A 72,089-nucleotide genomic window follows, 5' to 3' on the forward strand; every position below is an offset into this window, starting at 1 on the left:
GTCCAAGCTCAATTCTTCATCCAATTCAAAATCTAAGTCTTCACATCCCGTGAGAGAAACTCATACACAATTCTGTAATTTTTTAGTCGCCGGAAAGGTCCTGGAGATCACCGGAATTACGCCGGAAACTCACTGCCGGTTACTGGATATACTTCTCCGTCGACGGAATATTCTGTCACGGTGTCGTTTAAAATAAATGTCAAACTAACAGTCTCAGTTAGTCAACCGGTTCAAGGAAGGGGAAGTCAGACACCGAGTCAACATCTTATTCGGCTAACTGGTCTTACTCGTCTGAGTTGGATCGGTCATCGGCAGCAACGAGTTGACTCGCCAGTGCAATAAATTGGACAAAGTCTCCCCTGTTTTCAGGTGTATCCCGGCCAAATTCAGGCTTATTTTTTGTCTTCTCCTGTAACAATCCTAACATACATCTACACATTCAACATCGCTTCCATTCCCTCCTTCAGAATCCCATTAACAGGTTATCACAAACCCATTACAGATCCATCCACTTTCTTCTCCTAATGGCAGCAACTTATGGCACAATTTCTCCAACACCAGCACCAGGCGACGGTAGAAAACACCAGCTCTGATTTATCGTTCTTCAATTCATGGCATCAAACCATATGCTAGCCCAACGATTTATTTACAATTACAGCAGCATCTCAACTCATCAGAAACCCAATTCTGTGTTCTTCTATTCTGCTCAACCACAAAACCAATCTTCTCAATCCCGAAATCATACCAATAGAACCATTCTCTGATTTATTGAATCAGTGCTTCTGTTACTACTTAAAAACACCATGAGCTCAAACCAAATCAAAATCTGAACATTACCCATTCATTATCACAGCCATAAACCCATGAAAATCATCACTTCCTCATCTTCTTCCCTGCTGTTCAGGCATCAATCATTCGATGTCTATCACCATTTCCATCTCTGTAAATCTCAGATCCCCTTTATTGATTCGAAACCCTAATAAATCTTTGATTCACGGAAACGGCAAACCCTAACTGCAATCTCTTTGAATTAACAGCTAACATCACCACCAGCTCAATTTCATATTCAAACGAACCCCTTAATTCTTCTGCCATTTTCTGATTTCTCAAATTTCATCTCAAGAACAACAACTCATAACTACGGCGGCTGCTTATTTTTCTCCTTCTTTTTTTCAGGTGAATGGAACAGAATGGGAGAATACTCTCTCGATTTTAGGTTTTGTTGTAGGAAATGTAAGTGGATATAGCCACCCAAGTGAAATAGATAAGGGTCAACCTCATATGTCTCTAGACACCCACTCATTAGATAAAGGCCACCAAGGTCTGCCCCTTGCTTCTCTAGACTAAGTTGCGGTTGTTGTCCCTTATCGTTGGCCGAACTCCCAATATTGCTCGTAGTAAAATGACATTTTGGCCCTTTTTAACTCGATTTGGATAGTTCTTCTTTTCTTCCGCATGACTCCAAAGTAGCTACAAACTCAAAAACAAACGTAAAATACAAAATTCACACAAAAAATAGTAAAGAAAGCGTAACTAATAGATAGTAAATTAGGTGTATTCTACACATATCAAATTCCCCCACACTTAGACTTTGCTAGTCCTCGAGCAAATCAAACTAAAACTTACAACTTCAAAGCGTTCCAGCGTCCCAAGCATCCAAAGAGCTATGACGACATAGAGTTTCTGCATGCTAGTAATAAGAAGTTAGAAATACTAAAGAACATATTCTCATTCTTAAATGTTGAGAGAGAAATAACCACACCATAATGAGAGAACGCGTGTTTGAGAAGCGATTAATAAGCATTTCACCTCGACTTCTGCCTCACCAAAAAGGGTTTATGAAATTGCACTCAAAGGACGTTTTTATGGTTCTCACATGTGTGCAGGTAGGAATGAAGAGAGAATTCCTGCAACACGTTGAATGGTGGGAAGGACAACTTCCGAAATATTTTAAAAACCCACATCTTTTAACATTTTGAAAAACCATTTTTCTGACGATCTCTAAGAAAGGAAATCAACCACTATTATCGAGGATGAGATTACTTACTCACCTTCACATCCGATTGCAATGATGATAACACCACTCTCACGCATCCAATAGAAATCTTCGCTCCCGTCTTCATCTCTTTCTTGTCTTGGCTTCAACTATTGATGATAAATTCTCGAACTTCGTAGATCCTTGACAATTTGTAACCTTTTTCCTTAAATCCTTGTGCTTGAAACTTCTTATAAATTTTTCTTCCCCACGGCTTATTAAATAAAAAAAAAAAAAATTTCTCTTGTCATATTTTTTTTTTTTTTTTTTTTTTTATTTTTTATTTTTTTATTTTTTTTTAGAGACAAGAGAAAAAAAAAAAAAAGTGAAAATAAAAACAAACCATGGTCGTGGGAAAAGTACTTTACCGCTTGATTCTTCACAACTTGTATCGTCTCGAAATCATAAACTTCAATAATCTCACCTTTTGCTTTTCTTTGCTCTTGTAAATAAGTCTTCAACTTGGATATAAAATTACGCTCCTTATATGTAAGTCTTCAACATGTATATATAAAAATCCGCTCATTTATGTTGCTTTACTTGGATATGAAATTTTCTTTTCTTGTTCCGTTGCTTGTAAACCTTGAACGTTTTCAACTTTCCTTGTAGATTTTTATGTCGCTCCTTGTTGATGATGATGGTGTTTCTATGGATCCGTTGTTGTCGAGAGAGAGAATGGTGCTAACTGCAAATCGAACTACAAGAAGGAGGCTTTCATCTATAGACGTCACCCTCATGATTGACAAAATTAGCACTCAAGAGATCAAAGAGTAGTGCTTCTATTGGTGGGAGGTTGGGTAGCTCACCATTCTACCCGGAATTAACGTACGGTGACACACACTCAAAAGAAAGCTTTTTTAGTCCTCTACAAATAAAATTTGGTTGGTGCCTCACATGATATAATACGGGTAATCTCCACTAATGATTGATCAGCAACTCCAATAATGCATTTCTCTCTGCTCATAATTCGCATCACCGGCATGATTATATCCATTATTTAACAATCTAACAAATAAGAAATCCGAATGTAGTTCCCTAACACTTCCAAGTTCAGTTATGTCGGTCAGAATTCTCTATGTAAACATACCTAGAAGTATGCTAGTGACTCTAAAATCTCTACAAGTTGGAGGTTTTATGCAAAAAAAAAAAATTTAAATATGCTTAACCACTCCCCCACGCTTAAACCTTACATTATCCTCAATGTAATTGAATTTTCCTAGTAAAGTAAAGGTGGGAAATCCTAACATGATATGGAACAAGAAAAATAAATAACAAAATAAAAAGCAAAAGGATAAGAAATACAAAACCTATGGGTTTCCTCCCATGAAGCGATTGTTTTAAAGTCGACGGGCCGACTTAGCTTCTTGTAAGATTCACTCCCCATATACTAACAATCTGAAAATTTGGGGATCCACCCATAGTACCTGTTTTGCAAACAATAACTCCATACAAATGTTAGCACAAGAAAATAATAATAATGTTATCGCTTGATAGAAATTCCCCCCACACTTATTCTTGTCCACACTCGGAAGTGTATAAAGAACATAAAATTTGGGAACTTCCATGTATTCCTCTTGGAAAACCTGCATAGTGTTAGAATCAAGTGTTTCCAATGGTGGATATCGAGAAACAAAATCATACAAAAATACTTTCGAAGCACATACATTCAAACCAATAAGAGGTAAAGGAGAAGAATCAATATGCAAAGAGTTAGACAAACCTTGCACAATTTCTTGTATTACGGAATCCTCTTCATCCTTAAAAAATTCAAGTGAATTACTTACCTCTTGTATATCGTGGTCCTCTATCAAACCTTGCAACCATTCTTCGTCGTTTTCTACCTTAACCAAAGTCTCGGCATCATTAAAATCATTGGCAAGTTCAATTGGGTCTTCCACAAAATCAATGAATTTGGTTTCATCCTCTAGCATCATCTCTTCAACATTCTCATCATCGGAATCGGGCCATTCACTAAAATGATTTTTCGGTATCGATTGTAAGATCTTCTTGTGAGGGTGTTACACAGTTTATAACAATAGTTAAGTCACACCCAATCTCCTCCTTTTTAATGGGTGAAGGATCCTTATTATGATTCAGAGTTGGAATAACTTCCTCATTGTTGCAACGCTCATACACTTCCGAAGACTCATATCCTTCCCTAAGGAATTTTTTCCAAACACTAAATGCATCTTCCTCAAGCTCTACCTTTTGAATAGGTGTTTGATCATTATTAAGATCAAGGCTCGAGTAAGCTACACTAGTGTTATCAAAAGTCTCCAAAGGTTGGCCTTTTCCAACATAATCATCGATCGAATATTCATTACACACCACATGCACATTAGTATAGTTATTACTTTGAAAGAAAAATTCTTCTTTATCCCTCGCCTCATTGTATTGATCAATGTCTCTTCGTAAATTGTTCACGCCCTCTTGAATTTGTTGCAGTGATTCGTTCTGACTTTGGTAATATTGAGTTATTTTTCCTTGAAGCTCTTCCATCATGGTACACATTTGATCTGCAAAACTAGATATTTTTGATCAAAAGCATAACTATCCTCCCATCCTTGTGTTTGTCCTCTTACATACCCGTCATAAGGTTGTTGATGTGTATGAGAATATTCATAATGTTCTGTAGGAAATTGATCATATCCAAAACATTGGTCTTGATTGTATCCTAAGGATGTTTGGACCCAGCCATAATGTAGAGGTTGAAAACCGTATTGATTGTTGTAATATGCTTGCTCTTGTCCACCATACATGGAAAACTGGTACCTGAAATAAGATTCTCAAAAACTAAGTTAGATACGATATAGAATCTAACAAAGCAAGAATAAAGTAAAACGAAAAATAAAAACAACTAAAATCGTCTGTTGCTCCCCGGCAGCGGCGTCAAAATTTGATTCGTGTCGTAACCACAACAAATTAGTGAATATTTTCCACTCAATTAACAAGTAATATTGTGGTAGTTAAGTTCGTTCTCACGAGGAGCAAGAGGTTTTAGTTGTCTTATAATTTCACAAAAGGGGGGGTTTTGTTTTGAAACTCAAAAAGAAAGTAAACGAAACAATTAATAGATAAAGTTGAAATCAATAAGAGAGACAAGACCAAGGAATCCTTCTTCGTTGCAAAACAATGAGTCAAGTTACTTTTTATTAGTCACAGATTATCACCAACCGTAGGATAGCAGGTTCGCTTAGCTAACCCCAAAATCCCTTATTTCACTGAGTAACAGGTCCACTTAGTTATCAGATTCTATTCAAAAGAACCACCTTGAGGTTCGCCTACAAGATGTAATTCCCCGAATGCATTAAGAGGTTTAGTACTAGTAGTTAGACTCGGTTCGCTTGGTCCACTTTCTAGCGTTGTTTTCACACACAATTGCTCCACAGAATCCCTCCGCAAGGTCTCGTGTTTGCTACTTGTGTAAAGAGTCAAGAAATGATTACTTATCCCCTAACTTTCACTATCTTTAGATCAATTAACAAATCAATTCAGTTGGCCATCTAAACAATCTATCAATCAACCATGAATGTATAAACATTCCTATTAGTAAAAAAAACGATAATCATGTGAAAAACTTCAAGATAGAATTGAAACAAAAGCTCAAATCATATGTTAAGAATTAGGAATTCATCCTCAATCAATAAGAAAATTAGCTATTCATGCTAAGGAGTTCACACAAAGAATAAAGAAAAGAGAAGTGTTGTGCGTGTAGAGGTGTAGAAAAGTGTATAGAGAACTTCTCTATTTATAGGCTTCAATGCTCTCCAAATCTTCCAAGGAATAGAATCCCTTTCCCTTTGTAGCTCCATTTCCAAACAAAGTCATTCTCAAATCTTCCATCTCCTCTTTCCAAGTCCAAGCTCAATTCTTCATCCAATTCCAAATCTAAGTCTTCACATCCCATGAGAGAAACTCATACACAATTCTGCAATTTTTAGTCGTCGGAAAGGTCCTGGAGATCACCGAAAACTCACTACCAGTTACTGGATATACTTCTCCGTCGACGGAATATTCTGTCACGGTGTCGTTTAAAATAACTGTCAAACTAACAGTCTCAGTTAGTGAACCGGGTCAAGGAAAGGGAAGTCATACACCGAGTCAGCATCTTACTCGGCTAAGTGGTCTTACTCATCTGAGTTGGATCGGTCATCGGCGGCAACGAGTTGACTCGCCAGTGAAGTAAATTGGACAGAGTCTCCTCTGTTTTTAGGTGTATCCCGGCCAAATTCAGGCTTATTTTTGGTCTTCTACTGTAACAATCATAACATACATCTACATATTCAACAACGCTTCCATTCCCTCCTTCAGAATCCCATTAACAGGTCATCACAAACCCATTACAGATCCATCCACTTTCTTCTCCTAATGGCAGCAGCTTATGGAACAATTTCTCCAACACCAGGACCAGGCAACGGTAGAAAACACCAGCTCTGATTTCTCGTTCTTCAAATCATGACATCAAACCATATGCTAGCCAAACGATTTATTCACAATTACAGCATCAACTCAACTCATCAGAAACCCAATTCTGTGTTCTTCTATTCTGCTCTACCACAAAACCAATCTTCTCAATCCCGTAATCATACCAATAGAACCATTCTCTGATTTATTGAATCAGTGCTTCTGTTACTACTTAGAATCACCATGAGGTCAAACCAAATTGAAATCTGAACATTACCCATTCATGATCACAGCCATAAATCCATGAAAATCATCACTTCCTCATGTTCTTCCTTGTTGTTCAGGCATCAATCATTCGATGTCTATCACCATTTCCATCTCTGTAAATCTCAGATCCCCTTTATTGATTCGAAACCCTAACAACTCTTTGATTCACGGAAACGGCAAACCCTAACTGCAATCTCTTTGAATTAACAGCTAACATCACCACCAGCTCAATTTTAGATTCAAACGAACCCCTTAATTCTTATGCCATTTTCTGATTTCTCAAATTTCATCTCAAGAACAGCAACTCATAACTACGGCGGCTGCTTATTTTTCTCCTTCTTTTTTCAGGTGAATGGAACAAAATGAGAGAATACTCTCTCGATTTTAGGTTTTATTGTAAGAAATGTAAGTGGATATATCCACCCAAGTGAAATAGATAAGGTTCAACCTCATATGTCTCTAGACACCCACTCATTAGATAAAGGCCACTAAGGTCTGCCCCTTGCTTCTCTAGATTAAGCTGCGGTTGTTGTCCCTTATCGTTGGCTGGACTCCAAATATTGCTCGCAGTAAAATGACCTTTTTTCCCTTTTTAACTCGATTTGGATAGTTCTTCTTTTCTTTCGCATGACTCCAAAGTAGCTATAAACTAAAAAAAAAAACGTAAAATACAAAATTCACACGAAAAAATGGCAAAGAAAGCATAACTACTAGATAGTAAATTAGGTGTATTCTACACCTATCAAATTCCCCAACACTTAGACTTTGCTAGTCCTCGAGCAAATCAAACTAAAATTTACAACTTCAAAGCGCTCCAGCGTCCCAAGTATCCAAAGAGCTATGAGGACATAGAGTTTCTGCATGCTAGTAATAAGAAGTTAGAAATACTAAAGAACATATTCTCATTCTTAAATGTTGAGTGAGAAACAACCACACCATAATGAGAGAATGCGTGTTTGAGAAGCGATTAATAAGCATTTCGCCTCGACTTATGCCTCACCAAAAAGGATTTTATGATAATTGCACTCAAAAAGACGGCTTTTTTATGGGTTTCACATGTGTGCAGGTAGGAATGAAGAGAGAAATCCTGCAACACGTTGAATGGTGGGAAGGACAACTTCCGAAATATTTTAAAAACCCACATCTTTTAATATTTTGAAAAACCATTTTTCTGACGATCTCTAAGAAAGGAAATCAACCACTATTATCGAGGATGAGATTACTTACTCACCTTCACATCTGATTGCAATGATGATAACACCACTCTCACGGCATCCAATAGAAATTTCTTCCGCTCCTCGTCTTCATCTTCTTGGTCTTCGGCTTCAGCTTCAACTATTGATGATAAACTCTCGAATTTCGTAGATCCTTGACAATTTGTAACCTTTACCTTAAATTCTTGTCGCTTGAAACTTCCTTATAGATTTTTCTTCCCCACGGCTTATTAAATAAAAAAAATAAAACAATGATAACTTTTTCTCTTGTCTCATTTTTTTTTCTTCTTCTTCATTTTTTTCTTCATTTTTTTCATTTTTTTTCATGTGAAGACAAGAGAAACAAAAAACAAAGTGAAAATAAAACAAACCGTGGCAATCGGAGAAGTATTTTACCACTTGATTCTTCACAACTTGTATCGTCTCAAAATCATAAACTTCAATAATCCTCACCTTTTGCTTTTCTTTGCTCTTGTAAATATAAGTCTTCAACTTGTATGTAAAATTCTGCTCCTTATATGTAAGTCTTCAACATGTATAAAAAAAAATCCGCTCTTTGTATGTTGCTTTACTTGAATATAAAACTTGCTTTTTTCTTGTTCTGTTGCTTGTTAACCTTAAACGTCTTCAACTTTCCTCGTAGATTTTGATGTCGTTCCTTGTTGATAATGATGGTGTTTCTATGGACCCGTTGTTGTCGAGAGAGAGAATGGTGCTAACTGAAAATCGAACTACAAGAAGGAGGTTTTCATCCGTAGACGTCACCCTCATGATTGACAAAATTAGCACTCAAGAGATCAAAGAGTGGTGCTTCTATTGGTGGGAGGTGGGTAGCTCACCATTCTACCCGGAATTAACGTACGGTGACACACACTCAAAAGAAAGCTTTTTTAGTCCGCTACAAAGAAAATTTTGTTGGTGCCTTACATGATATAATACGGGTAGTCTCCACTAATGATTGATCAGCAACTATAATAATGCATTTCTCTCTGCTCATAATTCGCATCACCGGCATGATTAAATCCATTATTTAACACTCTAACAAATAAGAAATTTGAATGTAGTTCCCTAACACTTTCAAGCTCAGTTATGTCGGTCAGAATTCTCTATGTAAACATACCTAAAAGTATGCTAGTGACATCTAAAATCTCTACAAGTTGGAGGTTTTATGCAAAAATGTTTTTTTAAATATGCTTAGCCACTCCTCCACACTTAAACCTTATATTGTCCTAAATGTAATTGAATCTTCCTAGTAAATTCAAGGTGGGAAATCCTAACATGATATGGAACAAGAAAAATAAATAACAAAATAAAAAGCAAAAGGATAAGAAATACAAAACCTATGGGTTTCCTTCCATGAAGCGCTTGTTTTAAAGTCGACGACCCGACTTAGCTTCTTTTAAGATTCACTCCCCATATACTAACAATCTGAAAATTTGGGAATCCACCCATAATACCTGTTTTGCAAACAATAACTCCATACAAATGTTAGCACAAGAAAATAATAATAATGTTATCGCTTGATAGAAATTCCCCCCACACTTATTCTTGTCCACACTCGGAAGTGTATAAAGAACATAAAATTTGGGAACTTCCATGTATTCCTCTTGGAAAACCTGCATAGTGTTAGAATCAAGTGTTTCCAATGGTGGATATCGAGAAACAAAATCATTCAAAAATACTTTCGAAGCACATACATTCAAACCAATAAGAGGTAAAGGAGAAGAATCGATATGCAAAGAGTTAGACAAACCTTGCACAATCTCTTGTATTACGGAATCCACTTCATCCTTACAAAATTCAAGTGTATTACTCACCTCTTGTATATCGTGATCCTCTATCAAACCTTGCAGCCATTCTTCGTCGTTTTCTACCTTAACCAAAGTATTGGCATCATTAAAATCATTGTCAAGTTCAATTGGGTCTTCCACAATATCATTCAATTCAGTTTCATCCTCTAGCATCACATTTTCAACATCATCATCATCGGAATCGGGCCATTCATTAAAATGATTTTCGTCGGTATCGATTGTAGGATCTTCTTATAAGGGTGTTACACTATTTATAGCAATAGGTAAGTCACACCCAATATCCTCCTTTTGAATAGGTGAAGGATCCTTATTATGATTCAGACTTGGAATAACTTCCTCATTGTTCCAACGCTCATACACTTCCGCGGACTCATATCTTTCCCTAAGGAATTTTTTCCAAGGACTAAATGCATCTTCCTTAAGGATCGAGTAAGCTACACTAGTGTTATCAAAAGTCTCCAAAGGTTGGCCTTTTCCAACATAATCATCGATCGAATATTCATTACACACCACAGGCACATTAGTATAGTTATTACTTTGAAAGCAAAATTCTTCTTTATCCCTCGCCTCATTGTATTGATCAATGTATCTTCGTAAATTGTTCACGCCCTCTTGAATTTGTTGCAGTGATTCGTTCTGACTTTGGTAATATTGAGTGATTTGTCCTTGAACCACTTCCATCATGGTACACATCTGATCTGCAAAACTAGAGAATTTTTGATCAAAAGCATAACTATCCTCCCATCCTTGTGTTTGTCCACTTACATACCCGTCATAAGGTTGTTGATATGTATGAGAATATACATAATTTTCTGTAGGAAATTGATCATAGCCAAAAGATTGGTTTTGATTGTATTCTAAGGATGGTTGGACGTTGCCATAATGTGGAGGTTGAAAACCGTATTGATTGTTGTAATATGCTTGCTCTTGTCCACCATACATGGAAAACTGGTACCTGAAATAAGATTCTCAAAAACTAAGTTAGATACAATATAAAATCTAACAAAGCAAGAATAAAGTAAAACGAAAAATAAAAACAAGTAAAATCGTCCGTTGCTCCCCGGCAGAGGCGCCAACATTTGATGCATGCCGTAACCACAACAAACTAGTGAATATTTTCCACTCAATTAACAAGTAATATTGTGGTAGTTAAGTTCGTTCCCACGAGGAGTAAGAGGTTTTAGTTGTCTTATAATGTCACAAAAGGGGGGGGTTGTTTTGAAAAGAAAAAAGAAAGTAAACAAAGCAATTAATAGATAAAGTTGAAATCAATAAGAGAGACAAGACCAAGGAATCCTTCTTCGTTGCAAAACAATGAGTCAATTTATGTTCTTTTCCACTTTTTATTAGTCACAGATTATCTCCAACCGTAGGATAGCAGGTTCGCTTAGCTAACCCCAAAATCCCTTATTTCACTGAGTAACAGGTCCACTTAGTTATCAGATTCTATTCAAAAGAACCACCTTGAGGTTCGCCTACAAGATGTAATTCCCCGGACGCATTAAGATTTATGAATTTAGGTTTAGTACTAGTAGTTAGACTCGGTTCGCTTGGTCCACTTTCTAGTGTTGTTTTCACACACAATTGCTCCACAGAATCCCTCCGCAAGGTCTCGTGTTTGCTACTTGTGTAAAGAGTCAAGAAACGATTACTTATCCCCTAACTTTCACTAGATTTAGATCAATTAACAGATCAATTCAGTTGGCCACCTAAACAATCTATCAATCAACCATGAATGTATAAACATTCCTATTAGTAAAAATAAACGATAATCATGTGAAAAACTTCAAGATAGAATTGAAACAAAAGCTCAAATCATATGTTAAGAACTAGGAATTCATCCTCAAATTAGTTATTCATGCTAAGGAGTTCACACAAAGAATAAAGAAAAGGGAAGTGTTATGTGTGTAGAGGTGTAAAAAAGTGTATAGAGAACTTCTTTATTTATAGGCTTCAATGCTCTCCAAATCTTCCAAGGAATAGAATCCCTTTCCCTTTGTAGCTCCATTTCCAAATCCAAGTCTTTCTCAAATCTTCCATCTCCTCTTTCCAAGTCCAAGCTCAATTATTCATCCAATTCCAAATCTAAGTCTTCACATCCCATGAGAGAAACTTATACACAATTCTGTAATTTTTAATCGCCGGAAATGTCCTGGAGATCACCGGAATTAGGCCGGAAAATCACTGTCGGTTACTGGATATACTTCTCCGTCGACGGAATATTCCGTCACGGCGTCGTTTAAAATAACTGTCAAACTAACAGTCTCAGTTAGTGAACCGGGTCAAGGAAGGGGTAGTCAGACACCGAGTCAGCATCTTACTCGGCTAACTGGTCTTACTCATCTGAGTTGGATCGGTCATCCGCGGCAACGATTTTTGGTGTATCCCGGCCAAATTGGACAGAGTCTTCTCTGTTTTCAGGTGTATCCTGGCCAAATTCATGCTTATTTTTGGTCTTCTCTTGTAACAATCCTAACATACATCTACACATTCAACAGCGCTTCCATTCCCTCCTTCAGAATCCCATTAACAGGTCATCACAAACCCATTACAGATCCATCCACTTTTTTCTCCTAATGGCAGCAGCTTATGGCACAATTTCTCCAACACCAGCACCAGGCGACGGTAGAAAACACCAGCTCTGATTTCTCGTTCTTCAAATTATGGCATCAAACCATATGCTAGCCCAACGATTTATTCACAGTCACAGCAACATCTCAACTTATCAGAAACCCAATTCTGTGTTCTCAATCCCATAATCATACCAATTGAACCATTCTCTGATTCATTGAATCAGTGCTTCTATTATTACTTAGAATCACCATGAGCTCAAACCAAATCGAAATCTGAACATTACCCATTCATTATCACAGCCATAAACCCATGAAAATCATCACTTCCTCATCTTCTTCCCTGCTGTTCAGGCATCAATCATTCGATGTCTATCACCATTTCCATCTCTGTAAATCTCAGATCCCCTTTATTTATTCGAAACCCTAACAACTCTTTGATTCACGGAAACGGCAAACCCTAACTGCAATCTCTTTGAATTAACAGCTAACATCACCACCATCTCAATTTCAGATTCAAACGAACCCCTTAATTCTTCTGCCATTTTCTGATTTCTCAAATTTCATCTCAAGAACAGCAACTCATAACTACGACGGCTGCTTCTTTTTCTCCTTCTTTTTTCAGGTGAATGGAACAGAATGAGAGAATACTCTCTCGATTTTAGGTTTTGTTGTAGGAAATGTAAGTGGATATAGCCACCCAAGTCAATAGATAAGGGTCAACCTCATATGTCTCTAGACACCCACTCATTAGATAAAGGCCACCAAGGTCTGCCCCTTGCTTCTCTAGACTAAGCTGTGGGTCCCTTATCGTTGGATGGACTCCCAATATTGCTCCCAGTAAAATGATCTTTTTCCCCCTTTTAACTCGATTTGGATAGTTTTTCTTTTCTTCCGCATGAATCCAAAGTAGCTATAAACTCAAAAACAAACGTAAAATACAAAATTCACACGAAAAAATGGCAAAGAAAGCATAACTACTAGATAGTAAATTAGGTGTATTCTACACCTATGACTTGGAACCTACAAGCTTATTTTAACAAGGCTTGTGTTCTACAAAAAAAAACATCAAATAGATAGTTATGAGTTGGAATGTATATTTGTTAAACTTATGTATTCTTTCACCAAATTCACTAATCTAGAAAAGGAGTAAAGTATTAAAACAATAGATATGAGTTATAATGTATATTTATTAACTTACATATTGTAGTTCCAGGAAATCCTACAATACACCCCTCATATGATTTCATTGCTGATCAACTCATTTTTAGGTTTACACTCTTAATTTTATTGATTAATTTCTGAATGTTCTTACAAGGAAAATAAAGAAATCAAGAATGATCTCTGCTCTGAACTTTCTCTCTCCTATTTACTTGTCTCTTAATCAAAAAAGATCTCTCTCTTTTACAACTCGAATGACTATTTATAAGGAAATACATAGTGGATGACAGCTAATCTGTCCTTTATTTTCGGATATGGTTTGCGACATTCTCGCAACCTTACAAATATTAATTTCGCAAGCTCTCTAATTTTTGCAAGACTGTCACATCTTTCTCATGACTTTAGATGACGTCATTTATTCTATCATTTCTGAAACTGTTCTGCGACACTACTGTTCTGTACCATTGATAATTTCGCTGAGGCATAATTGTTGCGAGATTTTGATCATACATCTTGCCTCTTCTCATATCTTTCTCTGCAAAGTAGAGAATGATGTGAGAAATGCCGAAGTTGTTTATCTTTTCATATTCCACATTTATCACACGTACTCTCTCTTCCATTTATTTCTTGACACGTCTTCTGTAACCGCTACTTTTCAACCGCTCACGTCTCTTCGTCTTAATGGTGTTTATTTCTTCGAGTAAAAAATTTCTTTATATACTCTTCTCCCCCCCTTTTTCCACTTTTCTTTTTACTTTCTCTTCTATTTTTTTCTCATCTCTGCAACTCTGTTATTCTTCTGCAAATTCTGCTGCTGTAATTTTTTCTTCCTTCAATCCTTTTACTTTCCATACATTCCCATACTCTATATTCAAACATGGCTCCAAGTGGTCATAGATATGAGAAGAATTTACAAGATGTCCAAAAAGATCTTGCTGATAAAGGTTTTACACTCTCCACCATTCCTGGTGAGAATGCCAAATCAATTCTTTCTGTCAAGCTTTTCTCTAATCAAAATTGTGATGATCAATCAATCATAATTTCGCTAGGTCAGATTCTCGCAGGTCTCCCTATTCCTCTTTATAACCCAGATCTTCCTTTATTTTATGAAATTCTCGCTCATCCGGGATTTTCGCGAGCCATCTTCCAACTAAGTGGGGACTGCATCCGTCTGATGCTAGAGTTCGCTAATCGTGGTGCTGGTAGAGGATCTCTTTACTCCAAAGAACTTAGGGATCCAAAATTCGCAAACCTAGAGATAGTTGCTGAGAAGTATACAGTGGCGAATTTCTTTGAAAACTACGAACTTATCTCCATGAAGAAAGAGAATACTCGCTGGGGTATTCGATTAAGAAGGAAAGATAACATTGATGAAGCCAAAATTCTTATGCAAGATATTGACTGGCATTCTGGTAAAACACAACTCCTCGCCAATCCAAAGATGATGGTGTGTTTTTCCTTTAATGCTAAAGGGACCCTACATTGCTGGATCAAACGTTCTTCCTGCGAATCTCGCTGCATATCAACCTTGGGTTTTCTCTTGGCCCGAGAAGAGAAAGAGGTATGTTTTCCCCTTTAACTCATTTTATATTTCTTTATTGATTTTTACTATTCTGTTCGCTAACTCTTGCGACATTCCGCAGATCCAAAAACTAAAGGATAGTTATAACAGGACTGGGAAATCTAGTACTCTGTTAGCTCTTCGCTCATACACAGATGAGGTAAGAAATTTTCTCTTATGACTTTAAATAGTACTGTTACTTCCATGCTTCCATTTCTTATTTCTATCTGTGTGGAAGATTATTGCTGAAGTAGAAGAATCTGCTGATGCTGCGAAGATTGGTGATAAAGGTAAAGGTGCTCTTCGCAGGGAAAAATCAACTGGTCCTCCTCCAAAGAAAAGAAAAGTTCGTTCTTCTTCTCCTTCAAATGTTCTTCCTAACGAAAATTCTGAAAGTGACAAGGGTGATGAGGATAAGATGATCTTGCTGGCAACTGAAGATTCTCCACCTGAATCTTCTATGGCTAAGCTTTCTGGCCTCTTTTCTGATTCTCTACAAGGAATGGGAGATAGCCAATTCGCAAATACCTGCAAAGCTCTCGCTACCCTTTGTGATGTCCCTTTACTAGATGGTGATAGCTCTCTTCGCGGAGTTTCTAGATCAGTGACTCCCGACTTCTTGCATTCTCTCAATAGTTGGTATACTTTTATCTTTTACTTCTTCATTGTTATAACTCAAAATCTCTTTCTATATTAATATTTTTTATTTCTTTTCGCAGGCTGGAAAAGCTTCTTTTGCGTTGCCTCAGATCTAGAGAGAAGACGCGAAAATCTTGAAAAAGAATCTTCAATTTCGCAAAAGAATGAAGAATTGGAAGCTGAAGTTAAAGGTCTTCGCGAGAAAATAGACAATTAGAAATTGATTCTTCCTCGTATAAGAACAAAATTTCTAGTCTTCAACAAGCTAATAATCAGCTTTACGGTATGTTACTTTTCTCTTTTCTCTTTATTTCATTCATCTTGTTGTTTTATCTTATTTAAATGATCCTTTTTGCAGACATTTATGGTCTTTCTGATGAAGCTACCCTTCTTCGTCATTTCCTAATGCCTTGGATAATGATACCCTTCTTGAACGTCTTAACAATTCCTTAAATAGCTTTCAAATGATAGAATTTCATCTCTTTCTCTAAATGAACTTAGATCAAATTTCGCCTCTTAGAAATTGATCATAGATCCAGTTTAGGCTTAGCCAACAGATTTAAGCGTCTCCTTATTGATTCCAAAGAGAAAACCAATGAGTTAAGAACCAAATTAGCGGTCTCATAGATGATAAGGATCGTATCTCTGATCAAGGTGCCAAGGCTTTGGCGAAATTCCAAGAGGCTCTCCTTGAAGTTCAACTTGAGCGAGATGAAGCTAACCGCAAGAATATTGAACTCTGCGAAAGGGAAAATCAAATTCGTTCTCGTCTTCTCATAAGTAGTGAGGATGAATTTGGGTGCGAAAATTTTAGATGATGCTAGAAAAGATTTAGGCGTAAATGTTAGTCTCCAAGTTGAACATACAGCCTTGATTAGAGACATGATTTCTGACAGAGAAGGTTGCTAATTGCTCTTCTTTACTAATCTTTTGCTTCTTATGAATTTTCATCAAGTTAATAATTGTCTTTTGTTCGCAGATTCTGAAAATAATATCGTGAAAAGATTGAAGAACTTGAAGCTGAAAAGGAGGAACTCGCAAAGAATCTTTCTTCTCGCAACGACAAGTATTCTAGATTGAAGAATCAAATCAAATCACCGTTGCGAATTTTAAGAATGACGCTATGCATTTTCGCAATCAAACCATCCAAATGGTTTGTGATGATCATAATATCCCACATTCTGATTATCCTTGTCTTTTAGAAGAAATCCCACAGAATACTCCCAGTTTGATTATCTCTGATAGCGAAGCTGACGATGAAGAATCTGATAGTGATGGAAGTTCTGATGGTGATAAGATTCTGACGCATGAAGAAGGAAACAAGTCTGAAGATAATGAAGGATTAACCAAGAAATAGTCTTTACTTTTTCTTTGATTCTTTGTAATACTTGTACATTTATTTCTTCTTTCTGTATATTTTGTTTCTTTCATTTTGACCTGCGTAAATTAAAACAATTCTTCTTTGCAATACAGTTAATCAATATAATCATTAATTCTTGAATTTTTGAGTAAATCTCTCATATGGAGACAAATAACATTTTCTAATTTCATACATTCCCATACTTGCCTCTGTTATTTGAATCCAAATGAGAGATTTCATAAAAATTCTTATTGTATAATTTCGCAACCTTTTGCGAAGTGAATTTTGTTTCTTTTCAAAATCTCATTCCTGTGTGGTCTTATTTTGCCTTCCTAATTAAAGGTCTTATTATGCCACCTCTTGTCATTGCGACAAAATCGCAGGACGTCCTTGCACTTTCATGCAAAAACCATTGATCTTGCCTTAACTTTTTCTTTTGTATTATGGCCTCTTCAGGAATGTTGCGACAATATGACAGGCCTAAATATTCTTGCGAAAATAAAGCCCCATGACATTGCCGTCTTGCGACGAAATCGCAGGACGTCTTCGCACTTTCATGCGAAAACCCATTGATCTCGTCTTATCTTTTTCTTTTGTATTATTGCCTCTTCAGGATTGTTGCACAAATATGACAAGCCTTAATATCCTTGCGAATAAAAAGCCTCATGACATTTGCGTCTTAAGACACTTATCAGCTCCCTAATGGAGGGTGCCGCCCTTATCTCCCCCTGGTTGCCCCTTCAAGGAGGCGTACTTCTACCATACAAGGTTAGCTCCTCCCATCCAGTCTTAACAACAACCAGTTGTTTTCGCAGCCTCTTATCCCTTTTACCTATAGGGTTATGGTTACGAGACTGCACCCTAAGTGGGGTTTTCTTCGGCCGAGTGCAGTATAAGCCAAGACTTGTCAAGAATGGCAAGGACGCTTCAAACGCCCCGGCACTCTTGACTCAACCGTGTACCTCGGCGCCTTGATCAGATCTGCACTCCTTGGGAGAGTCCTTATTACCTTAGTCGCCCAACCTAAGTCATATGCTTAAGTTGAGAATCCAAGGTGCCTCTCCCGGATGGGCTTCATTGACCCCAAATCTCCATGACTCAGGTTCCGGTGGCGGTGTAGCCTTTCCCTGAGCCATGCAAGGTACCCCCTTATATGACGTACTTTAGGTCTTACATTTGCCTCTTGCGAAATTGTATTCGCGAACTAGGGTGTACGCCATAAAGGTTCGCCTCTTTCTCTTTTGTCATTCTTCTCTGATTATTTTCTGTAAAATTCATTATCTCTGCGAGAGTCTCGCAATCATTATATTGTATCTGAATTTCGCAATCTCAATTTTGTTGTTCAATCAAATGTATTTTTGAGAATTTTACTTATTGCGAGATTATCGCAACAACTTAATCATTCATACATTTCTTGTTTTTATTACTTTGCCATCCTCTGCTTCTTTTATTTTCTGCTACTGCTTCCTTGGTATGGTATGTTCATCCTTTTTATTCTGAGCTAGCATTAATTTCGCAACATCTCTTCTCCTTTCTTTCGATTGTATCCACCATCAACCTCACTTCTTTGTACATCTTGATTTTGTGTCGCCAGTTTTCCTTCTTGTTTGCTCTTCCTTCGCAAGATTCTATCTCAGTTTCGTAACATCTCTTTCCTTCAACCCAATCTCCCTTTATGATTCCTACACCATTGGGGTGAGGGAATTTGATGCATTGGTGGAAAGTTGAAGCTACACCTAGAATCCCATGTAGCCAAGGTCGACCAATTAACGCATTGTAGGGTGATTCTACATCAACGACACAGAATGAGATTTCAGAAGATATTCCCTTCAATGGAATTTGCATAGTAACCTCCCCTTTAGGCTTGTTAGCAGTACCATTAAAACCATATATCTTATATGTTGATGGTATAAGATCATCATCTCTTCCACCCATGGTTTTATAAGTATGATAAAATAAGATGTTCACAGAGCTTCCAGTATCGACTAGAATTCTATTGATTGCCCATGAATCTTCAGCATCATCCTCATCTTCTTTCGGTTTTGGATTAATTTCTAATTTTATTACCAATGGATTGTCATGCACCTCTTCTCCTTCGGGAATTTCTTCTGCGGTAAAAGAAATGATCTGTTTCTGCCATTCCTCTAATCGCGAGATTTTCGCAATATTCATAATTTCTCTTCCATTATTATCTCTTGCGAACACTCTACTCAAAACATTATCATGAAAATTTTCAATTGTCTTATATGAATGTACGATAGAGTGACAGAATAGATTTTTTGCTTTTGCACCAACTTCTATGAAGAATGTTTCTTTCTTTTTCATCGTATTCACTTTGTGATGTTCTGGCGGTGGTGGTAATGGTTGAGGTTGCGGATGCCCTACCAGAAAGTCGTTTAGTTTTCCTTGATCTATCATTCTCAAAATAATTCTCTTTACATTTTTGCAATCGTTTGTGGTATGTCCATGACAATGATGATAAGAACAAAATTCATGACTTCTGCGATTTGGAGGTGGTTCCGTTCCCATATTCCATGGTGTTGGTATATTCTCCATCAAGATTATAGCTTCCCATATCTTCTCCACACTTGCATTTAGAGGTGGCATCTTGATTTCTTCCCATACTACCTTGTGACCTCCTTGTCTTCTATTAAAGTTTGGTCTTTAACCTCCATAAGTTTCTTGCGGTTGATCGAGTCTTTGAATCTTGTTATTTCCTCCACGACTGTTGAAATTTATTTTTCTTTCATACTCTTCTTGATCTCGACTCCCCATAGCTACCAACTTCTGCTGATTGTTACCTGTCACCTTTTCTTGTTGTACTTGCGAAGTATTCGCCACTGTGTTTATCAGCTTGGGTAATAAGCTTGCATTCGCTGTTTGTGAGCTGGTGTTCTCAACTGGATATGATTCTATTTCATTTTGTATTTCCTCTAAAGCAATGTATTCTTCTTGAAGTTCTCGCAATTCAGTCATTGTAATCGTATTCTTGACTCTGAAAATTTGGACATACAACAGGTTTGTTGCAAACATAGCATTGATAAATGATAATATGAGATATCTCTCATCTACACGGCCAGCCATTTCGCTACACATAGTTCTCCATCTTTTAGTCAAATGTTTCAAACTTTCGCCAATCCTTTGCTTTAATCCAAACACATCTTCTATACCAGGTCGTGAGGAATTGTTACTTATATACGCCCCCAAGAATGTAGTCTGCAAATGATTGAATGAGGTTATTGTATTCTTTGGCAAACCTTCAAACCATTTTAACGCTTCTCCTATTAAGCTGGATGTGAAATATTTGCACAATACCGCATCATGATTTTCCCATTGTAACATGCACCTCACATAAGCTTTAATGTGTTGAATTGCACAAGTTGTTCCATCGAAAATGCTAGTTAATGCAGGAAAATTGCATTTCGGTGGTATTCCTCCTAACTGTACTTCCCTTGTAAATGGATTTTTCGCAGCTTCTTCTATTGCTTCATCCAATTGTCTTCTACCTACTTCTCCTCTGTTATTTAGCATTCCCCTCATTTCTTCTAATTCTTTCAAGATTTGTTTATTTACTCCTGAATCTTGACCCAATGGTCTCTTTAATTTTGATTCTCTTCTTCTATGTTCACGTCTATCTTCTCTTGCGAAATTTTGTATATCTTCTTCATTATCCTCATCTCTCCTTCTTCTGCGATTCTCTTCCTCATCCCTATTTTGAATTCGCAAATGATGACGTCGTTCATTTTCCCCTCCATATTTTTGTTCATTTCTTATCAATTCAACTCGCTGTCTTTCATCCATTCTCTTTACTCTATCATACTCTTCATTGAGATTATCGTTATTACGATTTTGTATACGCCTTCTTTCCCGATTGTCATGATTGTTTTGGCGAATTGTCTCCTGAAACTCTTGTTCTTCCATTTTCGCTCTCAATCTTTCACGTTCGCAGATTAAACGTGCTTGTTCAGCATTATGTCTTTCAATTTCTTCTTCAATTGTCTGTTGATTTCTTTGAGTTTCTCTCACATGTAAAATTCTTCTTCCTTCCTCTTGATTTCCTTCGCCATCTTGGTTATTTTGTCTCTGATTTCGCCCGTTCTCTTGATTTCCTCCAATTTTCCCATCATCAAAAGTTTCATTTTGTGGAATGTAACGATCATCAGTTCTTTCTCTATTTTCGCGATATTCTTCATTAGGATTTGATATTTCTTCTTGAATATTGTTTCTAGCATTGATCGTGGGTGAATTTTGCCTCATTTCTCTTCTAGTCGATCTGGAATATGATTTTGTAATACTTCTCGATCTTTTATTCTGCAATCTGATATTCTCCATCCTTAATTCGTGATTTTTTCTTGTTAAATTCGCCCGTTCTTCTGCCTCAGCTCTTCTTTCTTCATGTATTCTTCGTCTCAATGTTTCTAACGATCCAATTTCCTCACCTCCATGAATTGTTCCTTCATCTGCTTCTTGATTTCTCTCTTCATGTCTGTAATTTCTATTTTGTTGCTCTTCTTCTATTTCTTCTGCTGAATTTGATCGCCAAGTGTGTACGCACACTCTGTCATAATCTGTATTCCTCTCTTGAACTAGTGTTTGTTGAATTGGCGATTGAATTAGATTTTCTCTATTATTTCTCATTCTAGTAGATTCTCCCATTTCACTTCTTTCTCTTCCAGCAATTCTTTTGCTTCTTCTAATAGTAATCGGTTGTTCGGATGTATTTCTTCTTCTAGCCATTTCTTCAATGCTAACTGTATTTCAAGAAATTGTGAAAAATTCTTAATCAATTACTTTAAATTTTCACAAATCTCAATATCAGTCTTTAGATTTTTATAGAATAATCTTCAACTCCTCCCTGTTTCTAGCGCCATTATGTAGTTGCAGGAAATCCTACAATACACCCCTCATATGATTTCATTGCTGATCAGCTCATTTTTAGGTTTACACTCTTAATTTTATTGATTAATTTCTGAATGTTCTTACAAGGAAAATAAAGAAATCAAGAATGATCTCTGCTCTGAACTTTCTCTCTCATATTTACTTGTCTCTTACTCAAAAAAGATCTCTCTCTCCTTTACAACTCGAATGACTATTTATAAGGAAATACATAGTGGATGACAGCTAATCTGTCCTTTTTTCGGATATGGTTTGCGACATTCTCGCAACCTTACAAATATTAATTTCGCAAGCTCTCTAATTTTCGCAAGACTGTCACATCTTTCTCATGACTTTAGATGACGTCATTTATTATATCATTTCTGAAACTGTTCTGCGACGCTACTGTGTTGTACCATTGATAATTTCGCTGAGGCATAATTGTTGCGAGATTCTGATCCTACACATATTATTTCATCAAATTCATAAAATCTGTCCAGCAACGGGAACCAAATTAGCTGAAACAAATCGTTGGTTAGGAGATAAAACTAACTCAACCGTGAAGTTTTTCTTTTCTTTTTGTTTTTCTTTATCTTTATAAATCCCTCCAAACAACCACCGAGAACATATATAGAGCTAAAAATTTAATACCATACCGAACAAACCAGCGAAATCAAAAAAAAATAGAAGAAGAAAAACAACAACAACATAAGTTTAAGGTTAGTAACTTCATCATATCATAAATTATGAGACAACCTAAAAATTTAGCTCATACAAATTAGATGTAAATAAATAATAAATAAACCTCTTCTTTTAAAGCAAAAAAAAAAAAATTAGCGTTTACAGAAACAAGGGAAAACGATCGATGGCGTTCGAAACTTTATTTTTTCTTAGTAACCATAGTATGATGATAACGTGTTTTGAAACTACAAAGTAGAGGGAAATGATAAGAGATAATTATCATTCATGTGTGTAAAAGTCAAGATTTTAAGCCTCTATTTATATAGATGGAAGATTTGGTGCCCAAGTATATGCAAACCCTAAATAAACATCTAAGTAGACACAAGGGCATATAAGTAAAAAAACATCGGTTTATAACACTCCAAGATTTTTCTACACCTTAGCTTGTACCGAGATATAATTTTTGATACTGCTGAAACCAACAAATTTTATCCAAATATATATTCTCACTTATAAAAGATACATCCAATATGTAAAGATCTTGTTAATTTTATGTGGGGTTGTGCATCCGTATGTGTACTTAACTGCTATGTTGCTCGTAATCACCATAATATCTCGATTCAAGGACATCAACTATTCAACATGGCTTTTCATGGTACATATAAATTTTAATCACCTATTTATATTGATGTGCAACAAAAAGTACAAAAATGTTGTCGAAACCCACTAATCTTACACTTAATAATATATCTTTCTGGGGAGTGTGGTTGTGGAAATTGTGGGAAGAATAAGATCTGATATAATTGCATTCGTAATAAGTAATTAACTATATCGATTTTGATTCTAGTATACTTATCTAAGTTAATTAGAGAATGATTAGTCTAGTTAATCATTTTCCTGATAAAAAAAATACTAAGTTAATTCTGATCTTATTTTTTGCTTATTGAAATAGGGATCATGGTAAGTAACTAAGTTAACCATGATCTTAGTTCGACTTATCAAAATGGAGGAAAATTACTTCAGGTAATTGTTCCTTGATAAAAAAAACTAAATCAATCACTTTGGTAGTTTCAGATTTAATTTTGGTTATCAAAAGTGGCATGTTAGACCTCCGATTGTCTTAAACTCTTATAAGTTGTAACAAGTTCTTGTGAACTTGAAAAGTCATTTCTAAATACCTATTGTATTTTCCGTACATTTTTCATTTTGATGACATTAGTGGGGAGATATATGGAGTATAGTGTGATTTACAATCACTTGAGAAAGGATATATGTGCTGAAAAGTATATATCTAAACCGAAAAGAGTAAAACATTGATCAATGAGGCATGTTGGGTAGTATTACATACCACATAATAGAATAACAAATATGTTAAGATTGATCATTTTCCTACCTCACCTTTGGGGGGGTAAAGTTTTTGTTACTCAAACGCTTCAACAACAACATCTATTTTTGTTTATTGCGGAATTTTGTGTTGTTGAAATTTGGAATCAAGCGTATGATGATAGAGTTAAGACATTATTATGTAATGTAATATCTTTATCTCTTAATTCTTGTATTCTCCATATTTAAAGATTTTTATCACTAAATTGAAAAATGGAGAAATTTTTATAGCATTACTCGGTTAAACCCACCAAACGTTGGTATGTCATTTATTGAAAACACAACATATAAAATAAATTTGGTTTACTTGTCTCTAATATTACTAACTTGGTAATTATACTTGTTAGATCAATGCTCGGTTAAACCCATAAGCTTTTATATCTCAAGCGTGTTGTCAATGTTAGATGATCAAAACTATATATTGATTTCTAATCTACTAAGTCAAGTATCAAACTAGGTTAGAATTTGATAATTGAGTATCATACATCACACACGAAGACTGAAGATCGACGAAGACATTTGGAGAACTTTTGTATCAGGTATGTGAAGACCGAACCATTATATTTTACTCACTATCTTACCATTTTATCTTTATGAGACAATGTCGTATGATTTCTAGTGGATTTACAAAGAAAAAGTTTAGAGTCAAGCTTGTCTTATTAAAAATTTCAAAATATGATGCTAAGCAAAGATTTTCAATGATCCTTAACAATATTAGTTGTAACCAATTTATTATGTAAATTAATTTGTCGCTTAATTGAAAATTGTCCACGCAAATGATTTCATCACTCGGGAATGTTTTAAACATCATAAGAGATAAATATTGAACTATCTGATATTTATGCTCAGGGTAGGTTGGCGAACCAGATTACAAATCATAGATATCTGAGTTTCAAAAATATAAGAGGGCTGGCTAACCAGTTCGCAAACTGCAAGTTCAGATGGGGACAGTTCATGAACCGTTGTGAACTGAAATTTGAAAGTTGTATATTATAGGCTAGCAGTTGAGGAACCCGTTTCACGAAACGTGGTCAATTGAGTTTGGTAGTCTTATAGGGTTGGCGAACCTGGTTCACGAACCGTTGCACCCTGAATCGTGAACAACCCTAACGGTTCACGAACCATTGTACCAACCGTCCCAGTTTAAGATTTTAGCACATGCTCAAAGACTTATTTTTTTTAAATATGTTTAGAATTAAAATCTAGCAAATACTTCTAAGACTTGATTGCTCACTCAAGCACTTATGTATGTGCATCATAATTAAATTCTTAGGTGTTTAAACGACATCAAGTTGCTTTAGTTCTTTGGCATACTTGCCAAACTGAACAATCATTATACACGGTTCCAGTTCCAGGTCCTAGTGTATTTTCAAGACCTAAAAGTGTTTGCTTGATTCTCAAGTTATCTTAGCTTGAATTCTTAGCAATCTCTGGTCTTGAAAACTATAAATAAAGATTTTTTTTCAACTGGGAAATTCAATCCCTGACACTTTGTGTCCTAGTTGATTTTAGAGTCGTCCAGTATAGACCTAGGTTTACTTTGAGAAACATAATTAGGTCTATGACTAAAAGACTTCACTTTGGGGATTCGTGAAACCAGGTCCGACTATCTTTACCTTGATAATTCGTGTATCCTGATTTTTCTTTTCTGTTATCGAGGTTTTCGTAATCTCTTTCAGAAAATATATATATTAATCGCAAAGTTCTCTTCGTCTCAGACTTTGTGATTCCTCAAGATAGATATCTGAAAATTGATCTTAATTAATCCTTTGAAGATTGTTCTTGGGAGGTGGTTAAGAATCCAGGATGCTCTTCGGGAGTCGTAAGTTCCGGATTCGTGAGGTTTGCTAGATTTATCTATTGCAAAAAGATTTCCTCACCTTGATCTTTGATCTAAATGGAAATCAAGTAGGCTTATCTGTTAGATGCACATTGGTATATGTTAGAGCATTGCTCGGTCGAACTCGCATGCGTTGCTATCTCAAGCATGTTTGTCAATGTTAGTGATCAAAACTATAAGTATTGATTTCTAGTATACTATAGCTAAGTCTTGGACTAGGATAGAAAGTCTAGTTGAGCTCAAGAACTCCATGGCAATCATCATACAAGAAGAAGGACTACTCAAGGAACTGGTGGAACTTCATCAACTAAAAGGTATTTGGTGAGTTGAACTTATCTATCACTCAAAAGTCTATCTACTCTATCTCATATTCTGAAACAAAAGTCGTTTTGTTATATAGACTTTGATTATACACATTTGTTATTTCGAGCCGAGTTTATCTCGCCTATCTATTTCTCAAAATATGTGTTGGTAAGCTTTTGCTTTGGCCAAGTTCATCTTTACCTAGTGACGAAAGTCATGACACGTTTCAATCACTTTGAAAATTGTTTACTTTGACGAAATGTCCTCTAAGAATGATTCAATGATTGAAATGAGAGTTTAGATTATATAACCAATGATGGATATAAGCATTGTGTGGCAACACATATATGTATAAGTCCTTTTTCCTTGAACTGAAGTTTGCGAACTTTGTTGATAAAGAGAATCGGAACAAGAGCCGTGAACTCAGTCCGCGAACTGGCGAAAGTTCTCGACCCGAGAAAATCTGCTGAAGTTTGAGAACTCCTTCTGGGAATATAGTTCATGAACCAATTCGAGTGAATCCAATCGTCTTTGCTTCGATTGTGTAGTTACATAAGATTTCCTTGCAATTGAACAACTCTCTAACTAGTTCATTTGAGTCATTTGTACTAGTTATGGTGAAGTAGAATATCTCCCTTATAAAGCATAGTTTGGACAACTTAGGCAAGATAAAGAGCGGCCAGGATTCATTCTTGGCAAAGCTAAATCCATGGCTTCACATCATTATTGAATCATTAATTTCTTATAATAAATACTTTATTAATCTCTTATCATTATACTTTCATTAGATGAATTATAAATTTGTTAATAAAGAATTATAATAACTTTTAAAATTCTTTTCAACCCATTACGTTTTTCTAAATATATTTTTATTAAATAGTCTTATAATTATCTCGATAAATATACTTCAATTAGATAAATAATAAACTTTTTAATAAAGAATAATAATAACTTTTAAAATTCTTTTCAACCCATTACATTTTTCTAAATATATTTTAATTAAATAAATAATAAATTTATTAATAATCATATACATAGAAATTAGGGATGACCCAGGTGTTGTTTGAGATTGGAGATGCATGGAGCCGGTGACGATAGTGATGGTGGTGGAAAATGTAGTGGTAATTAGTGGTTTTGGTGGTAAGTTGCCATGTGAAATGACTCACATTTAGAAAATCAATGTCGTAGACTGTCTGAGAGTTTCCAAGAATTGGAGATATATCTTTCTGAGTCGAATGGGTTTCCATCTGAAATGTCTGAACGATTTATGATATAGTGGCCTAGATAAATGAATTAGTATTTATTTGTGTTATTCAAATATAAGAACGCACGATATAATATGTATTGTAGAGTCCATTCAGAGTTTTAATCTTTTTGGACCATTTTAGAATGGGAAAAAATAAACAAGGATTCTGAGCTTATGGGACACAATTATTTATAGGAAGAATGAGTTTGAGTGATGTAATTTTGTTTTATTCTACATAGTTCGATGTTTTGGTTTTGCGCGGTCACTAAAATAAGGGAGATGTATAAGGGAAATACCATTTCAAATGATCGATAATACGTTTTTGTCTTTGGAAACTATAAAATATATCAAATATCGTTGGTTTTGTTGTGAATGAGGGCAAGAATAAACTTTATTTGGGAGAATGTCAAAATATCAAACATACTGGAAAGGAATCATATATGAGTACATGATAAAAGATTTGTGGACTAAAATATATATTGGTTTTGTCTTCATTTTTGTAATGATAAGGAGAGTAAACTCGATAATTAACAAATATTAAATTTAATATCCAGATAAAAATTATGCCCATTCCATTTCAGCATGGGTTAAGCGCTAGATAAATCTACGCCTAACTAAAGGCTATGTAAGAAGTGGCCAAAATTTGTCTAGGAAGAAGATAAATCCAAGGTCTTGGTTTGCTCAACCAAATTATTATAAATATTTTATTAATTAGTATCCCATTAGTTTCTCATAATAAATTATTAATTAATTTTTCATCATAAATGTCCCCTTAATTGATCTAATAAATACATATTTTTATTAGTAAATAATAATTTTATTAAAAATTATATTAATAAATATTAATGGTGGTATTGGATGAAGTAGTGAGTGGTAGAGATATTAAAGACACAAAATATTATGGTGGGTGTTGGTCTTTCCCTGGTGGTGGAAGAAATAGTGTCGATGACTGTTTTTAATGGTGGTGGGTGTTGGTGAATAATAGTGAACAATAATATTTTTGTGTCTTTACAAATGCACATCATTATATTGTGAAAGATACAATTAGTTATTTTTTTCGCACGATTGGTAAGGAGAAAAACCAAATATTTCGTGGATGATACCAGATCTTAAAGCAACATCATCATATACCGCTGGATCGCCCAAATAATATCCGGTCAGAAAAATCATGACTTTTAGTGTTAAATAAAATTGATTACAATATAAAAGAGAATTTAATAAAAACAAACCAATGAAATAAAATAATGGTGGAATAAATTAATTGACCACTTAAGTTTGTTCAATATAAACTTTTCTCACGACGTCAGTGATTAAAAATTAAAAAGCACGTCCAGTGGTTGGGGGTGGAAGCAACGGTGATGTGGGGGAAAGAAGTGGTATCAATTGATATTTTGGATGTGGTGGGTGTTGGTGAAGGTAATATATTTTGTTAATAATGTTTCGACACAAATTGGTTAACTTTATTGATCGTCTTAATGATAACAGAAACTCGGTAAATATACATGACAATTACAGTAATAACTGCAAACGAACGGTACGAATCAAAATCAATACACAATAAATTAACTTATTACTAAGTCGCACGGTTATGACACGAGTTATATCATAGCTAGGTGATATTTTTTTCATGTTTCTTTGTTCTGTATTATAAAACAAAGCTTAACTAAGTTAGTTAACATAAAGAGAGATCTATATTTGCCCTCTCGATTGATAAATTCATCTTTGTGGTCGATCCCATGAATACACGCTTTTATTGGGAAATGATGCATTAAATATTCTCTTTTTCCCATCCCAAAAATCAAAATCAAAGTGGAGAAATTTGATAGAATAAAAATAACAAACCTACATTCCCATAAAACTAAACAACTGATTTTCACACTCACATCCATAAGGAGGAGTGGACTTAAAAACTTTAGTTCCCCACTTTTGAGCAAACCTTAATCAGAAATAAATTTGGGAATTAGAGATAGACTAAAGAGACAAAAGAAATTAAATTCAAGAACATGATTTTGCTCAACCTTATTTCCTTGATGTTTTGGTATCATCCTCGAAATCTTTAATGCCTTAATCTATCAATTGTTTTTAGTATCATCATCCTCAAGATTTGTTTACGGAGAAGATAAATCAATGATTGTTTAAGTAAGTGTTTATAAGTGACGTCTATGATTGAAAGTTAGAAATTCATATCTAACGGTCTTAATATGTGCACATCATTATTATCTCATTAGTTTCTCATAATAAATATTTTGTTAATCTCTCATGATAAATGTCTTATTAATTATCTAAATGAATAGATACTCCCACTCAATAGATAACAACTATGTTAATAATTACATCAATAGATATTATGGGTAATCAGGGTGATATTTGTGAGTGGCGGTGCATGGAGCCCGTGGCGGCAATGCTGCTGGTGAAAAAGGTAGTTGTAATGGGTGGTTCTGGTGGTGGTATCACAATTAGTCAATATAGTAAGTGTGTAATGTTTATTCGATGTCGTTATGACACAAATAACATTATATTTTACAAGTTGTGCTTGATTTTTTAGGTGTCAAAATAAGCTCGGTCAAATACAAAAGAAAAATTAATAATCAAAATGTATGAAGAACAATTGTCACTTTAAATAGTAACAACAAATGAATAACACCGGTCAAAATAATTGTTTTCACTTTTTTTTGTGGCCGTGCCGTTACAGCACAGGCCAAGTTCTAGTGGTTGATATGAAAGTGCTCATATGGCTAACCATTTTGTTAACTATTGTTGAACCAACAAATATACATGTTTGGGTACGGTTACACAAACCTAAAATCGTGCATTTCATTTGTGTGTGACAAGCTAAGTTTTCGATCCAACAGTTGAAAGATATTAGCTTGAATCTGATAAGGTTTCATCTAATGATGAATATTAAATGCTTTGTTACCAAGCTAACATTGATTGCAAACCCTTATTTGAAAGACTATATAAGGGAGAACTCTAGCAATTGGGAAACCTAATCCCCACACCTTCCGTGTGATACTAGTTGTATTAGCTAGATTCGATTCTCCTTTAACCTTAGGTTTCTTCTTGAGAACCAGGTTAACGACTTAAATACTTCATTGGGATTGTGAAGCCAGACCGACACTAATTTCTCGTAGTTGTGTGATCTGATCTTGCTGATTCTATCGTTTTGAGTACAATCGTAACGATTGGCTTGAGATTTATATCTCCGATAGGCAAGATAAAAAAGTAGTCACAAACATCTTCGTCTCATCGTTTGTGATTCCACAATATCTTAGTTCGCCGCATCAATTAAGATTATTGTGAGGTGATTGATAATACTAGGCTGTTCTTCGGAAATATAAGTCCGGGTTATCAATTGGTTCCTGTTCACCTTGATTTATCAAAAGACGGAACAAAAACTTGTAGGTATTTCTGTGGGAGACAGATTTATCTATTATCGTATACTTTTCTATGTGATACAGATTTGTTTATTAAAGTCTTTGACTTTGGGTCGTAGCAACTCTTAGTTGTGGGTGAGATCAGCTAAGGGAATCAAGTGCGTAGTATCCTACTGGGATCAGAGACGTAAGGAGCGTAACTGTACCTTGAATCAGTGTGAGATTGATTTGGGTTCAACTACAGTCCAGATCGAAGTTAGTTTGTAGTAGGCTAGTGTCTGTAGCGGCTTAATACAATGTGATGTTCAATCTGGACTAGGTCCCGGCATTTTTCTGCATTTGTGGTTTTCTCGTTAACAAAATTCTGGTGTCTGTGTTATTTCTATTCCGCATTATATTTTTTTATATAATTGAAATATCACAGGTTGTGCGTTTGAATGAATCAATTGGAAATCCGACCTTTTGTTTTTGATTTAAATTGATTGATCCTTGAACATTGGTCTTTGGTACCGTTCAAGTGTTTCTCTTGTATTCAATTAGACTCACAGATTTCTATTTGCTTGAGAAATAATTGAATCAAGAAAAAGAGATATAACTCTTCGATATACTTTATTAAGATTGAGTATAGTTGATTCTTTTGAAAGTATATTGGAGTTTTTCCATACAAATTGCTAATCGAAATATCGGGTGAGGTTGTTGTACCCCCGCTTTTTCAGTATCAAAAGTATTCACTTAGGTTGCAACAACTCTTAGGTTGTAAAGGACGTTAACTAAGGGAATCAATTTCGTAGAGTCTTGCGAGGTTCAAGAGACGTAAGGTGCACGACTGTAACTGAATCACTTGGAGGGTGGATTTGGTCTCAACTATATTCCATTCTGAAGTCTAATAGTAGTCAAGTGTTTGTAGCGGCTTAATACAGTTTGGTGTTCAAATCTGGACGAGGTCCCGGAGATTTTCTACTATTACAGTTTCCTAGTTAACAAAATTCTTGTGTGTGGTAGTTTTACTTTTCCGTATTTTTTTTATTGTCAAAAATAATATACAAGTTCATACTCCTATCAAAACGAAAAAGTTGGTGGTGTACTCGGTAACCCTACGATTTCAATACTATGATCAAAGTATCAATGAAAGATATACTAGTTGTTTCGTGCAACTTGAGTATAGGAGTTACGAGGTATAGTTTATTTTTAGACTTCGTGAATCGATATTACACTAATTGGTAACTTGTTATTATTTAATTTGTTAATTTTCAGGATGAATTCAACCTTGGGATTATGATTGAAGGTAATATCATAAACATAATCTAAGAAAGTACACTTGCGAAACTATGTTTCCTAGTTAAAGTGGATTCAGGACCGATCTTATGTTTAGAACCAATCCCTAGTAGTAACTACCGATCCTAAATTAGGTACGACCCCATAATTGATCATTCATGATATGGTTCAAACATGCTTATAAATTTTCAATATATTTGTTATCTCCGGGTTTATGCAAACATTGATATGTGCATGAATTGAACTTGGAATGTTCACATGATGTCGACATAGTGATTTGAACATATACTAAACTCATATATCTTAACACTCAAGTGTTTTTGTGTGATAATCAAGGAAAGATCCTGAAATCGAAATTCAAATATCTTTTAGATATTCAAAAAATATGCTTACCATATCCCAACGGTCTGCATATCTCTAATTGTTATATTAGTAAAGTATATGAATGTACGTTAGTTAATATTAGTTGTCAACTAATAGTGATTTCGGTTATGAGTTGTAATACAATTAGTAGTTGGTAAAGTCGAAATAATATTCTTTAAATATCTTTGGGAAATTTGAAAAATGAGAATACATTACGTTTCACCAAGTCTTGTTCATAGCATTATAAATAGTTGAACTTGTACTCTTACAAACTCATCCTTTGACACACTACATAACTGTTTGTGTGTGAAACCAACTTGTTGATAAAAGAGAGTAAAATAATTAGGTGAACTCTCTTGTGTTACCTTCATTTAAAGTTTTTTTTGGGATCAAGCAGCTTTTAGTAGTACCATTGGTAGAAAACTAAATCATATTGTTTTTTAATTTTTAATTATTGATTTGATTGAAACACGATATAGTTATCCTTGATAAATCAAACTTGATTATTCCATGGTCCTTGTATTATGATATAAGGTCACTCAGGTGTTTGAGGATTGACTATTACAGATCTCGTGATTCAAGATCTGTAAATAGAACTTTTGATCAAACAATGTTAATACTCCGATCTGTGTGTATTGATAATTATCATGAATCAAGTTATTTGTGCAGCTGTTACTTTGAAGACTGCAAACTTTTTCTTTTTTATATTCCGATATTTGTGATTTTTCTTGCACAGTTGATTCTCTGTGATCCAAACAAGCAGTTTATTTCAATAGACATCAGACTTGTTGTAAAAATCGAACAAATTGTCTAGTTGCTTCTCCTCGTTAATGTACTGCATTTCATATAAAGAGTTTTATAATGACCCGATCCTCCACATGTATTATTCCCGCTTAGCCATTGCGCTCATCCAACAGTGTTGGGTCGGACAAACTTTCTAGTTGCTTCTCCTTGTAGAGCAAGTGTATTACATACCATATAAAATATTTTATAATGACCCGAACCTCCATCGGTATTGTCCCCACTTAAACACCGCACTCATCCGGTAATGTGTTGTTTTAAATGGGCACCGATGTGGTCACTTCTACAGTAGTTCCCCGAGAGGTCACCCATCCCTGGATTATTCCCGCCATAGCACACTTAACTGAAGAACTTTTTGCCAACTCTGGAGTCAACTGTGCTGAAAAGGCTTCAATGTTAGAAAAGGATAAACCATTACCTATATTCCATTCGGAGAACCCTATATGGCAAACCGAGGTATTACGATACCACCACCTTAAATTGGAGCCATACTTGGCTCCGGAATCTATACAAACAACCATATTTCAGCGTAGGGTTTTCAACGGGTACCGCTGCGGTCATCCAACAACAGTTTCCCGGGAGGTCACCATCCCCGGATTACTCTCGCCCGAGCACACTTAACTGCAGAGCTTTCTGCCAACTTTGGAGCCAATTGTGCTGGAAAAAAAACTTCGGTGTTGGGAAAGGACAAACCATCACCTATATTCCAATTTAACGAACCTTACTTGCCGAATTAGGGTATTACAAGTCTAAATTTTTGTAGGTGCAGGATTTATTTGAACATGTCTGTAAGGAAAAATATCCACTGACAAAATTTTAAATGCAGCCGATGAATCATAAATATAAGAGAAATTGAGAAATATAAGCCTATTTGAAACTCGGTTTACAAATATAGGTCTGTTTATTTTTTCTTCAACTTTTCAAATATAGGTTTGTTTACACTTTTTCATCCATCTTGGTTAAGTCCCATTATACTTTTACTTATTTTCCTTTACTCATTGCCACGTTGACCCACTTTTCACCATTTTCAGGTTCGTTACATCATTTCCTAAAAGGGTTCATCATTTACAAGTTAAGGGTTTAGGGTTCAGGGTCCAGGTTTTTTAATTCAGGGTTCATCATTCGCAAGTTTTTGGGTTTAGGGTTCCCAAGTTATAGGGTTCAGGATTTTAGTTGGTAGGAAATCGATTTTGTACAAAGGAGATGTGGTTTAGGGGTAAATAAGACTTTTTAATAAGTGAAATAACTTCCACCTTGCACATTTGTTTGCAAAAAAAAGTGGGACCAAGTCAAAACAGGTCTATATACGAAAAGTTCAAAAAAACACGGGTCTATATTCGAAAACGTAGAAAAAATAACGGGTATATATTTCCAAATTGCCCTAAATATAATTAACAATAAAGTTGTCACTTAAGGTGTTGACAATTGTATCTTTCTGGTGAGATATACATATGGACACACTCCTTTCATTATCATCAAGTTTACAATTTAAATTATTTTCAATAAATTTGGATTTTCTTTTCTTGTATCTTATGTTACGTCCAAAGTTAACCATTTGATGTTTAACTTTTGCCTTTTTATTGAATGCCAAGTTGTACGCTGGGGAATAAATTCTCTAGTATGTTAGATTACATGCCTATTTGTCTTACCAGGAGTATATAAAATGACCATGTTTGGTGGAGAAGTCTTCTCCACTAGATGTTAATGTTTTTAATTTCTTTCCACAATCCTTGTGGTTTTGGAGAGTCTCTAAACATCATCCATTTCACCTTCTATTTTTCTTTGAACGACTCTTGGAACTTCCACATCCATTTTGCTAGCGACACTTGGTTATTGTTTTGGACTTCTTAACACCACTTCCCCATACTCTTTAGGTCTTCACAACCTTTCCAAGAAACCTAGTTTATTTTCCTTATTTCTCTAGTAAATCTCAAAAAAAAATAATCTCTCATCAATTTAGTTAAAGTTGTCCTTCCCACTGAATCTGGCGTATAATAGATAATGAGAGAAGCGAAAACATGTCTAGTCATTAGTATTCTACCCGCATTTGATAGAAGTTACTTTCTCGAAGGTGCAATTCTCTTTTGGAATTTGTTTGTTTTTTTTGGAACCTCAAAGAGATCTACTACCTACAAGCCCAGATATATATGAAGAGAAAGGAAGCCTCCCACCCCGATATTACAATTTTCGAACTCAGGTCGTTCATATAATCACCCAACAACTTTGCGGGTGTACCACAATGATATCTGCTCTTTTGGAATTTATTTATGTTTATGTATTCCCATATGACAATTGAATAATGTGCAATTGGCATCCAAAGATGATTAAGAAGCGAAGTTTCCCCTCAACAACCCAATATTTCTGATAAATCTTTAATTTGTCTGTGACCACCTATGCTATACCGCAGATTAACATGCTAATTTTCCTTTAACCACCGACGGACAACCGGCCGTTTTGCCTGTGACCACCTATGCTAAGAGCTTCTCCAATGGAGCGTGTGTGAGGAAAAAAGTCTTCATACACGTAGGATACATATCCAAAATCTTTAAAATCATTCTCCAATCCTAACCTCTATAACCAATATGTAGATGACATGTCCTCTTGCTCAACCTCTTGTTCTAGAGGTTCACATAGAGGATATCTATCCATCCTTTTTTTTGTAGATAATAATTTAATTTAATTAATAACTATTTTAATTAGAGATCAAAACTAAAAAAATAGTTTTTTCTTCTTCTTTTCACGAGATACCAAGAAAAAGTGTTACAAAATCGAAATCAAAGTCATACAAATACGAACAAGTACTTTGGATTTGGATCAATCATATTTGATCAACAAGCGTGCTCATAAAAATCATATTTGATCAATCTTACATTATTACAGGTGCTGATCTGTATATTTTTTTTATTATCTCAGAATCATTCAATCAAAAAAGTAATTTGCCCCGGGGTTCCGCTTCAGGCCATATACTCTTTTATTTGCTCAAGTACCAACCATTACAGAGATAAGCTCTCCCTCCTCTCCAAAATACTCGAGCTACAACACCTTCAATTCTCTAAAATTGTTTTGTTTACCTAAACCCATTCCCGATCACCATCAGTTGTCCAATTCACATCCAAACACCATCAGCTCCTCCCCTTTCATGAGTTTAATTGAACAAAACTATATGACCAGCCTAGCAACTGTTAGCATTTTCTCGAACAGTTTGGGACTAATCTTCGGTACTTCTTATTCTGTGGATATGTAATCAAACTCTAAAATATAGGTTGGTTATATCTCAATTATCTCATCTTAGACAACAACCAGATGATATATAATCTAATTGTTTATCGAATTGAATCGTCAACTATGAAACATGATACTCAGAGGAATTGGGTTTCCCCCGACAGAAATTGGGTAAAATTTTATTTTTCCACTAATAAAAGAAAATTAAAATTAAAATAAAAATCTTATTCGGTTTGAAAATAAAAGACAACTAGGCAAAATGTTGTAAAATGTAGGGGTTGGAGATGAAATTTTTGTTTTTCATATTATATTTGGAAAAATTGGTTGTTACATTGGATTTTTTCCCAGATTGCCACATGCGAAGGTGACTGCAAGATCATTGCAGAAGCTCTAAATACCGCAAATCAACATGCTAATTTTCCTGTGACCACCACCGATGGACAACGGCCGTTAAGTTAACAGTGTGACACTGTCAGTGTCGGGTGCTCGCTGAACTCATGGTTCAACGTCCCATTTTTAAGAGTCAATCGGTGTGACTGGATTGGACTCTACGGTTTGACCGGTTTTGGACTCTTTTTTAGTAGCCCAACAACGCAGTATATGTAGGCGTCGCGTTAAAAATACACATTTCACTTCTTTTTTTTTTAATTTTTAGTTTTCAAAATCCTAAAAAATTCAGTAATGGCGGAACCAGCTAAAGATTTCGAAACCCTAGATGTTGATATGGATGAAGTAGAAGAAGAAGCTAAACAAGACATCCAATCTTCTGACTCGTCCGACTCCGATTCTGATTCTGATGAAGATGCTGCTGCTGATGATGAGCAACAACTTCAAACCCTAGAGAAAGAATTGGCGGAAAACCCTTCCAGTTACGACGCTCATGTTCAAGTGAGTCTAATTTAAGTGCGACTAAGTAAGTTATTGATGTATTCTTTGGTTGGATTGTTTTTTCACGTTTTTTTTTTGGATTGTATGTTTCAGTACATTAAATCTCTGAGAAAATTTGGTGATATTGAGAAGATGCGGAAAGCGAGGGAAGATATGAATGCGCTTTTTCCTTTAACTCCTTCTATGTGGAGTGAATGGGCAAAGGATGAAGCCTCATTAACAACTGGGTATGTTTCGGTTTTCTTTTGATTATTAGTGTTGGTGTTAAATCATTTTTAGTATGCTGTTTGATTTTTTGCTGTTCATTTTCAATACATTGTCTTAAATACAGTGACTATGTAAGTTTGCAGAAAGTGTAGCTTGATTTGTGTTTGTTTGATTTGTAATTACTTAGTTGGATCAATTTGAACTAAAGGAAATGTAGAAGTAGTTTTAACGCAAGTCAAATGAAGGAGGTTTAAAGGAGTGACACTAGTTCTGATAGAGTGATGTTTCTTTCTAGTTTTGCTGATGTTAATTTTTTATATTTCGTGATGATTGATTTTTTTTTTTCTGTTATATTTTGTAGAAGCGAGGCCTATGATGCCATCGTGAAGCTTTATGAGCGAGGGGTGAATGAGTATTTGGTAAGTTTCTGTTGTCTTTTGATTGTTAGAGGTTAGAGTTCGTAGCAAATAATTTAAATGTAGATTACTTAATCGAGGACATGAAATATCATGCTAGTATATATAAATCTGTTACCGGTGCTGGAACTGATTGTTTAGCAACAAGTTGCTTTTACATTAGCAGCAGTTTTGAATTAATTATTTCCCACAACTGAAAACTGAATTCAAGATGAAAAAGTAAAGAGAGGTGAAAAGAGTACGAACTTTGCTGTTTGTAAGAGTCCTTGAATTTGGAGACACATTTTCTGTTTCTGTTTCAGTTTCAAGTAAGTTTGGTTAAGGTTGTTAATGACGTCAAGCCCTTAATAAATTGGAAACTTTGGTGTGAATGTACTTTGAGTTAAGGTCGTATGTTTGAGTTTATTCTGAAAGTACTTTGTTATTTTCTTGGGCAGTCTGTGTCTCTTTGGTGTGACTATCTAAAATATGTGGAAGAGCATGATCCAGCAGTCCAAGACTTCTCACCAGAAGGTCTCTCAAAGATGAGAAACCTATATGAGCGTGCCCTTACTGCTGCTGGATTACATGTCACGGAAGGCAAGAAAATCTGGGAAGCTTATAGAGAGTTCGAGAATAATTTGATCACTGCCCATCATGAGGAAAACACCGAGGTTAGATTTCTTTAAACAGAATGCTTAACATATATGTTGTATATACGGGGGTTGGATGGTTGTTTTCTCCCCTATACCATGGAGATTTTATTCTATGCACTTGTTTTTTACGTTTAAGTTTCTTGCCTCGCATGCTGTTCGGCAATTTACAGAATTTCAAGATGTACTGTTTTATTGGATTTTGGAAAAATAATGGCTTTTGACGAAACTGCCTTAAGCTTACAGTTATGGCTTTATTTAATTCCTTGCATTTGGATCTCAGACTGGCTCTGAACTTTAGATTCCAGTCACCGTGTCTGTTTCTTTTTGCACTGCGAAAAAGGGCGGGAAACAATGTTGGTCAAGCAGCATGTTTTTTTGTTATTAAGGATTCACGTATTAAGGCTTTAATGTTTTGTTTCTAAAGTTTTTATAGCATGCTACTACTTTGTTGCTTTCCATTACTTTTGTTTCTTATAATATTCTGAAAGTAGTGTCTTATTGTATCTTATTTACCCTGCAGCGTCAAGAGGAGCAGGAACGACATATTCGTAGTTTATACCGGCGTCAATTGTCTATCCCACATGCCGACTCAGAGTCCACACTTGTAGCATACACGAATTGGGAGTCTTTACAGCAACAGAAAACAAGTAATTCTGCCGAATTGGAGGCTATTCCTTCTGTTGTTGCTTCCGCATACAAAAAATCCATGGAGATTTATAAAGCACGTGTCTATCATGAGGAGAAAATTTCCAAGCAGGACATGTCAGAGACAGATAAGGTGAAAAACTACATGGTATGGTAGATGTCCACGAATATTCGTGCAATTTCTTTACATGTTTTCAGAACAAGGAACTTACTTACTAGCAATCAGGGGAAAAAGATAAAAGACAAGAAGTGCCTTAGGTAGTTTGTTAATAAGCTTTTTAATTTTGAGTTATTGTGGCATCGCAGACGTACTTGAAATTTGAACAGTCTTCTGGGGATCCATCTCGTGTGCAAATACTCTATGAACGTGCTGTCACAGACTTTCCTTTATCAAGTGATCTCTGGCTGGATTATACTTGCTATTTGGAGCAAACCTTGAAGGTTTTACACTTGATCTTGTATAAGCTATGTTCCAGTATAATAATCTTATACTCTCTCTCTAAACTTTTTTTTCTTTTTGTAATTTGCTAATGCATGTCAGGTTCCCAAAATAGTTATAGGTGCTTATTCCAGAGCCACGAGGAACTGTCCGTGGATTGGAAAACTATGGGTTCAGTACTTACTGTCTTTGGAACGCAGTCATGCTTCGGAGTTGGAGTTAGCTACTGTATGCAACTTCTTTCTTAGTAACTTTTACTACGGTTCAGCACCTTACTGTCTTTCAAGCATTCAGTTTAGCAAGGCATATGAAGTTCTCAAAGTTGCCAAGTGTAATCACCTAATGTACTGCCAGTTAGATATTCTATCTTGGATTTTTTCTTTAGAAGCTGGGTTGCACTTTCGTTATTCCGCATGCATTTTATTTTCTATTTTCAGCTGCTGTATGTTCTAACTTAATTGATTCCTTCTCTTGTCAGGTCTATGAGCAGTCGCTGCTTTGTTCCTTTTCAAGCTTTGAGGAGGTAACTTAGTTTTGTCGAATTTGATACTCTGATGATGTTTATTTAGTTTTTGCCTTTCTGTCTTTTGTTTGGACTTTGGTCTCAGTGGCTCACTTTTAAACGAAGAAACATATTTTATGTACAAAATGATACTGAAAACGTGTGTAGACTCTAGATGAATTTCCGACCTTGTTTTAGTAGAACTAAACAAAGTTGGAGTTTTATGTGCCATAGTTTTATACTATTGGATCTAGCTAGATATGACTCAAGAGACCACATCTGAAAATTCTTTACTAAAGAAAGGTGTGTTTCTGATGTTAAAGGGAATTATGAGGCTAGTCAACTCGTTCAAACAGATTCAGATTGTGAAATAAGTTTTCATGGCAAGAGCAGTTGTATTTGTTTCTACTAGTTACTCCTGGTACATCAATTGGAAAATATGCCAGAAACTCGCCTATTGATATCTCAAACCAATATATCTGTTTTCACATCCTCGTATTAGGATCCAAATTTTATCTTATACTTTCCGAAATAGGCTAGTTTTTTACCTTGTAGTTCTCAAGTGGCTAGACCTTGTTTGTGTACAGTGAAATAAGTTTCCATGGCAAGAGCAGTTGTATTTGTTTCTACTAGTTACTCTCCTGGTACATCAATTGGAAAGTACGCCAGAAACTCGCCTATTGATATCTCAAACCAGTATATTTGTTTTCACATCCTCGTATTAGGATTCAAACTTTGAAATATGCTAGTTTTACCTTGTGGTTCTCAAGTGTTCCATGGCAAGAGCAGTTGTATTTGTTTCTACTAGTTACTCTTCTGGTATATCAATTGGAAAGTACGCCAGAAACTCGCCTATTGATATCTCAAACCAGTATATTTGTTTTCACATCCTCATATTAGGATCCAATCTTTATCTTATACTTCCTGAAATATGCTAGTTTTACCTTGTGGTTCTCAAGTGGCTATACCTTGTTGTTCATGATTTCGTCACCGTAAAGGTGCAGGTAAAATAGTTGCCCATCTATGTATCATTGGTGTGTCTGATTTGGAGAAACTGTGAAGCCAAATGCTTCATCTAGTTATAATCTCCCTCGATGTATATATTACTCGATTTGATTACTTTTAGGTGATATACTGGATAAAAGAGAGCCAAATAATTTCTTGAAATTTGTATCTTTATGTTTCTGGGAATGTAATAAAAGCCCTTTTAAGAAACTCTCTTCAGAAAACAGAATTTTGAAAATCATTCTTTTGATCTAAATACTAACGAGTGACAACTTTTCTTTTCAGTATTTGGAGCTGTTCCTTACAAGAATAGATGGCTTGAGAAGAAGGTTTTCATTGAGTGGTTCAGCAGAGGATAGCTTGGGTTTTTCTGTGATAAGAGAGACATTTCAGGTTTATCACTTTGCTCACTTCCCTATAATTTTACCTCACCCTTTTGTTTTCTTCAAAGATATCTGACTTTCTCATGCATAGTGCACATGGTAGGGTACTTCTACTATGGGTTACTAGCTTCCCGCAGTTTTAGGTTTTGAATGTTCTTCATGCCTCACAAATGGAAATGTAGATTTAACGCCATATTTTCTGTGGAACACGTGTGTAGAAGTACTCGACATACTATTATTGTGTTACTTTGTGTTGTTAATGCATGTTTGGCTGCTGCTAGGTGGCTTTGGCCATTGAGCACCTATAAAGATTAGTCTTGACTAGTCACACACTAGTATATAAAGATAAACAGATAGATAGTCTAGAATTTGGTATACTGCAGCTTGCAGGAGCCTTACACTAAGTTTGGTTTTTCAAATCATGTGTTTGTGTTGTTAAATATTACTCAATGTAGTGTTAATAAATAGTGTTTCGCATGCCATCTTGCATTCTTGCTACGAAATTGGCACGTCGGCTTTGCTATGAGACCTGCTTTAAGTTGCTCATTTAACACTTGTATTTTTCTATAGAGGGCTGCGGATTACCTGTCCCCAAATCTAAAGAACACAAATGGTCTATTGCATATGTATGCTTACTGGGCTCGTTTGGAATGGGAACTAGGAAAAGATCTGGCTGCAGCTCGTGGAGTCTGGGAGAGCTTGCTTAAGATCAGGTTTTTTCCTGCGTTAGTTTTATGTAGTGGCAAAATTATATACATTTTGATGCTTACCTTGATATGCTAATTTTATGCTTATGAAGTCAGGAAAGAAGAGTGGTTATCACACCTTTCAGAATTTCCCAGTGTTTCTATCTCTAAATACGTATATATTTTGTTTTTGCACAGTGGTTCGATGTTGGAAGCCTGGGAAGGTTATGTTAAGATGGAAATTGAAACAGGTCACATAGATGCAGCTAGATCCATTTATAAAAGATGCTATAGCAAAAGGTTCATGGGAACCGGTTCAGAAGTACGTACCTATCTTATATTTTAGAGGTTACGCTTGGTTAAACAGTGACTTTATATTTATATTTTGAGGTTACGCCTGGTTATTTAAAATTTATGTCTAGGGAAAATTAGAATGTATGCATCTATTATAGTAGTGTTTACAAGCATTATAAATATAGTAGTGTTTCCAAAGCAAACCCCATACAGGAATTGCGTACAGTCTGTACTTATTAGGTTTGTCTCTAGTGTGCTGGATATGCAAACTAACAACAAAGTAGCAATAGGTTCGTCATTTCTTTTAGCACTACGTAGTTGTCCATGTAAATGTTTTTCTTTTTCCCATTCAAATAGGATTGTGGTGAGATGTAGACATTACTGCATGCATCAGTGTTCTAGTATTTCTGCAGGAGTCAAATTGGTGGTGGTGATATATTCATCCAGACTATAATGTCATTACGCTGTGATTCAGTGTCATTCGTCAGTGGTTTCATTGCTAAATTCCAGTACTATATTTTGGATTACATGATATATTCCTTCTCTAAAACACAGAATCATTCAGGATATATGCCATTCTTGGCTGCGCTTTGAAAGGGAATTTGGGACTCTAGATGATTGTGATCATGCCGTGAAGAAGGTATGATTGCTTCTGGATGACAACTTGATTTCTTTGCTTTTCCTTATTCAATGATGAAATAGCATCGTTCTAGTAAATGGGCATTTTTAATCTGTACCCTGACAAGGTGTTCATGTCCGCGAACCTAAGATACCCTGGCATTTACAGAACAACTTTGCACATACCACGTGACAGATATAACTGAATGTCCGATCTCTCTGCTTTAATACCTTGTAGTTTGGGTTTTGAAAGAGATTCCATGCCCATGTTTTTTGAAACTAACGAATGATTTATATTTTATTCTGTACCCTGACATGGTCCAAGTCCTACAATTTCTTGAACACACCATGTCCATGTCCATATCCATATTCGATTCTTTCCAACATAACTTTCTCTTCGAAATTCAACTAAGTGAGCTGCTTTACTTTTAATGGTTTTTGTGTGAAGATATTGCGTCATTTTATATTTCTAAGAAGGATGAATTGCCAAATTAGCTATTTGTTTCCTCTTAGGTTACACCACGTCTAGAGGAGCTTCAGTTATACAAACAGCAGCAGGAGGCGAGGCTGGTTGCTGAGTCGGTACCTAGGGGAGATGATAATCCTGCTAAAAAACCTTCTCAGAAGAGAAAAACAGGTATCAGACAAACGGATGAGCAGCCTACACCGAAGCGGCAGAAGGGCGCGGCTGAAAACCCAGTGCAGGCAACTGAAACAGAAACAGAAAAGGCTGTGGTTTCAACCGTTTCCCAAAATACTTTAGATCAACAAACTAAATCGTCTTCTAACAAAGAGTTGTACAAAGACCAGTGTACAGCATTTTTGTCTAACCTCCACCTCCAGGCAAGCTACCCAATATCTCTTGTTGCCACGCTTTATGATTTATCGACACTAAGATCAGATTGTTGATGATACTTGACGATCGTGCACAGGTTAAGGATGAACACTTGCATAGTTTCTTCGACGATGTTGGTGGTGTAAGTGCTATTCGTGTACTGAAGGACAAGTACACTGGTAAATCAAGGGTAACTCTCTTTCTAGCTCTCACCCTCTTTTGTTATAAGCTTTTTTGATGCAACTATGATTGAGTGATGCATGTATCCATATTTTGATTATGTAGGGATTAGCTTATGTGGATTTCACCAAGGCCGAGTATCTTTCAAAAGCTCTAGCAAAGAACAAGAAACTCCTGCTTGGAAAGAAAGTCAGCATTGTACGCTCTAATCCTCAACGCAACAAGAACAAGGAATCCTCAGAAAAAAACAGGAGGGAGCCTGGTAACTTTTCTTGCACCGTGTAGGGACTTAAGATTGGATCCTTCATTTTCTGTACTTCATTTCCAATAAATGAAGTAAAGCTTTACTAGTCAAGAATAGCATCTCTTTTTTGTTTTTCAAATATATCTCAAGCTGTTTCCTATTCTTGGATTAACATCTTGAAGTTCTCACATAATGTGGTGGAGCTGTGGAATTCAAACTTCATATTTTCTTTCACTGCAATATTAGAATACTGGTGTAGCATAAGTTTTTCCAGCAGATAGAGCTATTTCACACTCTGTTTAATATATGCCTGCCCCCTCTTTTACAGGTGATAATAAAACAAGAACAGCGGCTACCGAAAGTACTGGTACATTGGAGGACCCGAAAATCTCCACCGAACATTCTAAAGAGTCTGGTGCGCCTCTTCCAGCATCAGCCGCTGCTGTTGATAGCAAGCAAGGAGATCGTCATGAACTAAAGGGAAAGAACACATTTGCAGTGCCAAGAAATCTTGCCAGACCCCTTGGATGGACCAAGCCTGTAACTAAGAAAGAAGAAGAAAATGACGAAGTCCCTAAATCTAATGATGAATTCAGGAAAATGCTACTCAAGAAGTGATGAAGTCGTATTGTATGCATCTCAAACGGAACTGATTTTGGTAGTTATAAAACCAAGCTTGAACAGAACTTGGTTCAGGTTTGCTTTAGTTTGTGAGGGGTCAAGCATTGGTTAGCTTTGATAGATGGAGGTGTATGTTATTTTTTAATTTTTTCTGTAAACATCTTTTTGTGCAGTTTTATTTTTTTTATGATCCAAAAAGATTAACCCACTAACAAGCTAAAAGCAGTTGTTCTGGAGCGAAACCCTCTTACATAGTTGAGAACCTTCATCCTATCCATACTTGGACTTTTAAAAATAAAACTAGGTGGAGTAGCAATGAAAAAGGTTGCATCTGTATTGGTTTTCTTTGCCAATGCATATGCTGCCTCGTGGGCTCCTTGATAAAACTGTACATCCAAATCCAAAAATGTTCCCGGGGTTTGGATTTTGATGTGAATTTCAAATAGCATGTTCTTTATCAGTTTAAATATTGTTAACTTAAGAGAATTAGAGCTGCCTTTACTGGCTTACTTTTAGTAATGATTTGTCACTGTTGATGAAAATAAGTCAACCAGGGACTCATGCCAGCAAGTGGGATTCTCCAAAGGCTTGAGTTCAGGTAAGTAATAAGTGTCATCTTGTTCCATGAGATGGGACTCATTTGTCTTCACCTGTGCATTAAATAGAGATTAAATACCATGTGTGGAGCACTTGCCCTTTCTAATGTTGCAGAGTTCCTGCTATAATCTTTATAAAAAAAGATTGAGCTCACACATGGCACTGCTTCTGCAGACAGCATGGGAGTGAATAGAAGAAAAAAACTGTATTGTACCATTATTTGTAAAAACCTGAGGTTGCAAGTGTAATCCATTAGACATACTCCAGTGACTAGTGTCAATAAGATTGAGCAGCTAAATTACAAAATATGGATGAGTCCCAATACCTGTATCCATTACAATGTTATAGATGATTTTTTAGATCAAGTATCTTCTGAGATTGACATGACAGTGTGATCACTGATCATCTATGTCACTGTGTGCACTTGAAAAGACCCTTTAAATTTGTTGTTGATTGCATTTTTATATTAGTCACATAGGAAGAGTTGGTAGATAATTAGATACCATTGTACCAACTTACCTTCCTCCTCCCAGTCCTCCTCTTGTCTCTGTTATTACAAAATTACAAGAAAAGTAAATAATAAAGTAGTCTAGTCCCTCCCATTATACAAGTTGTAAGTTAGCCTCACTTTTGTTGGTTTCTTCCTTTTGCTGCAAAAGCTTGCAACACCCTCAAGTTCAAAAGTACTTCCCTAAAACAGCTAAGTGTCTGTATCTCACAAATTTCTATGTCTTGTTTTCATCTTCTTTTTGAATCTCTACAAACCAAAATATCAATATTATGAGATCACTAGGCCCCCCATCAACAGGCCCCTCCACTCCACCCTCTAGCTATAGGTAAACCTGATTATCTCTTAACTGTCAATCATGTCTTATCTTAAACCTGATCTCCTCTACCTAATTAATCATCTATCTTTTCTTAATAAATGAAGGGAATTGTATTGGAAGTAGAGGACATGTCTCCATAGACATAGACCAGAAGCAAAAAAATAAAATAAAATCATTTTATAGAGACCCCTCACCCCTCCATTCCTCTCTAAACTCTTCTCTTTTGGTCTCCAAACAAAAAACAAAACAAAGAAAATGAATATTTCTAGTGATCAAGAAGGAGATGATCATCATCATAATCAGATCCCAATCTCAAACCCAATCCCAATAACTAGCAAATATACTGTGGTCGTACATGGAAATCATCATCATCACCACCACCGTCCTCAAAATCAAATCATCCCTTCTTCTTCTTCTGGTTATGGAAAGAAACTAGTGGTGGTCAAGTACATAGAGTGTTTAAAGAATCATGCAGCAAGTATGGGTGGATCTGTTATAGATGGGTGTTGTGAGTTCATGTCAGGTGGTAAAGAAGGAACAATTGAAGCTCTGAAATGTTCAGCTTGTAATTGCCATAGAAACTTTCACAGGAAATGCATTCTTGAAGAAGAAGATGAAGAAGAAGATGTTGATCATCATATTGAATCATCAAGTCAATATCAACAACATACTCATCTTGTCAACAAGATGAGAAAAACTAGCTTGTTAACACCACACCAGGTGTTGGGATCATTAGATCAGTCCTTGTATCCAACACCAGCAGTACCTATAATGAAGCAGCAGCCTTGTACTCCTTCTTCAGATCAGCAATTATCATCTCACAGCAGTAAGATGATGATGCTGTCTCACTCCTCTCTATTTCACTCTAACAGTGGAGGTTCTTCTCTTCCTGCTGCTTCATCAGATTCTGATGAGATCAAAACAGTATCACAACCACCACCACCACCACCACCATCACTAGCAGCTCCAGGACAAGTAGTTGCAGTGAAAAAGAGGTTTAGATCTAAATTCACTCAAGAACAGAAAGACAAGATGTTGAGCTTTGCTGAGAAAGTAGGTTGGAGTTTTCAAAAGGAAGAGGAAGCTAATGTTCTACAGATCTGTCAAGAAATTGGTATCAAGAAAAGGGTTCTCAGGGTATGGATGCACAATAACAAGCATAACTTTGCCACCAAAAAGATCATCTCTAATTCTAATTCCAATTCCATCACCACTAATTGAATTGAAATATTGAATCATGATCAACTCTTTAGCTCACTGTGGTGTGTGTCCTTCCTTTTTAGTCCCTCTTAATGTTTTAAGCTTTTAAGGATGTAGGTAACTAAGTAAGATTATTAGTACTTGATTAGTTAAAAATGCATGTCTATATCTCTGATTCTCCATTATTATGATGATGATCATTGTCTAAATTAAGAAAACTCTTTAATCAATTATTATTATGATGTTAATTGCATTTGGTTAAGTATCATGTGTAATTTGGTTTCTTGATTTTTTTTTTGATGGCAATTGCAGCATTTGATTAATTGCTTACTATACAACTTTATGAGTCTAGAAGCTAATTTTTTATGACAGTTAGTTTTTTACATTCGGATTAGGGCCTAGGCGAGGTATGCTGTCGCCTAGCGCCTCAATGAACTAAACTCCAGTTATCCACTGTTAGATAAATAAAGAAAAGATCTCACATGTTCAAGTAAATGTTTATATGGTAAACAAAGAAAAGCTTCATCTTATTTATGAAAATATGTGTTATCCACTAGGATCATTGTTTTATTGACGCATTGGTCAGCAGAGGCAGTACATCCAGGAGCTTATATGGCACGGGGATGGAAGCCATTATTTTTACTCCCAAGGCCCGAACCATGGATTGAATTTCTCATGAGCTTCAACTATCGCTGCTCGGCTCTTCTTTTGCTCTTCCTTGATCTTCAACAATCTATTACCATTATCTTCCATCTCTATATGGCATTCAAATTCATAAACAAGTTATTATAGTTAAGAAATCAAAGAGAATGTAAAAACGTTTTTTTAAAAAACCTAAGGTTAAGCTAAGTACATACCAGAAGTGTAACTGTTGAAGTACAGGGTATAGTTACAGCTAGGAACACATGCTGGTACAAGAAATCTACCCTTAGCTGAAGGTAACCCAGCTGCCATGAATATTACACCAATAACAACCAAACTAAGACATACCAATGAAGAAGGAGGAAAACTTGATGATGATGATTTCTTCATTGTTGGTTAAACATCAACATTAAGTCTAAGATAATCTCTAACAAGTTGGTTAGGATAAGAAAAGGCAATTGATGTAATCCTAAGGGAATTAGAAGACATCTAATTCTAAGAAAAGGAAAGACATGTAATAAGGTAATAGGACTATGAAAAGGAATTCAAAATTCTATATATATATATGATCACCAAAGTTGTGGTTGATCATATGAGCAAGATTAGAGCTTGTGTTTAGTTTTGAGAGATTTTCTAAACATCAATAAAGGGAGTTGTCTTTATATAAGCTAAGTTTCATCTTGCAGTTGCCATTAATTGGTATCAGAGCTTGTTTCTGAGCCATGGAAAACGAAACCACCATTGTGGGTGCAAAACAGTTCACGCCACCATCAATACAATTTCCAATCCTCAACGCCACAAACTACACAGTATGGGCCATGAGAATGAAGGTACTGATGAAAATCTACAAAGTTTGGGAAACAATTGATCCTGGTACATTGGACCTAGACAAAAACAATGTTGCCATTGGATTACTCTTTCAAGCAATACCAGAATGTCTTGTTCTACAAGTTGGTGAACAGGAAACTTCAAAGAAAATTTGGGATGCAATAAAGGCACGTAATCTCGGAGCTGATCGAGTTAAAGAAGACCGTCTGCAAACCTTAATGTCTGAATTTGAAAGAGTGAAGATGAAAGACACTGATACTATTGATAGCTTAGCAGGAAAGCTATCAGAGATAGCCTCAAAAGCTGCGTCACTTGGACAATCCATTGATGAAGATAAACTGGTAAAGAAGTTTCTCAATAGTTTACCAAGATCCAAGTATATTCATATCATAGCTTCTCTCGAACAAGTCTTAGATTTAAAGAAGACTAGCTATGAAGATATAATTGGAAGATTGAAAGCATATGAAGAGAGAATCCTTGATGAAGAAAACAATGGAGAAACTCAAGGAAAACTCTTGTACACAAACTCTTACCAAAAAACTCTGCGACAAGAGGAAGAGGTCGTGGAAGAGGTGGTAGAGTAAACAGAGGCCGAGGAAGGGGAGGAAGGTTTAACTCACAAGATAGAACAACAAGTCAGAATGATCAAAACCAAGGGAAAGAAAAGAAGGATAGATCAAACATTATTTGTTACAGATGTGATAAACCAGGACACTTCTCCTCTGTATGCCCTGAAAGAATACAAAAGATGAAGAAGAAGCAAACAAGAATGAAACAAGGGAAGCAGATAACTCTTTTCATGCACGAAGTTGTATTCTTAAACGAAGGGAAACTAATACCAAAGAACTACGAATCAAAGGATGGAGAAGAAGGAATCTGGTATTTAGATAATGGAGCCAGCAATCACATGACTGGTAAGAGACACTACTTTTCTGAACTCAATGAGAAAATCAAAGGACAAGTGAAGTTTGGGGATGGATCTTCTGTAGAAATTGAAGGGAAAGGATCAATTCTATTTCAGAGCAAGACCGGAGAACAGAAGCTTGTCACAAACATCTACTTCATCCCAAACTTACAAAGCAACATTCTAAGTTTAGGACAAGCTACAGAAGTTGGATGTGATGTTAGAATGCGACAAGATTATCTAACAGTTCATGACCCAAGTGGAAGACTTTTAGTTAGAGTCTCACGCTCACAGAATAGACTCTACAAGATAAGTCTCATGATTGGAAGGCCATTGTGTCTGAATATGAGACTGGAAGATCAGACATGGAAGTGGCACGCAAGGTTAGGACACATAAGTTTCAGAACCTTAAAAACTATGTCTCAGAACAAGATGGTTCGAGGGCTACCACAACAAAACGGAGTGGTGGAGAGGAGAAACAGGACTCTAATGGAGATGACAAGAAGTTCTTTAAAGGCTATGCAGGTACCTAATTATCTATGGGGAGAAGCTGTACGACACTCCACATACCTAATAAACAGGATACCTACGAAAGCTCTGAAAGACATGACTCCATATGAAAGTTTGCGAAAGAGAAAACCAAACATAGATCATTTAAGAGTGTTTGGTTGCAAAGCATACGCAAAAGTTGATTCTGCAACTCTTAAGAAACTGGATGATCGATCTCAGACTCTTGTGCATCTAGGAATTGAGCCTGGATCCAAAGCTTACAGATTATTCAATCCAACAACGAAAAGAGTAATAGTGAGTCGAGATGTGGTATTCGATGAAAAAGCAAACTGGAACTGGAAAGAAACTAATGATGGACCAAGTAGGGATCCAGGAATGTTTCACATGAGATGGGGTCAAGTAATTGATGAAGGCGAAGGACCCATAATCATCAATACCAATGGAAACAATGATGTTAATCAAGAAGAAGAGATAATGAAAACACTGAGAATAACGAAGAAGTAGAAGAAGAAAGAAGAAAAGAGAGAGGAGATCGATGAAATAACTCAACCCATTCCACTGCGAAAATCAACAAGACAGATACAAAAGCCACAGTATCTGGAGGATTATGTTCTTCAAGCTGCAGAAGAATGTGAGATTATGCTACTTTCTGTTAATGATGAACCAAGGAATTTTCAGGAAGCAAAGGTCTCGACTAAATGGACACAAGCATGTAGAGAAGAAATTATTTCAATCAACAGAAACAAGACTTTCTAGTTGATCCAGGTGGGGTAAAAGTGATTGGTCTTAAGTGGATCTTCAATAAAAGAATGCTGATGGTACTGTCAACAAATATAAGGCAAGACTTGTAGCTAAGGGATACGTTCAAGAATCAGGCATAGACTTTGATGAAGTTTTCGCACCAGTTGCTAGACTAGAGACAATTCGTCTCTTAATAGCAGAAGCAGCATCAAACTCATGGGAAATTCACCACTTAGACGTTAAGACACATTCTTACATGGTGAATTGCGAGAAGATGTGTATGTTGAACAACCAGAAGGTTTTGAAGTAAAAGGACAAGAGCATAAGGTTTATAAGTTATCAAAAGCTCTATATGGTCTAAGACAAGCTCCTCGAGCCTGGAATACAAAGTTAGATCAAATCTTAAGAGAAATCAGATTTGTTAAGTGCTCTAAAGAAACATCAGTATACAGAAGAGAAGAAAAGGGAACGCTTCTTGTGATTGCAGTCTATGTAGATGATCTATTTTTGACTGGCAACTCCCTTAAGGTGATCAATGAGTTCAAGAGAGAAATGTCATCAAAGTTTGAGATGTCAGACCTCGGAAAACTCACTTATTACCTTGGCATAGAAGTCCATCAAGGAGTAGATGGGATTCAGATTAAACAAGAAGCTTATGCAAGGAGAATTCTGAAAGAAGCAGGACTTGAAACTTGTAATCCAACTAAGATACCAATGGAGTTTGGACTTAAAGTTTCAAAGGCACAAGAAGAAGCAGAGATTGATCCAACGAGTTATAGAAGAAATGTTGGATGCCTTAGATACTTTTACACACAAGACCAGACTTGGCTTTCTCTGTGGGAGTAGCAAGCCGTTATATGCAGAGTCCACGCAAGTCTCATGGTGATGTAATAAAGCAGATATTGAGATATCTAAGAGGAACAATCAGCTGTGGATTGAAGTATGGTCGAGGAGGATCAAAAGGAATTGTTGGGTATAGTGACACAGTCATAATATTGACCAAGATGATGGAAAAGGTACAACTGGTCATATATTTTATCTAGGTGAAGCACCTATTACATGGTGTTCACAGAAGCAAGACACTGTAGCCCTCTCATCTGTGAAGCTGAGTTTATGGCGCAACAGAAGCAGCTAAACAATCAATATGGCTTCAAGAACTGTTGGGTGAAATCAAAGGAAGAGAACCTGAAAAAGTTCTCATCAAGATTGATAATAAGTCTGCAATTGCACTCACTAAAAATCCAGTGTTTCATGGGAAGACGAAACACATTCACAAAAGGTATCATTTCATACGAGAATGTATCGAGAAGGAGATCATCAACGTTGAACACATACCAGGAACTGAGCAGAAAGCAGATATATTGACAAAGGCATTAGCTCGGATCAAGTTTGAAGAAATGAGACAACTGATTGGAGTACAAGATATGTCACGGGTAAGGTTGAAGCTTAACGGGGAGAATGTTGGTTAAACTTCAACATAGAAGTCACTAACAAGCTGGTTAGGACAAGATTAGGAAATTGATGTAATCCTAAGGGAATTAGAAGTCATCTAGTTCTAAGAAAAGGAAAGACATGTAATAAGGTAATAGGACTAGGAAAAGGAATTCATAGTTTTATATATATATGATCACCAAAGTTGTGGTTGATCATATGAGCAAGATTAGAGCTTGTGTTTAGTTTTGAGAGATTTTCTAAACATCAATAAAGAGAGCTGTCTTTATATAAGCTAAGTTTCATCTTGCAGTTGCCATTATTCATCCTCGACCCTGATTTGTTGCTGCTGTTTGTTTGGATCTTGAGGTTTGTTTTGTGATTGACGATGATTAGAAAATTAGTGCAGTATTTATTGGGGCTTGCGGTTGTGGTATTGAGAGTGGTTACGATTCTTGCTTACGTGAATCCAGATTATATATCTGCCAAAGATCGAAGTTTAGCTTGTATATGGTTTCCGAGACGTGATAAAATCGGGATAAAATACCCAATTATGAAAAAAAAACGAATTTACTTTTGAGTTATACGAAGCACCTAGGGTGCCCCTTTTCTCTTCCCTATCCCTTATATGTAGGAAAAATATCCAAAAACGCAATTATTATGGTCATCCATATCCCTATATGTGTAGGGATGTCCCTCCCTTTCCCTACAAGGAGGAAAGGGAAATCACACGGATACTCAGTTGTTGTATGAATTTACAGCCGCAATATTTAACACGGCTAATAAGTAGCCGTATCTGGTTTTTAAAGTTTTACCTCAAAACTTTCATTTTTCACTTTTTTTTTTATTTTTTTACCTATTATATCTTCTTTTTACCTATTATATATCATTTTTTACTCTAAAATATCTTTTTTTACCTAGACAAATATATTCATATTGAAAAAAACTGGGTAAAAAAAAACGGCTACTCAGTTGCCGTATGACACTATTCATATGGCTAATAAGTTTCCGTATCATGTAGGGAAGGGAAGAAAGGGCACCGTAGTTAGGCTGCCTTCCTTGTGATATCCCTTCCCTTTAATTGAGGGATAGAGAAGGGATACCATGCACCATAATGCTTGGGCTTAGAGAGCTATAAAATGAGGGTAAAAATCACTCGTATTCACCACCGAATCGAGTGAGGGACTAGGTGAAAGAGTAATTTTTTGACCGATGGACGACAAAATAAAAGATTCAGAGGTTAATGTTTACAGCTTTGCTACGTACACCGAAAAATAACACCGTGGTGGGCACTGAGAGGAATCCAATGGACAAAGTAGAGCGCTCTGTGCATGGGGATAGGGGTGGGAAGAAGTGGGTCCCACCCCTCCACTCACACGACACACATCTCGGTTCTTTTGGTTCGGTGTATGTATACTTTTCGTAATGTTTACCCGTTTGGTGTGAGAAAATCTCTCAAACGGGTAATCAGGTGTCCTTTTAAATAATACTATAATTATTCTGGGACCCGCATTAAACAAATAAAAAAATTGAAATAAATGTTTGAGCAGGTGATTTTTTTTTGAAGCATGCAATTTATTAACTACTATGACACCGTTACACGAGGGTACATAATACCCCAAGATTCATCAATTACAATTAGATTGGTAAGCCGTGAATCTATATCAACATGATATTGGAGCAGAATAGCAGCCTTCAAATTGGAGTTGCATCGAGAGGGAATGTTGGTGTCGAAGGTCGAAAGGCCTTCGGTCAATGCTTTCCACAAGAAAAGTTGTATGTTTGGTGGACACGTCAGTATCCACAAGAACTTTGATGGTGGTAGAGGTTTTCGATGCAATTGAGTGAAGTTACTAGCCAAGCCTTTGTATCTAGTTGTTGCGATGAATTTCCCTTGTGAAATCTGTCTACTTCTTCGATTTTCGTCTTGATCCATCACTTCAAAAAGAGTCTTTATCTTTGCTTGTGTCTTGAAGTAGAATTCAGTCTCTGATCTTGAAGGAATAATGCTAAAATTACTAATAATACTATTACAAGGTTACAAAAAAACTGAAATATAGATGTACGAGGAATTACAGACTCAACTAGATGAAGCTAAGGTACTTCAACTAGAAGTTGAATGCAAATTTCCTTGAAATGTAAAATGCAAAAACAGCTACCTATTAGTGATACAACTACTAAAACCCTTAACCTATGCTATACATAAAACAAAACTAGCTAATACAGAAATAAAAGGCTAATACACTTTAGATATACTTTAGTTAATAAAGTTTGGATGAATCCATCGTCTCATAGAGATGCGACTTAAGGCATAAAGATAGCTTGTTAGTCTGTGGTTTTAGAAACTTAGAATCTGCAATGAAGTTTCTGAAATTGATCATGATCATTATCAGTAGGAGGATTCTTTGATGCTGCTGTTTTTCTGAAAAAGATCTTTCATTAATGTTTAAAGCTGACCCTTGAGGAGATATATGAATGCATAATCTTTGATATAATGATGAACTTGATCTAAATCTGACGCACGGAACTAACTACAACAACAGTTCAGGATATAGATTGTGACGGTGGTTGCAACCCTCATAAATTGGGGAAGTCAGAGATGTTATAAGATATGTACCCATAGATGCATCTAACAAGAAATTCGGAAACACTCAAGATTCTTTCACACAAACCAATTTAGAAAATGTCCAAACTTAACCTAATAAAGAACGAACCAATTGTCTTCTTCATAAACGAATAGGAGAAAAAAACACCAACAAGGCAAACAAGGAAATTATAGAAGAAACGAACTGAAGAAGGCACAAACCAGGAAACCACCTATCAATTCATAACTACATACTCCATAGAATAAGAGCATACAACTAAATTAAAAAACATCTGGTCGGGAAAAGAAAGAAAACACTTGCCTTACATAGAACCATTTTAAAGAGACAGTTGGGTAAAATGGTTATCTAGAGATTCTAGATTACTTCACCATTTCACAGGATAAAAAGAGAATAGAGCAATCAACCGATTGATAAACGCAACAAAGCTCAAATCACAGGAAAACATGGAAACAACAAACCAATCTAGAAACTACAGATCTCAAGATGATGATGATGATGATAAAATAATAAAAAAAAAGCTATGGGTATGGGGTAGAACATCTCTATGATAATATGGGAATAACAACGTTGAATGGATAAAATCTCTAAACAGGGGTTGTAAGATAAGGATATGCAACTCTGAATCCGGGATCTAAACAATTGATTTGGATCTGATTGCTTGGGTATTAGATTTACCTGATAGTTGCGCGACAGAGATGATCATCTTGATTAAGCATAGACGAAGATATCACCATCAAATCCGAGTAAAAGATCAACAAAGGAAAACCAGTGCAGCAACAGGGAACCTAAACCCATAAATCTAAAAATAGCTCTAAGAAATCATGATCATGTTAGATATTTTCAATATTGTTTGCCTCTACGCAGAGTTTTCGGTGACCGGTCAGGTCGTGGGGGTATAGGGGGCAATGCCCCCTAGTAGAGTGCGAGACAGCGTCTCGTGGAATTTTTTTCGGTTAATGAATTTGAAAACCCATTCGGTTTTTCCAGAAATTTCTACAAAACATGCCTGTTCCCATAGGGTTTCTCCAAGAGACACCATTAATGGATGCCCGTTGAAAGCGTCTGTTCGTGATGGAAAGACATCACGAAAAGGCATGAATACCTCTTTAAATAGCGAAGGATTTCTCCCATTTCAATCACCAAAAAATCTCTTTCTCTCTAAGCATCTTCAGAAACAAAATATTGTATGTTCTTGGTTGGGTCAAGGGAGTACAACTCTTGAATTCAACAACGTTGTTAGGGCTTCAATATATCCTGAAGGAAATATTTCACTGACCAATTGTACTCGCCAATTATTTGGGAAGGGTCGAAATAATTACTGAAAGAAATCGTAAGGCCTTGAAGCTTGTGATACAACATTCTTTTCAATCTCTGTTTTCATCCTCTATTACCCTGAATTTTCCAACAGTTTTCAGCAATTAGTTTTCAACAATGGAGGGTGAATCTTCAAATTCGAATGTTACTTCTCAATCTCTGCAAGTGATGAACCAAACCCTAACTCGATTGGAACGTTTTGATGGTGATAATTTTACTCGTTGGCAAGAGACTGTGAAGTTTTTCCTGATCACCATCAAGTTATGGTACATACTTGAAGACGGTTTGGATGAAATTCCTGCACCATTAGAGAAAGACACTGATGATTTGAGGGCCAAAAAGAAGAAGCGTCAGGAAGATGATTTTATGTGTCGTGGTCATATTTTGAATGCCCTGGGAACTAGTGTTTACAATGCCCAATGAAGTATTTCGTCTGCAAAGGAATTATGGACTACGCTTGATAACAAATACAAGATTTCTGAAGCAAGCAACAAGAAATTCCTGATTTGCAACTTCATGGATTTTAAAATGGTTGACAGTAAGTCAATTATTGCCTAGGTCAGTGAACTTTTACTCATTGTTAATCATCTTAAGGATGATGGAATTGAACTTGCTTCTGCCTTTGTTGTTGGGGCTATTATTTCTCGTCTTCCCCCTTCTTGGAATGGTTATAATAAGAACTTAAGCACGCCGAAACTGATTATGATTAGAAGGTTTATAGCGTCATCTTCGTATTGAAGAAGACTCTCATAAACGAGAAATCAAGGATAGTCAGCAAACTGAGGATCATTCTAAGGTTAGTAGTGTAGATTTTTCTAAGACACCAAATGCTTTGAAACCTAATAATGATACTCAGTTTAAGAAGAAACATCCCAACAAGAAGAGTAAGATGAAGGGCAAATGCTACTTCTGTGATAAACCCGACCATATTTCTCGTGACTGTCGTCTTAAAAAGAAACAACAGGGACAAAAAAAGGAGGCAAATATGGTCGATGACAAACTTGTTATTGTAGTGCAAGCCTCCAATTCCGTTTCTAATGATGAGGGTGGATGGTGGTAGGACTCGAAATGATCCTAAAAATTCTAACTGCAAGTGCACAGTGTCGGCAAGCAACACAGGGCAAGCACAGGTCAGTTCCACAGGGACAAGGGGGTGCAAGTGCTATTTTTCTTATTGTAACCAATTTCTAACTGATTACACTAACCAGGGCAGATTACTAATCATGAGACTTTAAACAAGAACAACAAAAGTGACAGTTGAAGCAAGTTCAACACTGACAGTTGAAGCAACAGCAACTGACAGTGAGGCAAGATGAATAATGGACAGTGAGTGTGTGAAACAAGTAAAGATTGTGATGTTAAGACACCACAGTGAGCATGAGGGGAAACAAACAGTGAGCAGTGAAGGTAAAACAAGTGAAAGAAAACAAGAAAACAAAGCTAAACAGTTGAGGATGGAATTGTGGATGACAGGGAAGGTTGATGGCAAACTAGGGTTTAGATTCCACCTCTTAACCTAGACTAAGTCGGATATTCCAATTGCAACTAAATTATCCTCCCAAAGTACTAGCTATCTGATTAGAGCATAACTAGTCTAAGGTTTGGACCATAATCAATTAACATGGGCTGCTGCACTTTCAATCACAGGGGTATCCTAACTACAATGTATGCCTGACATACAATGTGAGAGCAAAGTGATGAGAGGCCAGAATTGTAGTCTCCTACACAGTGGAATTAAGGTTTCATCTTCACCCTAGTGGTGAATTAGAACATGAACAGAAATTGAAATTGAACTTGAAATTGATTTGAAATGGAAATTGAAATGAAATTAACCCAATTAGGGGGTATCTCGGATGACCCAAGAACACCTTTTAACATCCTACATCAGTTTCTATTTATAGCTTACATCAAATTCCTAATTTCTAAAAACCCTAATTTTGAAAACCCTAAATTGATTTGGGGAAAATCAAATTCTCTCACCCATGTGTGAATTCTGCTCGACCCATGCTCCTTGATGTCCCTCTGATGCTCTTCCTGCTCCAATTGATATACTGCAACCCTAGCTCGAGTTGTTTCATCAACTCCACACCTAGGTCAGAGAGATGTGGGTTTGGGGAAACGACTAGGCTAGGGAGAGAAAACTGTGGTGCGTAGGGTTTTGGTAGAGGCGGAGAGGGGTGTAGTGAAGCTCGAGGAGCAGTTGCAGGCTGCCATGGTCGGGTGGAAGGAGAGCTGGTTTTGGGGAAAATTGATTTGGGAAGAAGAACCCGATGGAGAAGAAGGGTCTGTTTGGTTAGGGGTATAGGTTTCTGATGCTAGGGTGTGAGGCGGATGTATCAAAGGTTGATGATCAGCGAAGCGAAAGCGTAAGATGAAAAGGTGATGGAATGATCCAACAGTGCGATAGGAACGACCGTTGGATGATGAGACACAACAAAACTGACGGCTTCAGATGGAGTTAGGTACTATAGTGTTTGACAGGAGCTTCGGATTTTGATGCACAATGATGAGGCGACCGTTGGATGACAAGATGGATCCGATCTGACGGCTCTCATGGAAATGGGTATGGATAATGGAAATGGATTTGGGTAAGGGTTTTGGGCCTTGGGTATTCCAAGCCCATATCTTCTTTAAGAACAATTCTTCCTTCTTCAAGCCCACTTCTAGTTGATCCGGCTCTTGCAAACATCATTCTTCGCTTCCTCCTATCGAGAGTCTTTGCCGTTCCTTTGCTCTTTTCGCTCCGTGAGATAACCAGGATTTATTTAGTACCTAAAAATGCAAAATTAATTAAGAAAATTATTTATTCTTGAAAACAATGAAAATACAGAATATGGGATAAAATGTAGAATTAATGCGCAAAAGATGAGTTAAATGCCAACAAAAATATATAAATATTTGGCACTCATCAAATACCCCCAAACCTGAATTTTACTTGTCCTCAAGTAAAAACAAACTAAGGAAATCCTACTATACCACTGTCGCTGGTCTCTCGAATGCATTTAGCGTATGCACTAAGCCTTTTAAACCACTAAGTGTCCCTAGTGGACGAGTTGAAGTCTCGTGAAGGTTTACCAGAGGTGTGCCTACAAAACCTAAGGACAAAATATAAGCTCAGATTCCATCAAATGTGACATGTGCAAAACAGTTTAAGCTCACAGCAAAATGGAGATGTCAATCTAGCTATCGAAGGCACAATCCTAGCACTGATAACAAATAAAAGACATGTGATAAGAGTGTAAAGTGTATCTACACATGTGTAAAGAAAGATCTGAAGTTATGACTACTAATCACCAAGAGATAGTTTCTCAGGCTAAGAACCAGGTCGAAATCTAGCTAGCTGTCCGGACTTTACGAGAATTGTGAATGAGTTGGAGGTATTTCACAATTACTCGCGTTGTACATCAATGGCATACACCCTCCTTGCTTATTACAATGAAACAACAAAATGACTATTTACATGACTCTTATTTACATTGACTATTCTCTTTTATTTTTGGAACAAGAGATGATGGAATACTTGATTTTTTTTTTATTTTTCTGATATTTTTTTCTCTTTTTTTTTTTTTTTTTTTTTTTTTGAATATATACATCGTTTTTTTTTTTTTTTTTGGAACTAGGAAACACTTTTGATAAATACAAAAGAAACAAAAGATTACATGACACTTTGCAAGAGGTAGCCCTTTTTGATGCACCCAGTTAAATTCGATGGTTGTCTTTCTTAATGTAACCTCCACCTTCTATCCCAACCAACCAAAGAACAAGCTAGTCAAGTTTCGTTCAGTATTCTAAAGTGATTGGCAATCGTAACTTCCTATCAAACACCTTGAAGATCGAGGCCATACATGTATTGGTAGATCGTGCGCGTGCAAATTTCTTATCACTATGTGAATTGTGCTAGAATCAGGGCCTAAATATCTAGACTAAGACTCCTAATAAAAATACATATTTGCACAAGAGTCAACATTTCAAGGTAAATGAGCTCCATTTTTATGATTTTTTTTTTTTTTTTATTTTTTTTTAATTTTTTTAATTTTTTTTTTTTTTATTTTTTTTTTTTTTTTTTTCAAAAAGAAGAAGGAGTTCGTTTTCAATTATGGCAAATTATCATGTATCTACTCTATACCCCCAAACCTAAACTAAACATTGTCCTCAATGTTTCAAAATATGGAAAGAATTAAAATGCAACATATGGAAAGGGACATGCTGAGTAGAGTAAAAGGAGAGAGAATACCCGATTTCGGCGAAAGCAGAATTAAAACTCCGTTATTCAAGGCAAAAATCCAACATATTTCAGCCGAGATCATATTGGATTAGCAAAATATATACAAAAGGAACAAAAGGGTTTTTAAAATTTTATCTACTGGATTATATACAAAAATTCACCATACACTAACAATCTAAAGAGTTGAGGATCAACCCAAAAGACAAAGTGTAGAGGTTTCAGCAGCTTCACACAATAATAATATGATAGGCAAGTGAAGCTGTGAAACAAAATGAGCTACCCCCAAACCTGGATTTTACAGAAGATATAATTTTGAAAACAAAATCGCGCAGTTTCGGGGGTTCATCATGCAAAAGGTCTAGCTCGAAATGAACTGTGCTAGGGACGGGCAAACATGCTATTTCCAACTGTGGTTCCTCAAATGTATTATATTTGATGAAAAATAGTCCAAGAGGACTTGGGAAGCACACAGTTCCAAACCTAGATTAGGAATTTTCAGAAAAATTGGTTTTACAATATTGGTACAAACCAAATCTAGGTTGGGTGGAAGGCCAACAGATTGTGACTCATGTAGGAGAATAGGTGCGTCATTATTAATCAAATCAAAATCTCCTAAATCATCTACACATGTCACATCATGCTCACAATCATCAATCAGTTTAGCAAGTTCACACTCAGAATCATCAACCATCAACAAATTTATTCTCATGCATCGGCAAATCAGGAGAAATATCACAATGTGACCTAGGTAGAGAATCAGACACATCAAATATATTTTCATGCATATTAGTGTCTACAGAAGATTCAACTATTCCTATGTCATGTCATCTTCACAGAATAATTGTACGAATCCCATGTCAATATCAAAATCATATGAATTACAATGAGTATTAGAAAGAACAACATTCATGCAGGTCGAGGGCGAGAAGCCATATGTTATTGAACCAACAGGTTCCACAATATTTTCATGTTCTTCTAACATATCATCATAATCATCATAATCATCATGGTAGCATGCATATTGGTCCTCATTAAAAGTGGTGGTGTCATTAGTCGATTCATGTTCCTCTAAATTAGGTTCATATTCAACATCATTTACATGGATGGGACTAGACACTTCATTAGGGACAACATACATTTCCTCATGAATTTCCTCCTTTTGTAGGTGAAGCAAAATCTGATCTAAATATGCCTGAATTCGTGATGTAGATCTATCGAAGTTTTGCTCACTGAGTCTGAAAGCTTCTGTGGTGGAGTCTAAATTCATGGGAGTACAAAATTCTTCATGTTCAAATTGTGGTGATTGGTACATGTGTGCATGGTCATTAGGGTTTATAAAAGATTGATCGCAACCCTCAAAGGATTGATTATGGTCCCAATGACTACCATTCTCACAATTTATGGGCATTTCATACCTTGGATTTTCTCTAGATTGCCTAAAATTATGCAAAATATGACAATTCTCAACAGGGTGGTCTAAACTACCACATGCGGGACATGCATAGATTTCAGGTTGCCTAAGAAAATTAGATGTGACAGATTCCTCATGTGATTGCATTTCTAAAGCTGATTCGAGCTTCTATTTGATCCATAAGAGATGATTGTGTGAGTGAGGCATAGCAAAATGTTCATTTTCACGTTGTGGCGAATGATGCATGTGTGAATAGTCATTAGGGTTCATGTATTGAGGCTCGGGACTTTGAAAATGTCCATAATAATTCCTATGACTATTGACATCATGGTCCGTGGAAGGTTCATAACGTGGCATATGCCCATAAGCAAGTTCTCTAAGAGTTTTATTTCCATCCCCAGGAGCAGACCAAAATCCAGACATGATTGGCTCAAAAGCTAAGTAACTATGTTACAAACTCAGAATTTGGTTTTTAAAGGGTTTGGATTTTTGGAAAAATTTGGTTTTGGTGGGAGACATTTTTTTTTGGCAAGTTTGGTTTTAATGGGATATTTTAGAAAAAATTTGGTTGTCAAAATGGGAGCAAGTAAAATTTGGTTTTTGAATGGGAGAAAAGTTTTGGTTTTTGAAATTAGGAGCAAAATTTTGGTGTTTTTTTTTTTTTTTTTTTTTTTAAACTTAGCCTAGCATAAATTATCACACCCCACAAAAGAAATAAAAACAACAATAAATAATTACAAGCCCATAAAAGAAAGAAAAAGAAGAAAAAGAAAAATTATTACAAGCCCAAATAAAAAAATAAAGAAAAACAAAATTATTACAAGCCCACAAATTAAAAATGGAAGCCCACAGGTTGGGTTCTCTTAATGGGTTTAGGCTTACCTTTGAAGCACAGCCCAGCTGCTCAGTTAGGTTGCAAAAGCCCAGTTGGGCTTTGATCATCCTAAGCTTTGGCTTCAACACTCAAGGCCCAGTTGGGCTTGGTTCAAATTGTTAAGCTTGACAGCAACTTCAGCAGGCCCAGTTGGGCTTGTGATTTGCTACTGATTGGCTTGTGATTTTTTTCCTCAGCAGCACAGTCCTGTTGGGCTTGGTCTTCGCAGGCTCACCAGCTCAGGGCTTTGCAGCAGGAGCAGATCAGCAGCAACAGGTGCAGAAGCTCACAGGATTCTTGGCCTGGCACCAGCAGGAGCACCACAGCAGCACAAGAGCACCAGCAGCACCAGGTGGTTCAGTTCAGGGCTTGCAGCAAGGCAGGGCAGCAGGTGGTTCAGTCAGTGCAGGCAGGGCAGCAGCAACAGATTTTCAACAGCACCACAGCAGATTTCAGGCAGCAGCAGCAGTTCAGTGGCAGACTTAGCAAAACTCAACAGGAGTTACAGCAAGCAAAATCAGCAAGCAAGCATAGGAGTTACAGCAAGCAGAGTTCAGTAACAACCCAAAAGAAAGAAAGAGCAATTGCGCCGCAACCGAGTCCCCGGCAGCGGCGCCAAAAACTTGGTAGGACTCGAAATGATCCTAAAAATTCTAACTGCAAGTGCACAGTGTCGGCAAGCAACACAGGGCAAGCACAGGTCAGTTCCACAGGGACAAGGGGGTGCAAGTGCTATTTTTCTTATTGTAACCAATTTCTAACTGATTACACTAACCAGGGCAGATTACTAATCATGAGACTTTAAACAAGAACAACAAAAGTGACAGTTGAAGCAAGTTCAACACTGACAGTTGAAGCAACAGCAACTGACAGTGAGGCAAGATGAATAATGGACAGTGAGTGTGTGAAACAAGTAAAGATTGTGATGTTAAGACACCACAGTGAGCATGAGGGGAAACAAACAGTGAGCAGTGAAGGTAAAACAAGTGAAAGAAAACAAGAAAACAAAGCTAAACAGTTGAGGATGGAATTGTGGATGACAGGGAAGGTTGATGGCAAACTAGGGTTTAGATTCCACCTCTTAACCTAGACTAAGTCGGATATTCCAATTGCAACTAAATTATCCTCCCAAAGTACTAGCTATCTGATTAGAGCATAAAGGTTTGGACCATAATCAATTAACATGGGCTGCTGCACTTTCAATCACAGGGGTATCCTAACTACAATGTATGCCTGACATACAATGTGAGAGCAAAGTGATGAGAGGCCAGAATTGTAGTCTCCTACACAGTGGAATTAAGGTTTCATCTTCACCCTAGTGGTGAATTAGAACATGAACAGAAATTGAAATTGAACTTGAAATTGCTTTGAAATGGAAATTGAAATGAAATTAACCCAATTAGGGGGTATCTCGGATGACCCAAGAACACCTTTTAACATCCTACATCAGTTTCTATTTATAGCTTACATCAAATTCCTAATTTCTAAAAACCCTAATTTTGAAAACCCTAAATTGATTTGGGGAAAATCAAATTCTCTCACCCATGTGTGAATTCTGCTCGACCCATGCTCCTTGATGTCCCTCTGATGCTCTTCCTGCTCCAATTGATATACTGCAACCCTAGCTCGAGTTGTTTCATCAACTCCACACCTAGGTCAGAGAGATGTGGGTTTGGGGAAACGACTAGGCTAGGGAGAGAAAACTGTGGTGCGTAGGGTTTTGGTAGAGGCGGAGAGGGGTGTAGTGAAGCTCGAGGAGCAGCAGTTGCAGGCTGCCATGGTCGGGTGGAAGGAGGAGCTGGTTTTGGGGAAAATTGATTTGGGAAGAAGAACCCGATGGAGAAGAAGGGTCTGTTTGGTTAGGGGTATAGGTTTCTGATGCTAGGGTGTGAGGCGGATGTATCAAAGGTTGATGATCAGCAAAGCGAAAGCGTAAGATGAAAAGGTGATGGAATGATCCAACAGTGCGATAGGAACGACCGTTGGATGATGAGACACAACAAAACTGACGGCTTCAGATGGAGTTAGGTACTATAGTGTTTGACAGGAGCTTCGGATTTTGATGCACAATGATGAGGCGACCGTTGGATGACAAGATGGATCCGATCTGACGGCTCTCATGGAAATGGGTATGGATAATGGAAATGGATTTGGGTAAGGGTTTTAGGCCTTGGGTATTCCAAGCCCATATCTTCTTTAAGAACAATTCTTCCTTCTTCAAGCCCACTTCTAGTTGATCCGGCTCTTGCAAACATCATTCTTCGCTTCCTCCTATCGAGAGTCTTTGCCGTTCCTTTGCTCTTTTCGCTCCGTGAGATAACCAGGATTTATTTAGTACCTAAAAATGCAAAATTAATTAAGAAAATTATTTATTCTTGAAAACAATGAAAATACAGAATATGGGATAAAATGTAGAATTAATGCACAAAAGATGAGTTAAATGCCAACAAAAATATATATAAATATGCACTATTTAGCACTCATCAGATGGTGGTACAACAGTGGATCAACTATCCACATCTTTACAAGACATATGAACCGGTGACTGACGAAGGAAACCAAATTACTTCTGGAAATAACTATCAAAGAAAAGTAATTGGAAAGCGCACTGTGGAACTTCCGTTTACTTCGGGAAAGACCGTTACTCATACTAGTGTTTTATATGTACCAGATGTTGTGAAAAACCTTGTTTCCGGCGACCTTGTTATGAAGGCTGGATTCAAGACGACCTATGAGTCTAGTAAGTTTATATTGTCCAAAAATGGTGTGTTTGTTGGACAAGGATATGCTTGTAATGGGATGGTTGAGCTTAATTTAATAAATAATGGTTCTTCTTATACTGTTGACTCCGTTGATTTATGGCATGGTAGATTAAGACATGTGAATTATGGTTCCCTTAGAAACATGAAAATATTAGGATTAATTTCAGATTGCAATTTTGACAATGTTTCTAAATGTGAAATCTGTGTGCAAGCAAAAATAATAGAATATCTTTTAAATTTGTAGTAAGAAATTCTTCCTTGCTTGAATTAGTACATAGTGATGTTGGTGATCTTAAAAATCACATGACTCGTGGTGGAAACAAATACTATGTCACTTTTATTGATGATTATACTAGGTATACTTATACTTACTTGATGAAATCTAAGGATGATGTCTTTAACATGTTTAAAATATACAAAGCATAAGTAGAGACACAATTAGGACAGAAAATTAAGATTTTACGTTCTGATCGTGGTGGTGAGTATTTTCCTAATGAATTTAAGTTATTTTGTCAAGAGCATGGTTTAATTCATCAATTTACTGCACCTTATACTCCTCAACAAAATGATGTTGCTGAAAGGAAAAATAGAACTTTGGTAGAGATGGTTAATGCTATGCTTGTTAGTTCCAATTTGCATAATTCTTTGTGGGGTGAAGCAATGTTATCTGCATGTTATATTTTGAATAAAGTTCATTTGAAAAAGAAGGATGTTTTTCCTTATGAATTATGGTTTAATAGGAAACCTAATTTGAGAAGACTTAAAGTTTGGGGTTGTTTAGCATATGTTAGGAAGCCTGATCCTAAAAGACCTAAGTTAGGAAATAGGGCGTGTAAATGTGCTTTTGTAGGTTATTCACTTAACAGTATCACTTACAGATTTTTAATCCTTGACACTTTAGAGATTATAGAATTTGTAGATGTGGAATTCTTTGAGAACTTAAATAAAAATAGTTCCCAAATACAACCCGTAGAGAACCCATTGTTACCTAGTCTAGAATCTATAAAGACTAATGAAAATGATGAACATACTGCTCCTACTCGAGACATAGAAGGTACTTCTGAAATTGTAGAAGATATCAAACCTAGAAGAAGTAAGAGAGCAAGAAAAGCAACAAGCTTTGGTCCAGATTATGTACAATGTCTTGTAGAAGGTAGTAAGAATGAAATTCTTAATATTACTAGATATATTATGCATGTTGATGATGACCCTAAAACTTATGCTGAGGCTATGAGTTCCAGATATGCTAGTTTCTGGAAAGAGTCTATTAATGATGAAAATAATTCACTTTTGACTAACGGTACTTGGATATATTGTGATTTACCTCCAGGCGTAAAGCCTATTGGACGTAAATGGATATTCAAAAGAAAGATGAATGCTGATGGTTCCATTGATAAGTTTAAAGCCAGATTAGTTGCCAAAGGTTATGAGCAAAAACATGGAATTGATTACTTTGATACATATACTCCTGTTGCTCGCATCTCATCTATTCGTTGTTTGATTGCACTTGCTTCTATTCACAAGTTAATTATTCATCAAATGGATGTCAAAACTGCTTTTCTAAATGGTGTTTTAGAATAAGAGATATATATGTAACAACCTAAAGGTTTCATATTGGCAGGCCAAGAAAAGTAGGTTTGCAAGTTGGTCAAATCTCTTTATGGCTTGAAGCAAGCTCCCATGTAATGGCATGAGAAGTTTGACAAAGTGGCTTTGACATATGGTTTTGTTGTTAATGATGCGGATAAATGTATCTATAGTAAACATGATAGTTCTGGATGTGTGATTCTTTGTTTGTATGTTGATGATATGCTTATTTTTGGATCTGACATATCTCGGATTGAAGAAACAAAGAAGTTTCTTAGTTCTAACTTTGACATGAAGGATTTAGGAGAGGCTGATGTGATCTTAGGAATTAAAATCCTAAGAAAGGTAAATAAGTTGTCTTTAACCCAATCTCATTTCATTGAGAAATTTCTCAAGAAGTCTGGTCATTTTGATGACATCCCAACCATCACTCATTTGGATCCTAATGTAAAGTTAATGAAGAATACTGGACGTGCTCATGACAACTTGAATATTCCAGTGTTATTGGAAGTCTTATGTATGTCATGCATTGCACAATACCGGACATAGCCCAGCAGTGAGAGTATTATGTCGTTTTTCAAGTAACCCAAGAGTTGAACACTGGAAAGCAGTTTCAAGAGTGTTGGCTTACTTGAAAGGAACCATTGATTATGGTTTGGATTATCAAGGCTATCCCGCTGTATTAAATGGATACAATGATGCTAATAGGAATAATCTAGAATCCAATTCCAAGTCGACTAGCAGATGGATATTTACATTAGGAGGTGTTGCTGTGTCTTGGAGTTCCAAGAAGCAAACCTGTATTTCTGATTCAACAAGGTTTTCATAATTGATAGCACTTACGAATGCATGTAAGGAGGCAGAATGTCTTAGAAACTTATTTGAAGAGATCCCATTTTGGAATAATCCAACTCCAGCAGTCTTGATTAATTGTGATAATCATGCTACGATTTTCAATGTCACTAATAAGACATATAATGGGAAGTCAAGACATGCAAGTCTTAGATATCAAACTGTGAGACAACTACTCAAGAGAGAAGTAGTTACGGTTAAATTTATTGAATCAAAGAAGAACTTGGCAGACCCATTCACAAAGAGTCTACCAAAAGTACTGTTTTCAATAAAATGTGGGGAAATGGGACTAAGGTCTGTGAATGAAAGTTGATCACCCATAGCAGAAACCCAACCTATGTTTTTAAATAGATAAACAAGGTTCAATGTGGTACCAAAAAGTTATGAATGTGGTTATGGTGCACTAGTTATAAACTTCCCATTTCAAATTAGTGCAATGGTTCTGCAAGAAAAAAAAGGGATGGATGAAAATTCTTAATAAGTATAACTTTTATCACAAGGTGTCTCGCAGAAGCACCTTCGAGACTTACCTATATGGGTATGGAAATCAGGTTGTTTCCTAAGAGAAAAAGACCGCTCTCTGAGAGACTCATGAATACAGGATAAGCACATGGCCATTAATGTGCTGGCTACAGAACACACAATCTCAGGAATCATTATGTGTTGAGATTCCGGTTTTATCATATGTGGTACTTGTGTAGGATCAGAACCTCGCAATGACAATGTTTCAGCGAAATTATCAATGACACAGAACAGCGTCGCAGAACAATTTCAGAAATGATAAAATAAACGACGTCAGCTAAGATCACGAGAAAGATATGATAGTCCTGCGAAAATTATAGAGTTTGCGAAATTAACATTTGTAAGGTTGCGAGAATGTCGCAGACCATACCCGAAAATAAAGGACAAATTAGCTGTCATCCACTATGTATTTCCTTATAAATAGTCGTTCGAGTTGTAAAGAGGAGAGAGATGTTTTTTGAGTAAGAAACAAGTAAATAGGAGAGAGAAATTCTAGAGAAGAAGTCATTCTGGATTTCTTTATCTTTTCTTGTAAGAACATTCAAAGATTGATCAATAAAATTAAGAGTGCAAACCTAAAAATGAGTTGATTAATAATGAAATCATATGAGAGATGTAGTGTAGGATTTCCTGCAACTACAACTTGGTTCAAGACTAGTTTCACCACTGAACCCGATAAGGCTTTGAATTTATTACACTAAGTGAAGGTTCAAATCCAAAAGATACCTATCATTTATGTGATGATTTCTACGAAGATGCTTATTTCCCAACTAAGCGTGAACTACGTTTCGCTGAACTAAGTTTCACTGAACTAATTAGTAAAAAAGAAACAACTAGCATACTTGGGGACATAAAATACTAGCTGAACTAAGTTTCGCTAAAGACAACAACTGTGTTTTCTGCAACTCAGAGAAGGAATCTACTTATCAGCTTTAGATGAATAAAACAACTGTGTTTTCTGCAACTCAGAGAAGGAATCTACTTATCACTTGTTTTTTGAATGTGCATATGCAAGAGCTGTTTGGAATCTATCTCCAATGCCATTACAGGGAGTACATCTTATCTCTAACAGTAAATATTTCTTTGATCACTACAATGAATGGAAAAGAAGAAATTTACAATCTATCTCCATGGCCTTGGCTGCAACTAAATGTTGGTTTATTTGGAAAGAACGATGCCTTAGAGTTTTTGAAAACAAAAATAGAACACCAGAAAAACTAGCAATAGATATTGCAAGACATTTAGCTTATTGGCATCCAGAAAATAGGACACAGAACACATCACTTTGTAGTAAACAAAGTATCCTAGATACTAAATGGAATTTGCCCTCTACAAATACAAATAAGATTAACTGTGATGCTTCATGGTTGTCTGAAATTACTAATGCTGGGTTTGGATTCATATTGCGTAATTGGACAGGAACTTTCCAAGCAGCAGCAATGGGGAGTTGCAGGACCTTTTCATCAGAAGAGGCAGAAGCTGTAGCTCTTCTCAGAGCTACTCAATGGGCTGTTACAAACAACATACATTATTTGGTGATTGAAGGGGACAACCAGGCAACAATCAATTACATACAAGGCAAGGCATCAACAGTCCAATGACAATGCATATCCATCTTTGAAGAAGTTAAATTATTAGTAGAGCAACTACTTTCCTTTTTAGGTTTTCAGTACGTAGACAGGAGAGCAAATAGGGTGGCAGACTTGTTAGCAAAGAAGGGAAGAAGCATCAACATTACAACTTTTTGGAATGCCTAAGCTCCTAGTTTTTTAATTCCTTAAATTGCTTTTGACACCATCAAAGCTTATGAACTTTTTAACGTAAATGACACTATTTCTGTAAGTTTTTATGCCGATGTTAATCCTAGAGATTCAGCCATTGGAAGAGCTACTCATCTAGAGTTGGTCTCTGAAGAGATTGAATCCTCAGATTAACGGAAGCCAGTAATCCAAGTCTTATTTTAAAAAACAACAACAACTAAGTTTCGCTGAGTTTTTAAGAAACTCGTTCACTTTACTTTTAGTCAAACCTTTATATGGTTTGCATAGGGTGTTTACTTTCTTCATTTTGTTAGGTATTCTTCGTGTACTTGGTGAAAAATGGAACCTATTTTTTCATAATTCGAATAATAAAACTATGTAAATATGAACTTAAATTATCAACTTATCCCGAAGTCACTAGGGGATATTTTGGGTTGGAGGCATGAAAAGAAATAACTAAGTAAAGGTCATCACCTTTTACTTCATAAGAGCAGTTCCTATGGACTCAACAAACATGAAGTTTATTCATTTTGTTCCCACTATGGACTCAACAAACATGAAAAACGAATGGGAAAACCGGAAAATTGAGGGTTTGTTGAGTGCGGCAATAGGCTAAACATGCGCCTGATGAGAAATCGCGTGGCGACACCAAACACGCTGGCATGTGATCCACAAACGCGCGTCTTTTATAAAAATCCCAGCATTTTAAATCTAAAACCGCCTTCGACTAAATATGGACGACTGAAAAATCTTGTCATCCAACGGCTATGAGCCCCATAAATACTCCTCATTTCAACTTCAAATTCACATATTCTACACATTATCTCTTCACTCTTAAATCATCTAGAAAAATGCCTCACAGAGTTCATGGTCCTAGATTCACTCAACAAGAGGATTTAGCTATTTGTAGAACCTTCGTTTTTCACACACAACATGTTGTCGATAGGAATATAGTCGAATCGACGATGTGTTTCTGGGAGAAAGTTTATAGAATGTTCACCGTAGCAAGGAATATTTATGGGCGTGATTATGAGAGACTTTCATATCGTTTTAGTTTAATTAGTCTTCATGTGTCAGGATTCGTAGTTGTACTAGTGCATAATCACAAACATAAACTCAATAGTGAAGCTGTAAATGAAGTGAAACCCAGAACACTAACGATGTGGACAGTATATCACGGCGGACGTCTTTTCGACTTCCAAGCTTGTTTCAACATTCTTAGGGTGCTCAAAAGATTCGACCCCTACATCGCTCTAGGAATTCCATCACATGACGAGAATTGACGCCTATATATGTAGTAGTTTTTTTAATCTAATGTATTTCCTTTATTCTCATGTATGATGTAGTTGTTTAATCCAATGTAATATGTTTTTATTTATGAAATTAATGGTGCAATGTTTAATCCAAGAAAGGGTTAACGTAGTTATGATATTGATGGTGCAAATGTGAAGACATCCACTATGTATTTCCTTATAAATAGTCGTTCGAGTTGTAAGGAGGAGAGAGATCTTTT

General features: G+C 36.2%; 3 protein-coding genes across 4 annotated transcripts; 2 read left to right on the forward strand and 1 right to left on the reverse strand.

Moving 5' to 3' along the window:
• Positions 1 to 37,021: 37,021 nt before the first annotated feature.
• On the forward strand, positions 37,022 to 45,181 carry LOC113284375 (squamous cell carcinoma antigen recognized by T-cells 3-like). Its single transcript, XM_026533817.1, has 16 exons — positions 37,022 to 37,273; positions 37,367 to 37,500; positions 37,842 to 37,899; positions 38,334 to 38,549; positions 39,052 to 39,324; positions 39,483 to 39,617; positions 39,718 to 39,843; positions 40,094 to 40,138; positions 41,408 to 41,515; positions 42,076 to 42,218; positions 42,390 to 42,513; positions 43,051 to 43,125; positions 43,617 to 43,946; positions 44,036 to 44,128; positions 44,224 to 44,380; positions 44,691 to 45,181. Exons 1-16 carry the CDS (start codon positions 37,067 to 37,069, stop codon positions 44,978 to 44,980), a joined length of 2,514 nt encoding a protein of 837 aa, XP_026389602.1. The 5' UTR covers positions 37,022 to 37,066; the 3' UTR covers positions 44,981 to 45,181.
• Positions 45,182 to 46,535: 1,354 nt separating this feature from the next.
• Positions 46,536 to 47,869, forward strand: LOC113284376 (zinc-finger homeodomain protein 6-like). The gene has a single exon (XM_026533818.1). The coding sequence runs from the start codon at positions 46,663 to 46,665 to the stop codon at positions 47,626 to 47,628; it is 966 nt and encodes a 321-aa protein (XP_026389603.1). The 5' UTR covers positions 46,536 to 46,662; the 3' UTR covers positions 47,629 to 47,869.
• Positions 47,870 to 54,217: 6,348 nt separating this feature from the next.
• On the reverse strand, positions 54,218 to 56,133 carry LOC113284377. Of its 2 annotated transcripts, none has more exons than XM_026533821.1 (2): positions 55,945 to 56,133; positions 54,218 to 54,652 (listed from the first exon to the last, which is right to left on the reverse strand). In XM_026533821.1, the coding sequence occupies exons 1-2, from the start codon at positions 55,970 to 55,972 to the stop codon at positions 54,249 to 54,251; spliced, it is 432 nt and encodes a 143-aa protein (XP_026389606.1). In that variant the 5' UTR covers positions 55,973 to 56,133; the 3' UTR covers positions 54,218 to 54,248. The 2 variants fall into 2 exon arrangements, with proteins under 2 accessions (XP_026389606.1, XP_026389605.1); XM_026533820.1 differs by having other exon boundaries at positions 54,218 to 54,657; positions 55,945 to 56,130.
• Positions 56,134 to 72,089: the final 15,956 nt, after the last annotated feature.

The sequence above is a fragment of the Papaver somniferum genome, chromosome 5, assembly GCF_003573695.1.
Source record: "Papaver somniferum cultivar HN1 chromosome 5, ASM357369v1, whole genome shotgun sequence".
Classification (NCBI taxonomy): domain Eukaryota; kingdom Viridiplantae; phylum Streptophyta; class Magnoliopsida; order Ranunculales; family Papaveraceae; genus Papaver; species Papaver somniferum.

What these genes read in the sequence shown, in the direction of transcription:
- LOC113284376 (XM_026533818.1), top strand. Translation starts at nt 46,663, where the DNA reads ATGAATATTTCTAGTGATCAAGAAGGAGATGATCATCATCATAATCAG.
- LOC113284377 (XM_026533820.1), bottom strand. Translation starts at nt 56,003, where the DNA reads ATGGTGATATCTTCGTCTATGCTTAATCAAGATGATCATCTCTGTCGC. An exon ending in CTCTGTCGCGCAACTATCAG is followed by an intron (nt 54,658 to 55,944) that starts GTAAATCTAATA and finishes TATTCCTTCAAG; the next exon opens with ATCAGAGACTGAATTCTACT.
- LOC113284375 (XM_026533817.1), top strand. Translation starts at nt 37,067, where the DNA reads ATGGCGGAACCAGCTAAAGATTTCGAAACCCTAGATGTTGATATGGAT. An exon ending in GAGGGGTGAATGAGTATTTG is followed by an intron (nt 37,900 to 38,333) that starts GTAAGTTTCTGT and finishes TTTCTTGGGCAG; the next exon opens with TCTGTGTCTCTTTGGTGTGA. An exon ending in TGATAAGAGAGACATTTCAG is followed by an intron (nt 41,516 to 42,075) that starts GTTTATCACTTT and finishes ATTTTTCTATAG; the next exon opens with AGGGCTGCGGATTACCTGTC.